The following is a 72089-nucleotide window of genomic DNA, read 5'->3' as shown; positions in this document are numbered from 1 at the left end:
TTCTGCAAAACAAAACAAATGTTCAATGGTCATCAAGCCCTGAAGTGGGATTTGAACCAGAACTTCTGATCCACAGCTACTACCGCACAGGACCTTACAGTGTCAACTGAAATGTTGTGAATAATAATGCTTCTATTTGATTTGTTTTTATTTAAGTTACTACCACTTTTTCCATCAGCTCTCACTTGAAAACAAAGTTCTTAGTATTGGTGTTAAATGGGCAATATCTGACGATGACCCATTATATGTCCAGTCTTACTTTTCAATCCACAATTGCAATTCGGTGAGGTACTAATAGATAGCCAATTATGTATCATTCATTTCGTATCTCTGCCAAATGAAACTTCTGGTAACTATCTCAAAGCATCTTTTGCTCCTTTTTCTTCTGATGCTTTAAATTTTCAGCTAAAATATAGATTTCTTAATTAACATTAATTCTGCATTTTTCTCAAAGGATAGGATTCTAGGCAATCCAAGATGGAGAATGTGGCTGTAAGAACTATTCCTTATTCAAGATATTTTCAGTTTTGGAGCTGATTTCCTCAAATTCTGAGAGCAGTAATTTCCATTTTATAAGCTATTGCATTGTTTTGGAACTTTGGGAAAAAGAATATCAAAACAATGGCACTTTAAAAAGGAGGAAGAGAGACAAAGGTAGTGACCAAGTGGGAAGGAAATAAAATGGAAAAATAAATTTGCATTGCTGTCTGACCCAACAGTAACCTCCACAGCTTACTGCCTCAGCTCTGTTTTGGTTTGAACTATCTGTGGACATTGGAGATTGTCTAGGAAAAATAAGCAAACAGTGAAATTCACAGCTGACGATGGAGAAACTTATGTGGAGCAGCTCACAAGAGGGGAGCTACTAAGTGGCTAGATTTAAATGTAATCTTAATGTTCCTTTTGTATATCTACAATAGTGAATTCTTTTTTGATTATATGTTTTTATTGAGATCTGTCTCTTCATTAAACTTTAAAAATATAAAAATATAGATACTAAGTTAGTCTGGATTAGTGATTTTAGAGCAGTAAAACTATACTATTTTCTGGTTCTGTTGATAGATAAGATGCAAAGGTGGCCCTCAGTAGAGTCATATGCTCTTCGTGTCAGATGTGGGAAATAAGCGAGAATTTCCATGTTACTGATGGTTATATCTGCAGAAAATGTACTTGGTTGTGAATCCGATCTGATCGCATGGATCGGTTAGTTGGAACAATGAGGAATTTACAGGAGTTAGTGGGTATGATGGATAGCAGCTGCAGGAAGGGAGATAAACTGAAGAAACAGTCAGCTAGATGGGTTACCTCCAGAAAAGATAGGCCAGAGAGGCAGGTAGTGGCTATCCCCATCCCAAACAAGTATTGCTAGGAAATACTTGGCTTGGAAAATGTAAGGGGTGATGGACTCTCAGGGGAATGTCGTGCAAGCAGCCACATTTCTGGCTCTAATGCAATGAGGGGTATGTCAGGTTCCAAGCGATTTATTGTGATAGGGGACCCTCTAGTCAGTGGCACAGACAGACATTTCTGCGGCTAACAGAAAGATATCAGAATGGTGGTGCTGCCTTTCTGGTGCCAGGATCAAGGATATCTCAGAGAGGGTGCAGAATATTCTCAAAGGGAAAAGGGACCAGCAGGAAGTCATTGTATACACTGAGATTAACAACACAGGATGAGATTCTGAGGAGAAAATATTAGAAGTCAGGCAAGAATTTAAAAAGGAGATCTCAAAGATAGTAATATCTGGATTACTCCTGGTGCCATGAGCTAGTGAGGGTAGGAATAGGAGGATAGAGCAAATGAGTGTGTGGCTGAAGAGCTGTTGCAGAGGGAAAGGATTCACAGGTTTGGATCATTGGAATCTTTTCTGGGGTAGAAGTTACCTATATAAGAAGAACAGATTGCACATGAATTGGAAGCGGACTAATATAATGGAGGGGAGAATTGTTAGAGCTGCTTGGTAGAATTTAAACAATAAAGGGGTGGGGGGGTGGGGTTTGGAGGGGGCAGGAGTGGGACCGAGGGAGGTAGTGAGGAAGGAGATCAGTCTGAGACTGTTGCAGTTGGAAAAGAGGGGCAAGTTAAACAGTCAGGGCAGGCAGGAGCAAAGCAGAGAAGGAGATAGTACAGATAAATTAAATTGCATTTATTTCCATGCAAAAGGCCTAACAATTAAGGCAGATGAACTCAGGGCATGGCTGGGAATGTGGGATTGGGATATCATAACAGTCACAGAAATGTGGTGCAGGGGTGGACAGGACTGGCAGCTTAATGTTCCAGGCTTTAGATGCAATAGGAAGGATAGAAAGGGGGCAAGAGAGGAGGGGGAGTTATATTTTTTGTATAGAGATAACATAATGGCTGTACTTAGGGAGAATGTTCCTGGGAATATATCCAGGGAAGATATTTGGCTGAAACTGAGAAATAGGAAAGGGATGATCACTATATTGGGATTGTACTATAGACCTCCTAATAGTCAGAGGGAAATTGAGAAACAGATCTATAAAATATCTCATTTATCTGTAAGGGTGGTTATGGTAGGGAATTTTAACTTTCCAAACATAGACTGGGACTACCAAGGGCTTGGATGAAGAGGAATTTGTTAAGTGTGTATAAGAACATTTCTGATTGTATGTGGATGTATCTACGACAGAAGGTGCAAAACTTGACATACTCTTGGGAAATAAGGTAGGCCAGGTGACTGAGGTGTCAGTGGGGGAGCACTTTGTGGCCAATGGCCAGTTGGTTTTAAAATAGCAATGGGAAAGGATGGACAGGATCTAAAAAGTTAAAGTTCTAAATTGGAGGAAGGCCAATTTTGACAGTATTAGTCAAGAATTTTTAAAGTTTGAGTGGGGTCAGATGTTCACAGGTAAATGGACAGCTGGAAAATGGGAAGCCTTCAAAAATGAAATAGTGAGAGCCCAGAGACAGTACGGTCCTGTTATGATGAAGGGAAAGGTTGATAGGTGTAGGGAATGCAGGGTGACTAAAGAAATTGGTCAAGAATAAGAAAGGAAGCATATATCAGGTATAGACAGCAGAGATTGAGTGAATCCCTATAAGAGTTAAAAGGCAGTAGGAGTATACTTAAGAGGAAAATCAGGAGGGCAGAAAATGACATGAGATAGCTTTGGCAAATAGGACTAAGGAGAACCCAAAGGGATTCTATAAATACATTAGGAAAAAAGAGTAACTAGAGAGAGAATAGGGTCCCTTATAGATCAAGGTAAAAACAATGACTGCAGATGCTGAAAACCAAATACTGGATTAGTGGTGCTGGAAGAGCACAGCAGTTCAGGCAGCATCCAACAAGCAGCGAAATCGACGTTTCAGGCTTTGCCCGAAACGTCGATTTCGCTGCTCGTTGGATGCTGCCTGAACTGCTGTGCTCTTCCAGCACCACTAATCCCTTATAGATCAGCAAGACCACAAGTGTGTGGAGCCGCAGGAGATAGGGGAAGTACTAAATGAGTGTTTTGCATCAGTGTTTACTGTGGAGAAAGCTATGGAAGATAGAGGACATGGGGAAATAAACAGTGACATCTTCAAAAATGTCCAAATTATAGAGAAGGAGGTGCTGGACATCTTAACATGCATACAGATGGATAATTCCCCGGGACCTGATCAGGTGTACCTAGAACGCTGTGAGAAGCAAGGGAAGTGATTGCTGGTCCCTTTTCTGAGATATTTGTATCATCAATAGCCACAGGTGAGGTGCTGGAAGACTGGAGGTTGGCTAATGTGGTGCCACTATTTAAGAAAAGTGGTAAGGAAAAGCCAGGGAACTATAAAACAGTAAGCCTGATATTAGTGTTGGGCAAATATTTGGAGAGAATCTTGAGGGACAGGATTTCCATGCAGTCAGAAAGGTGAGGACTAATTAGGGATAGCCAATGTGTCTTTGTGCATGGGAAATCGCATCTCAAGTTTTTGGAAGAAGTAACAAAGAGGATTGATGAGGACACAGAGATGGATGTGATCTAGATGGACTTCAGTAAGGCATTTGGCAAGTTTCCTCATGAGAGACTGGGTAGCAAGGTTAGGTCATGTGGAAATCAGGAGGAGAACTTGCCACTTGGATACAGAGCTGGCTTGAAGGTAGAAAGCAAAGGGTGGTGATGGAGGGTTGTTTTTCAGACTGAAGACTTGAGACCAGCAGTGTGTCACAAAGATTAGTGTTGGGTCCAGTGCTTTTTGTCATTTATATAAATGATCTAGATGTGAACATAGGAGATATGATTAGTAAGTTTGCAGATTACACCGAAATTGGAGGTGTTATGGACAGCAAAGAATGTTGCCTTTGGGGGTGAGGAATGGTAAATGGAGATTATTTAGATACATGTGAGGTGCTGCATTTTGGAAAGGGAAATCAGGGTAGGACTTACACACCTAATGGTAAGGTCCTGGGGAGTGTTGCTGAACAAGGAGACCTTGGAGTGCAAGTTCATAGTTCCTTGAAAATACACATGCACATGCTTACACACACAGACTCGTACACACTCTTGCACGGACTTTACACACTTACTCACACACCTATACATGCCCTCTCCCAAACACATACACACACACTTAGACAGACCTGTCTTCCTCCCTTGCACACACACTCACACCCGCTTACATAGACCCTCTCACACTCACATACAGACACACTTTCACAAACCCCCTTCACTAGAAATGACGGTGATGAAGACATTTAGAATGCTTGTCTGTATTATCAGTGTGATAAAGTGTGGCACTGGAAAAGCACAGCAGGTCAGGCAGCATCAGAGGAGCAGGAGAGTCAATGATATCTTCCCAGCAGCCCCATCCCCCTCCCATCTCTCAGCAGCCCCCTTGCCACCTCCCCCCCCCCCCACCCCCCCCCACACACACACACACACATACGCACACGCACAGATGTTCCCGATGAAGAGCTTATGCTCAAAACATCAACTCTCTTGGTCCTTGGATGCTGCCTGACCTGCTGTGCTTTTCCAGCACCACACATTTTGACTCTGATCTCCAGCATCTGCAGTCCTCACTTTCTCCTTTATTAACAGTGCATTTAGTATAGGAGCTAGGAAGTCATGTTGCAGCTGTGTAGGACATTGGATCGGCCACTTTTGGAATACGTGTGTGCAATATCCTGGTCTCCCTGCTACAGTAAGAATGTTGTGAAACTTGAAAAGGTTCAGAAAAGATTTTCAAGGCTGTTGCCAAGTTTGGAGGATTTGAGCTGTAGGGAGAGACTGAATAGACTGGAGTTACTTTTGCTGGAGTGTTGGAGGCTGAGGAGTGACTTTATATAGGTTCATAAAATCATGAGGGGCTTGAATAGGGTGAATAGCCAAGGTCTTTTCCCTGGGGTGGGTGAGTCCAAACCTGGAAGCTATTGTTTTAAGGTGAGAGAAGAAAGATTTAAAAGGGACCTAACGAGCAACTTTTTCACACAGAGGGTGGTGCTTAAATGGAACGAGCAGCCAGACGAAGTGGTGGAGGCTATTATACTAGCAGCATTTAAAAGGCCTCTGGATGGATGTAAGAATATGAAGGGTTTAGAGGGATATAAGCCAAATGATGGTAAGTGGAACTAAATTATCTTAGGATATCTGGTCAGCATGGATGAATTGGTCCGAAGGGCCTGTTTTCATGCTGTACAGTTCTATGATTCTATAACTGCCTCATTTACCATCTCTAAAAGGCCACTTGCTATTTTGGCTCTGGTTAAAGAAATCCTTTCGTAGAGCATTCACAGATCCAGAACTTAGCCCAATATTGTGATTTTACTTTCCCTGTATCAATGCTGTTTTCACACAATTACCTTCCTAATCTTCTCCTCCTTAACCAGTCTAGCCATCCTATGATAACGACCATTCAATAGTTTTTATTCAAAGCAGCACCTGATTCTTAAATGCTTAATGAAATATTTCATTACTGAGTGTACTAATTGCTTCAAAATGCACTACGGCTTACGAATACTCTCTCCTTTTCCATTTTTTTCATCTTTGCTATGTTGGCCTTCATCCTACTGCCAAACAATACATTGCTCTGTGTTCCCAGTTGCAATTGTGCAAAACAGCTATAAAACTCACTTTAATTTTCCTGTTCTCGAACTTGATTTTGCACTACGGAGTCAATGTCTGTTTCACTCTTCTCCAACACTGGGACAAATTCCTGGCACTGCCTTTGTAATGGTATTGTGGATCTGCCACAACTCAGGACTGCAGCAATTCAAAAATGCTCATTACCACCTTCTCAAGCACAATTAGGGATGGGCAATAAATGTTGGTGTGATCAGTTATGCCTAAATCCCATGTTTTGTTAAAAAAAACATATTTTAAAATGAGATTAAAATTAGAATTGGAATATCCTTTATTGTCATGAATATGGAAGAACAGGAGTACAGTGAAAGGTTTACAATGTCACCCCATATTTTGCCATCTTAAGTACAACATAGAGTCATAGAGATGTACAGCACAGAAACAGACCCTTCGGTCCAACTCGTCCATGCCGACCAGATACCCCAACCCAATCTAGTTCCACCTGCCAGCACCCGGCCCATATCCCTCCAAACCCTTCCTATTCATATACCCATCCAAATGTCTCTTAAATGTTGCAATTGTACCAGCCTCCACCACATCCTCTGGCAGCTCATTCCATACACGTACCACCCTCTGCGTGAAAACGTTGCCTCTTAGGTCTCTTTTATATCTTTCCCCTCTCACCCTAAACCTATGCCCACTAATTCTGGACTCCCCCACCCCATAGAAAAGACTTTGTCTATTTATCCTATCCATGCCCCTCATGATTTTGTAAACCTCTATAAGGTCACTCCTCAGCCTCCGACGCTCCAGGGAAAACAGCCCCAGCCTGTTCAGACTCTCCCTGTAGCTCAGATCCTCCAACCCTGGCAACATCCTTGTAAATCTTTTCTGAACCCTTTCAAGTTTCACAACATCTTTCCGATAGGAAGGAAACCAGAATTGCACGCAATAGTGGCCTAACCAATGTCCTGTATAGCCGCAACATGACCTCCCAACTCCTGTACTCAATACCTAGGAACAGAAAATATAGAAATAAAGGGAAAAAGAAAGGAAGAAAAGTTACATTACTTACAGATATTCATAGCATAAGTTTGAAAATCAGAATAAAGTTGAAAAGATAAGCACTACAGTCTTTCAGTAGATCAGCGCATGGGGATTCCACACATGGTCTGCCTGGGCTCGCCTGCACTGGTTCCCAGTCCAACAACCATTCTGCTCCCCCTGGGACTCCAGCCAACTGTCCATGCCCGATTCATTCAAGATCCAGTCCGCTGGCTGTCCCCACTCTGCTCAGGCTTCCAGTTGCTGGCCTTCACTGCACTGCTCAGGCCCCTAGCCTGCTCTACCCATGAAGGGAAAAATGGGGAGAAAAGAGAAAAAAAAAGGGAAATAAACAGAAGGAACGTAGGAGCTCCGGTTGGAGCATCCTACTCTGCTGCCACCTTGACTGGAATTTTGAAGATTGTGGTAAACATACATTTTATTACAAATCTTGAAATTTTAATTAAAATTTGAATTAGTGGCAAATAGGTTTTCTGTGTGACTGCGGTTTTTTGACAATTAAATTTGTAAATATTTCTAAAGCCATGGTGATTTATTTTAAAACAACATGAGAGAAAGATTTCCTGGAGAGTAGTGGATTTTTGGTTTGCATTGGGAAAATTTACAAATGGAGAAAATAAATGTGTAGTGCATTAACCTTTCCGATAGAATATCTTTTGGGGGCTTAAGAGCTTTCATGAATATCTTGGAAAGTTGATTTTCAGTTTCAGTTTCTACTGGATTCTTAGCTAAAGCTGGATGGGTCTAGTGGTTCCTCCTGAAAAAGGGATAAGATAATTTAGAAATCTTAAAAATTGTGTCCCTTTGTGTAAGGAGTTTAGTTTAAAAATTCCAGATCAAAAGTAACAACAAAAAGTGCTGCAAATCTCAGCAGGTCTGGCAGCATCTGTGAAGAGAAATTAGAGTTAAGGTTTTGGGTCCAATGACCCTTTTCCATAACAGATGTTTGGTTAAAACCCTGAAAGAATTATTTGAAGCGGGGCAGTATTAAAGTCTATCAACGAAAAGGCTATCAGATTGCCATGGCCAGGAATTGAAGCCACAGCTAAGTCAAATTCTGTGTGGGATATAGAAGAACTTTTTCTCTGGCCTTTCAGAGCTGAAATGGGATGTTGTTAGGACTAATGAAATTGTATTTTTTACTGTGTTTTCAAGCTTTTAAACTATAGTTGCTTGACAATTATGTTATGTCGAAATAGATTGGCACATCCTAATTTATCTTCATTTCTTTTGCATAATAAACATTTCACAGAATCCACACTGACCAATGCCCCTACCCAATCCCTGCACTTCCCATGGTTAAACCACCTAGCTTGCACACCCCTGGACACTATGGGTAATTTAGCATGGCCAATCCACCTAACATGCACATCTTTGGACTGGGGGGGAAACCCACACAGACATGAGGAGAATGTGCAAGCTCCACACAGCCAGTTGCCCGAGTCCAGAATCAAACCCAGATCCCTGGCGCTGAGGTACAGCAGTACATCCCCAAGTTCAGTGGGTAATAGGGAAAACAAATGTCTTTCAATGGCAATAGACCATAAAAATAAGTTGGTTATACTAAACTATATAAGGCACTAGTCAGACGTTATGAACAATTTTAGGCCCTTATCAAAGATATTGGCATGGCATGGCAGGCAGTCCAGAGAAGGCTGATTCCAGAGACTGTCTTATGAGGAGGGGTTGAGTGGATTGGGCATACATTAGTTGGAATATAGGAGAGGAATATAACATTGAAGCACAATATTCTGCCAGAACCTGATACGGGAGATGCAGAAAGGTTGTATCCTCTTGTGGTAGAGTCTAGAATCAGAGGGCATAACATCACAATAAAGGAGTCATATATTTAATACAGAATTGAGGCTATTTCTTTAAGGATATGGACAGATTTTTAATCTGCAAGGGAATTGAGGGTTGTAATAAAAAGATAGGACAGTGGAGTTGAGAATTATCATATCCGCCATAATCTTACTAAATGGCAGACCAGAGTGAGATCTGAATTGGCTGAACTGGCCCTCACCCTCAGAGAAAGTATGATTTTCAGCATCTGCAGCCCTGAGTCAAGAGTGTGGTGTTGGAAAAGCACAGCTGGTTAGGCAGCAATATGGAGAATCGACGTTTCAGGCATAAGCCCTTCCTGATGAAGGGCATATGCCTGCAAGTTGATTTTCCTGCTCCTTGGATGTTATCGGGTGCTTTTCCAGCACCACACTTTTCGACTGTGGTCATCGCTCTCAACAATTTCTCCTTTGAATCCTACTTCCTTCAGACCAAAGGGGTAGCCATGGGCACCCACATGGGCCCCAGCTATGCCTACCTCTTTGTCAAATACGTGGAAGAGTCAGTCTTCCATTGTTACACTGGCAACATTCCCCACCTTTTCCTCCACTACACTGATGACTGTATTGGCACCACTGCATGTTCCCATGAGGAAGTTAAGCAATTCGTCAACTTCACGAACACCTTTGGACTGTGGGGGGAAACCCACACAGACACGAGGAGACTTCAAGTTCACCTAGGCCATCTTGGACACTTCCCTTCCCTCATGGACCACTCGGTCTCCAATTCCAGCAACCGACTCAACACGTACTTCAACTTCAAACCCACCGACTACTACAGCTGCCTGGACTACACCTTGTCCTACCCCCTTTCCTGTCCTACTCCCAGGAGCAAACCCACTACAGAATATTCCAGATGGCCTCCCATTTCAAGGACCACAAGTTCCCCTCTCATGTAGTCAACAATGCCCTCCAGCGCATTGCCTCCACTCCCAGCATTTCCACTCTTGAACCCCAACCCTCCAACTGCAACAAGGATAGAACTCCCCTGGTCCTCGCCTTCCACCCAATCTTCAGATACAGCATATCTGCCACCACCATTTCCACCACCTACAGTCAGATATATTTCCCTCCCCATTACTATCAGCATTCCGAAGAGACCATTCCATTTGTGACTTTCTTGCCCCCACTAAACCACTCTCAGCACCTTCTCTTGCCACCACAAAGGGTGTAAGACCTGCGCCCACACCTCCATCCAAGGCCCCAAAGAATCCTTCCACATTTTCCTGCACATCCAAACACCTCATCTATCGCGTCCATTGTTCTCAATGTAGTCTAGTCTACATTGGGAAGGTGGGAAACCAACTCAGAACGTTTCAGAGAATCTCTCTTGGGTACATGCACCAAACCACCCTGTGGCTGACCCATTCAACTGCCCTGCCCACTCTGCCACGGACATGCCTCCACCACCAAATCCTAACCACACAAAGCCGGGAAGAAGAATGCCACATCTTTCACTTTGGGACCCTCCAACCACACGGCATCAATGTCGATTTCAACAGTTTTCTCATTGCCCCTCCACCCACCTCATCCCAGATCCCAACCCTCCAACTGGGCACCGCCCTCTTGAACTGTCCCACCTATCCACTCCAACCTATCACCATCACCCCCATCTGCATCTACCTATTACCTTGCCAGCTCCCTTCCCCAGCCCAACCCACTCCTTTGTCTCTCAGCCCCCATTTCCCCCACACTCCTGATGAATCGGCAATTGTTCTGCTCCTTGGATGCTGCCTGACCTGCAGTGCTTTTCCACCCTTTTTGACTGAGGACTGAATGGCCTACTATTGCTCCTCTATCCTATGGTCTTAATACAAGTTTGATTTGTGAAAGGTATTTTGCTTCTATTAGTCAAAGGCATGAAGGCAAAATTTCAGTTTATTTCTTTCAAATGTACACAGCTATGAGTAAAACTATAACAAAAGAAATCAGGAAATGAGTTTTAAATTATTCTGTACAAACAAAAGAAAAATTGCGTTTCCATAGTTTACAACACAATTTATTTATTCAAGAAGGAAATTATTATTGTGGCTGCAGCCAATGGCCAATTACCAAATAATGGGCTTTAAATTTGCATTTCGAGATAGTAACACAAACAGAAGTTAAAAATTAAAGCAACAAATCACTTCTTATTCCATTCTTCTTTTTCCTTTCGTTCAGCAATAACTTCTTTGAGATATGGTTCTAGATAGCGTACATCCTGTAACAAACAAAGATCTGCACTCAGCTGTAGTCATAAATGTAAAATCTGTCACACCTAACAGCATAGTTATTTACACAAATAACTGATTTTTATTCTTTGAAGAAATGTTTATAGAACCTGATGTTTTAACTGAAGGAAAATCCAAAACAAGGTGCTATAAATATAATACAAAAACAGAAATTGCTGAAAAATCTCAGTAGTCTAAGGATATGCAGGCTAGGTGGATTGGCCATGCTAAATTGCTCAGTGTCCAGGCTAAGTGGATTAGCCATGGGAAATTAGAGTGGTGCTGGAAAAGCACACCAGGTCAGGCAGCATCCAAGTAGCAGGAAAATCGATATTTTGGGCAAAAACCCTTCATCAGCCCTTCCTGATGAAGGGCTTTTGGATAAAACGTCATTTTTCCTGCTCCTCGGATGCTGCCTGATCTGCTGTGCTTTTCCAGCACCACTCTAATCTGGACTCTAATCTCCAGCACCTGCAGTACCCACTTCCGCCTAGCCATGGGAAATGCAAGGCTACAGGGATAGGGAGATGGATCTCAGTGGGATGCTGATTGGAGGGTTGGTATGGACCTGATGGGCCGAATAGCCTGCTTCCATACTATAGGGATTCTACAATTCTAGGTCTGACAGCATCTACGCAGAGAAATCGGTATTAACATTTCAGATCAACTCACCCTTCTTCAGAACTCACGACAGCTAGGAAAAAGATGGTTTTTATGGGGTGGAGGGGTGGGGGCGAGGGGGGCAGACTAAATGACGGATAGAGATAGAGTCCAAAGAGAAAAATATACAGTTGGATGGACAAAGGAGCAGTTAAAGGTCAGTCTGGGGTAATGAATGGCTGCAAAAGGAGACTATTAATTGCAGAAATTGGGTAGTGTGTGGGAGCAGCCCATGTGACGACAAGGTCTGGTGGTCGGGGTGAGGGAAATCATGAAGAATAGTGCTCAGGCCTTAAAATTGTTGAACTTGATATTAAGTTCAGAAGGCTGCAGGGCTCCCGAGCAGAAAAGGAGATGTTCTTCTGATTTGCACTCAGCTTCACTGCAGCACTGCAGGAAGCCTGAGACAGAGATACTGAACATGAAATATGGTGGTGTGCAGAAGTGACAGGCAACTGCAAGCTCAGGGTCTGTTTTGTGGATAGAAGATTCTATGAAGCAGTCGCCAGTCTGCACTTGATTTCCTCAAAGTAGAGGAGACCACAGTGAATACAGTAGACTAGATTAAGTGAAATGCAGGTAAAGTGCTGCTTCAGCTGAAAGGTTAGCTTAGGCCTCTGGATACTGAGGAGGGTGGAAATAAATGGGTAGGTGCTATGATTTCTGCAATTGCAGGGGAAGTTGCTAGGAATGAAGGTTTGGAGGACCAGGGTCTCTCTGAGGGAATGGCCCTCACAGAGGGCTGACAAGGGAGCAGAGGGGAATGTATATCTGGTGGTGACACCCCAATGGAGATGGTGGTAATGATGGCTAATGATCCTCTGAATGGGAATGCTATGCGGGGACAAGACGGACCCGAATGCTGTTGTTGGAGGGTAGAGAGAGGGTGAGCGTTGAGGTGCAGGGTGATTCAGACCCAGCTGAGCGCCTTGTCAATTATGGTGCCGGGGAATCCTTAGTTGAGGAAGGTGGTGTACATTTCGGAGACCCCCTTATCCAAGTTGGCATCATCAGAACAGATGCAGAGGAACAGAGAGAATGGAATAGTTTTTACATGAAGCATGGTATGAGGATGAACAGACAAGATAACTGTGGGATTTGGTGGTGTCGTAGTGAATACTGGTAACCAATCTGACCCCATAAATGGAATGAGAGATGTAGAGGAAGGGAAGGGAGAAGACAAGAGATAGACCAGATGAAGGTGAGGGTGCATTGGAAATTGGAAGCAAAATAAATAAACTTTTCCGGATGAGAGAGGGAAGCAGCACCAATGATATCATCAATATACAGGAGTAAGAATCATGGGTGGGGGCCGGAGTAAGACTGAAACAAGGAATGTTTTTCGCACCTCACAGAGAGGCAGGCATAACTGGGGCCCATGTGGGTGCCCATACCTACCCCTTTGACCTGAAGAAAGTGAGAGGAGTAAAAAAGAGAAGTTGTTGAGGCTGATGAGGTGTTTGGCCAGTCAGAGGAGGGTAGCAGTTAGTGAGGATCGTTCAGTCCATTTTTATAGGAAGCAGACACCATGGGGATGGACATGTGAAGAAACTGTAGGTTTGTAATAAAGAGGTGGTGGTTGGACACTGCGAACTGGAAATTCTGAAACTGATATAAAGCATCAGAGGAATCATGGAAGCAAGTGGGAAGGGACTCGACAAGAGGAGGAAGAAAAACCATGACTGAGCTTATGCTCACCCTGAACAACTTCTCTTTTAACTCCTCTCACTTCCTCCAAGTCAAAGGGGGTGACCATGGAAACCTGCACGCACCCCAGTTAAGCCTTTCTTTTGTGGAGTACGTGGAACTTTCCATGTTCCAGTCCAATTCTGGCTCCCACCCACAACTCTTTCTCCAGTACATCAATGCTACCTCCTTCTCACATCTGGAATTGGATAAGTTATTGATTTTGCTTCCGATTTCCACTCCATTCTAACGTTCACATGGTCAACCTCTGACTTCTCTCTTCCCTTCCTCGACATTTGTTTCCATTTTGGGGATAGGCTGGCCACCAATGTCCATTATAAACCAATTGACTCCCACAGTTGCCTTGATTATACACCCTCATACCCTGCTTCCTATAAACACTATCCCATTCTCCCAGTTTCTCTATGGCATACCTGCTCTGATGATGCCAACCTCAATAAGGAGTCCTCGGAAAATGTCCACCTTCTTCCTCAACCAAGGATTCCCCAGCACCGTAACTGACAGGGCACTCAGCTGAGTCTAACCCATTTCCCACACCTGAGACCCTCTCTTCCCTTCCACAACAGTGATAGGGTCCTCCTTGTCCTCAACGACCATCTCATCAACAACCACATCCAAGAGAATCAACCACTACTTCCGCCACTGGACACATTCTCCTCCCTTCTAGTCAGCCTTCAGCAAGGACCATTCCCTCTAGACCACCTGGAGGTCCTCTGGCAATCCCAATATGTCCTCACAGTCTCAAGTCCTTTCCAATGCAATTGCAGAAAGTGGTACCATCTGCCCATTTACTTTCTCCTTCCTCAGTATCCAAGGCCTCAAACACACCTTCCAGGTAAAGCAGCACTTTATCTGCACTTCACTGAATCCAGTCTACTGTATTTGCTGCTCACAGCACGGTCTCCTCTACATTAGGGAAAAAAGTACAGACTGGGTGACTGCTTCACAGAACACTTAACATTCTGTCAACAAAAAAAAAAGACCTTGAGCTTCCAGCTACTTGCCACTTCAACATACCACCTTGTTCTCTGGCCAACATTGTCTCAGGCTTGCTGCAGCACTCCAGTGAAATTTGATGCAAGCTGGAAGAACAATACTTCAGTTTCCGAGAGTGGTCAGAATTGGAAACTTACTACAAGTAGCAATCGAGGGGAATAGCCTTTCAGGGAAAACTAGATAGGAATAGAACAATATGCTGATTGGGTTAAATGAAAAGTGGTGGAACCGCTGTTTGTGAAATGTGTCCAATGGGCTGACTGGCCCTTTTCTCTGCTATTGATCCTAAATCGGACCCAGTGAGGAGTTCCTGTTGGTTCAAATCCAGACCTTCCTCCATCAAAGGGCTGGAGAAAGAGAAAAGGTAAGATAAACGAACCAGCTGTGACTGTTTTCTAAGCCAAAGAGTTCATGCATGCTGTAGGTGCTTGGGTTAAAGACAACTGTCAAGGAAATTACAGCGTGGCTGGTGGGACTGAAGTACACAGGTGCAGCAAAAGGACAAACAGAGAACAAATGCTATTGCAGTAACCATTTCCCCTTTTACAGAAATCAGTACTAATGCCGAGATTACCTGCTCATATTTTGTCCACATCTCCTTTGGAAGGATTTGATGCTTCAGGCTCAAATCCAAAGCTCGCTTTATGCGGAACATTCGCTCATTGTAAAGGTTTTCAGGTAATCGTTTTATAGCTTCTTGCACATCATCATCTTCATACAGTGTGTCATCCCGCACGAGTCCTAGAAACAAACACAATTTTCTTATTTGTGGTAATTTGGAGAATGCATCTTACTGAATGGTAATTCTTTAAAACAAGAAAACATAGTACTGAAGGAGAATTGACTTACGAGACAAGAATGATGCATAATGGTAGTAAACCATAAATAAAAATGGGAAAAGCTATGTTTTAAGGTTGCATTTTATGGTTCACATGGAAGGTCTTTAAAAGACTATTTCAAGAAATGGATTTTTCTTAATAATTTGGGGTGGCGGGGAGTGATATTTAGGGTTGGAAATCACATAACCACAAAGGTGTTAGCAAAAGAAAGAAGAGATAACAAATGATTTCTCAAAAGGCTACTGACAGATGCTGAGGAAGAGACCAATGGTTGTGAGCATCTCTTGGATTGATAGGGTACTGCTATATTACGGAATACTAACCCAAGTAAATGCAAATACAAATCTCACTATCACAATTTAAGAATTTGAATTCACTTTAAAATTTAAAGTGTGTGCCATTTAGAGAATCCATCCAGGAAACTGCAGAGCCTTCATTAGCTTCTCCTGAATTTGTGACTTCCTTTAAGGAAGGGGAAACAAATAATCGGAAACACTATCATTGCACACTTTCGTCCAAGTCACATCATCCTCGTTTGGCATTATATCATCTTCCTTCTTCATTGATGGCCTGATATCTTTGAACTTACTAATTAATAGTTTTATGGAAACACACTCATCATGTTGACTTAAGAACTTCTCATCACCGCCACTTCTGGAGGACAATTAGGGTGAACAGTAAATATTGCCTAAATACTGAGAATTGAAAAAGATTTTGGAAAGAAATTGAAGAAAATATCTAAATTCTAAAACGCACCATATTTGTTGAATCCTGCAGCATTATAGTACCACTTTTGTAGGCTTTGTAGCAAACTGCTTGTTGCCTTGGCTAGAGGAAAGAAAAGATACAAACAGATTACATTATAAACACACAGAAGAGAAAATTCAAATTAGGTGACCACACTAGAGTTAAGCTCAGTGTACGCAGAAACACTGACCAGAAGAAAATAGTCTAGCCAAACTGTGTTACTAAATACAAGCAAAATGGTTGTCAGAGATTGGAAATAAAAATAGCAGATTCGGCATCTGTGAAGAAAAAGGTTAATTTGAATCCAATCGTATATTAGACTTTAAATGTTGACTCTGTTTCTCTTTCACAGATGCTGCCGAATCTGCTGGGTTTCTCCAGGACTTTGTCGTTTAATATTTGTTCTTGGGATTTGAGAAATAGCAACAAAATAGCATTTACTGTTAGAAGTTTGGATTTTGCTTCATACAAACACTTTAGGAGTGAATTACACACAGATTTTAATCTGGAGTGAATTTAGGTTAGCCATGGTTCAGCCCAAGATAAACAAAAACATAGGGCTTACAAGCAGGAGTCAATTTGAAACCTTGAACCTATTCTACCATTCAATAAGATCATGGTTGATCTGGACACTTTCCTGCCTGCTCTCCATGACCCTACAATAATCTTGAGTAGGCCTCACCCCAATAGTTGGGAGAATAAGCTCCAATCTAAGGACTGATGCACAAAATCCAAGCTAATACTAAGGTCCTGCACTGCTGGAAATGCTTCTCTTTGATTGTAATATGAAACCAGGCTCCTGATTGGATATCTAAAATGGGTATTAACAAAACCATAGCACTATTTTGAAGACACATAGGAGTTCTTCTGTGTTTATGGCCAATAATTATCTTTGAATATAAAGAAAGATTACCTGGTACAAAAATAAAAATTGCTGGAGAAACTCCGGTCTGGCAGAGGGATTGCTGGACCCTAAACATTAACTCTACTTTCTCTCTGCAGATGCTGTCAAGCCTGCTGAGGTTTTACCAGCAATCGCTGTTTTTGTACCAGATATCCTTTCTTTAAAAGGTTATTCAAAGATAATTATTGACAATAAACATGGAAGAACTCCCATCTCTCTTCAGAATTGTGCTATGATTTTGTTAATACCCATTTATTGCTGGAGGCAACTCAGCAAGTTTGACAGCATTTGTGGAGAGAAAGCAAAGTTAATGTTTAGGGTCCAGCAAGCCCTCTGCCAAACCTGAGTTTTTCCAGCAATTTCTGTTTACTTGTAATTTTCAGCATCCACAGTTCTTTGGGCTTTTTTTGTTTAAGAGATTAAGAATGATTCCTGATGAAGGGTTTATGCTCGATATGTTGATTCTCCTGCTCCTCGGATGCTGCTTGACCGGTTGTGCTTTTCCAGCACCACACTGACTCTGATCTTCAGCATCTGCAGTCCCCACTTTCTCCCTTTACATATTTTTCTCTGGATTAAAAAGTCACAGACTACAGCTTATAAAACAGAGAGAGGGTATAAGGCAAAGTTACCTAAGTCTAGGTAATGGCTCTGCCTTCAAATACTCTGGCTCAGTTTATGAACTGGAGGATGAGTTATAAACACACAAAATAGAGGGGGAGGAATTTCTGAATAGCTTTATGTGGCAATAATTTCATAAAAACAATAGATGGAGCTCTCTTCAACATTTTAATATATTGTTATAGTCCCAGAAGACTATTTTTGGATTGTGGTGCATTTAACTCGAGGTTCACCATGCCTCAGGAAAGGGACAAGGTTGAGAAGGTCAGACCTTCATGGTGACCTCAGCTGGTGTGGGAATTGAACTTTGCTGCTGACACTAGCTCAAGTCAGCCATCCAGTTAACTGAGCTAATCGACTCCAGACTTCTCTACAGCTAAAACCATAAGGCATATTGCCTAGCAATGCTAAGAGCGGGATATTTGTTAATAAAACAAAGACCTTTGTTTGATAGCAATCTGAAACAAAACCAGATATTGCTGGAAAAAAACTTAGGTTTGACAGCATCTGTGGAGAGAATCCAGAGTTAACGTTTTAGGTCCAGTGACCCTTCATCAGACGCTGCCAGATCTACTGAGTTTCTCCAGCAATTTCTAATTTTGTTATAGATTAAGTGGCATAGTTTTAAAAGTGAGAACTGAGACACAGGATGGGGATCAGGGTGCATGTACCCCACATCTTTGAAGATGGCAGCTCAATAGAAAAGCTTGCAAAAAGTCACTAAAGGATCTTTATCTGACTAAGCAAGAACATTAAACATAATCCAAAGATGTGCAGGTTAGGTGAATTGGCTATGCTAAATTACCCATAGTGTTCAGGGATGTATAGATTAGGTGCATTAGTTAGGGGTAAATATAGGATTAATGGGGTTGGGGAAAGGATCTGGGTGGGTTACTCTTCGGAGGGTCGGTGTGGACTTGTTGGGCTGAAGGGGCCTGTTTCCACACTGTAGGGATTCTATGATTTTACAAATGTTGCTTGGGGTAATTGGAGCACTGAGCATAATTCTTGGAATCTAAATTTGGAAGAAATGCCAAAGCATTTGAAAAGGTGCAGAAGATTCTAATGAGACATAACTGAGGATGAGGGATTGGGGCTGTCCTCACAACACAGTTGGTAAAGGCATGGGTTACACAAGGGCCACTTGGTAGCTGACCTCAGTACAGCATTAGTTCAAAAATGGACAAAAGAGCAGAAATCCACAAGTAAGGTGAAAGTGACTGCCCTCGACGTTGAGGCCATGATTGTGGCCTCTCATATATTAGAGGTGATCTTTTTCTACACCTTCTCTGTAGCTGAACACTCTACTCTGCATTCTGTTCTATTATCCTGATGTAGTTATGTAAGGTATGATTTGTCTGGTTAGCACGCAAAATACTTTCCACTATATCTATAAATAGGGACCCCTAGCAAAACCAAAGGCAATGGGAAAAAGGGGAAATTCTCTCCTCGTGGGAGTCATTGCTAGCATAAAGGAAATGGTTATGTTTGTTGGAGGGCAGTCATCTCAGCAGGAATTCATCAGAGTAGTGTTCAAGGCCCAACCACTTTCAGTTGCTATGTTAATGACATTGCCTACATCAGACCGTCAGAAGTGAGGATGTTTTGATTACATGATGTTCAGCATCATTCATAACTCCTCAGATACTGAAGCGGTCCATGTCCAAATACAGCAAGATATGGACAACATTCAGGTTTGAACTGACAAGTGCCAGACAACGATCATATTCAAAAAGAAAGAATTTAATAATTGCCCACTGGTATTTAAAGGCATGACCACTACTGAATCACCTACTATGGATTCAGCTACTATTCTGGATGTTACCACTGAATAGAAGGTGAACTGGACTAGCCACAAACATTCTATTGCTACAAAAGCGGCCAGAAGATGGGAATCGTGCAGCACAACACAGGCTCTCCAGAGCACAAGTCAGGAATGTGATGGAACATTTCTCAGTTGACTGGATTAGTGCAGCATCATAAACAAGAAACTTGATCCCATCCAAGACAAAGCAGCTTGCTTGATTGTTTTGGCTATGGTGCCAGTCACTCTCTCCAACACCAACAGTAGCAGCAGTTTGTATCATCTGCAAACTGTACTGCAGAAATTGACTAAGGCTTAAGACAGCACCTTCAAAACCCACAATCCTACTGACTAAAAGGACAAAGACAGCAGATACATGGAAACAGCACCACTTGAAAAGTTCACTTCCAAGGCACTCATTATCCTAACTTAGAAAAATATCATATTTTCTGTGTTACTAGTTCAAAATCCTGGAACTGCTCCCTGCCAGCATTATGGGTCTACATCAAACAAATAGGCTCAGTTTTTTTTAAAAAGGCAGGTTACCACCACCACCACCAACCCCCACATTGCATGAACAAATTTTTAAAAAGCAGTAAGGAGGAACTGTCAGCAACAACTTGACCCCAGGCCTCTTGGGTCAGAGGTAGGGATACTGCCACTGCAGTACAAGAGCCCCAAGGAGAACCAAACTTCTTTTTAAAAATATCAGAAGGTGCTATTACAGACAACTCAGCATACTTTCCCCACCACCAAATTATCTTGAACATTCTACTAGAATGGCAAAAATAGATTTAATAGTAATTTTCATGGAAGAGTCAAATAAATACTCAAAGGAGGAAAACCTCCAGCAGTATGAGAAAAATCCAGGAAGCGTAACCAAAAGGGGCAGCATGGAAATGTTGGGCCAAATGGCTTCCTTCTGAATGGTAGCATTAGGTGTACCCTAGAACTCTGTGGGGAGCTAGGGAAGTGATTGCTGGGCTTGCTGAGATATTTTTATCATCGATAGCCACAGGTGAAGTGCCGGAAGACTGGAGGTTGGCTAACAATAGACAATAGGTGCAGGAGTTGGCCATTCGAACCAGCACCACCATTCATTATGATCATGGCTGATAGTCCACAATCAGTATCCTGTTCCTGCCTTATCCCCATAACCCTTGAATCCACTATCTTTGGGAGCTCTATCCATCTCTTTCTTGAAAGTATCCAGAGACTTGGCCTCCAGTGCCTTCTGGGGAAGAGCATTCCATATATCCACCACTCTCTGGGTGAAGAAGTTTCTCCTCAACTCTGTTCTAAATGGCCTACCCCTTATTTTTAAACCGTGTCCTCTGAATCTGGACTCACCCATCAGCGAAAACATGCTTCCTGCCTCCAGAGTGTCCAATCCTTTAATAATCTAATATGTCTCAAACACTTTCCCTCTCGTCCTTCTAAACCCAAGCGTGTACAAGCCCAGTCGCTCCAATCTTTCAACATATGATAGTCTTGCCATTCCGGGAATTGACCTCGCGAACCTCCGCTATATTTCCCTCAACAGCCAGAATGTCCTTCCTCAAATTTGGAGACCAAAACTGCACACAATTCTCCAGGTGAAGTCTCACCAGTGCCCTGCACAGCTGCAGAAGCACTTCTTTGCTCTTATACTCAATTTCTCTTGTTATGAAGACTAGCATACCATTGGCTTTCTCTACTGCCTGCTGTACCTGCATGCTTGCTTTCATTGACTGATGTACATGAACACCCAGATCTTGTTGTACTTCCCCTTTACCTAACTTGACTCCATTTAGATAGTAATCTGCCTTCCTTTTCTTGCCACCAAAGTGGACAACCATACATTTATCTATTAAAGAAAGCTGGTAAGGAAAAGCCAGGGAACTATAGACTGGTGAGCCTGATGTCAATGGTGGGCAAGTTGTTGGAGGGAATCCTGAGGGATAGGATTTGCATGTATTTATAAAGACAAGGACTGATTAAAGATAGTCAACATAACTTTGTGCATGGGAAATTGTGCTTCACTCACTTGATTGAGTTTTTTGATGAGGTAACAAAGAGGATTGATGAAGGCAAAGCAGTGGACATGATCTATATGGACTTCCTCAAGGCATTCAACAAGGTTCCTCATCGTAGACTGGTTAGCAAGGTTATATCACATGGAATATAGGGAGAACTCTCCATTTGGATGCAGAACTGGCTCGAAGGTAGGAGGATTAATTTTCAGATTGGATGCCTGTGACCAGCCATGTGTCACAAGGATTGGTGCTGGGTCCACTTCATTTTTGTCATTTATATAAATAGATATGACCTAGTAAGTTCGCAGATGACAGTAAAATTGGTGGAGGTGGGCAGCAGTAACCTCAGCGCTCAATGGGACCTTGAACGGACCGGGGAGTGGCAAATAGAGTTTAGTTTATATAATTGAGGGTGTTGCATTCTGGAAAGGCAAATCAAAGCAGGACTTACACACTTAAATGGTAAAGTCCTGGGGAGTGCTGCTGAACAAAGAGGCCTTGGAGTGCAGGTTTATGTTTTGAAAGTGGAGTCACAGGTAGACAGGCATTCGGTATGCTGGCCTTTATTGGTCAGTGCATTGAGTATAGGAGGCCAGTTGCAGCTGTACAGGACATTGGTTAGGCCACTTTTGGAATAGTGTATTCAATTCTGGTCTCCCTGCTGTAGGATGGATGTAGGGAAACCTGAAAGGGTTCAGAAAGATTTACAAAGATGTTGCCAGGGTTGGCAAGCTTGAGCTATAGGGAGAGGCTGAATAGGTTGGGGCTGTTTTCCCTGGAGAGTCAGAAACTGAGGGGCAGAGGTTTATAAAATCACGAAGGACGTGGATAGAGTGAATAGCCAACATTTTTTTTTCCTGGGTTAGGGGTGTCCAAAGCTCGAGGCTGTAAGTCTAAGTTGGGAGGGGAAAGATTGGAAAGGGAGTTAAAGGGCAACTTTATCACACAAGGGGTGGTGCGTGTGGGGAATGAGCTGTCAGAGGAAGTGGTGGAGGCTGATACAATTACAACATTTAAAAGACATTTGGATGGGTATATGAATAGGAAGGATTTAGATGGCCAAATGCTGGCAAATGGGATTAGACTAATTTAGGATAGCCGTTCGGGTCTGCTTCTGTGCTGTACATCTCAATGACTATCTCCTGATCCCTATCGCACTTTCTGCAGGGGTCACCTTGAGCGCTGTAAAAACAAGTTGGTCCTCTCCTCCGCTAGGTCTCAAAGTCAAAGAGAGATACTACAGGCCTCAGAGCCGGAGCCTCTCCGGGGGTCGGTGGAAGCCGCTGGAGTTGGTCACTGGCGCCGGGAACGGAGCCGGTACCTCTCCTTCACCCACGACCGCCGTGACCCCGCAATCACCTTCCCTTCCCCGGAGGACCTCCACATCCCTCTCAGAAACAAGCTGAGGTTTGCTCACCGGCTCCGCGTGGGAAACGCTAGGGATTTTACCCACAGCCGGACTGTCTCCCTCGTTTCCACGCCCCCCTCTCGCACCCGCACCGCTCTCCCTCACCTGGGGCTCTGGCCGCCATCTTCCTCGTCAGGAACTCAGCGCGACTGCGCCGCCGCCGCCGCCTAACGTCCCCGGCGATGAGACGTAATCGCGTTGCGTGCGCGTCACCGCAGACGAACCTGGAGAACGCACGCCCGGAACGGAACCGCGAACCCGACACGCAAGCGCGTGCCCGATAAAAGTCACATTGACTACGTGCGGGCCCCCGAGGTAGAACGCCAGCACCGTGAGACGAGCCGCAGTTGTCAAGGTGGTATGGGTTCCAGTGCTGGTGCTCTATAGTGAGTATGGGGGCTGGGCGTGAGATCGCCATGTTGGGCAATCAGACAATGGGCAATAATTCATTGATTTCTCCACATGGCCATGGCCAAAAGACTAGTTCTCACTATAGTAATACTGATGATATCGTGGGGGAAAAGGGCCACATAGGCAGCTGTGGTTCTCAAGTCACAAACTGCACCAGAAGGAGTAGAAAATAAGCACAAAAGGAAATTAGTTCCCCAACCCCAAACAACGTATTGACTTTGTGTTTGTGGATGTGTAGATCTAGAGTTACTATCACTTGTGACATTAATTTTTCTGATTTTGAACATGGTCCTCGGGGCTTCTATACAGCATCAATACAGTTCAACAACATCTCATATTTCTACCACATATTTTTGCATCTGTCCAGTGTTTGCAGTCATGCCATTTATTGTTAACAGGATGTGGGCATTGATGACTCTGCCAAAATTAATTCCACATCTCTAGTGGGCCTGAAGAACGTGGTAATGAGTGGCCTTGAATGTTTCAGTGCTTGGCATGTTGGTGTGTTTGGAAAGGAAGTTCCAGGATTTTGATTCACACGGAATGGCGATATATATTTCTAAGGCAGGATTATATGAGAGTCTTGGAACTTGCAAGTGGTGATATATCCATGAACCTCCTGCTCTTATCCTTCAACTTGTTAGAGATCATGGGCTTGGAAGGTTCTGGCAAAGAAGCTAGGGTGAGTTATTGCAATGCATCTTGCAGATGGTACACACTGCTGCTACAATGTAACAGTGGTGGAGGGAGGGAATGTTCAAGGTAGTGATTGGTGCACCAATCAAAGGGGTTGCTATATTTCTGAATGGTATTGAGCTTTCTAAATGTTGCTGGAGCTGCAAGTGAAGAACATTCCATCTCAATCCTGATTTGTAGATGGTGTTCAGACTTTGGGGAGACAGAAGGTGAATCACTTACCACAAAATTCCTGGCCTCTAATCTGCTCCTGTAGTCACAGTATTTATATGGGTGTTCCACTTCACTTTCTTGCCGATGATAACCCTTCAGATGGTGATAATAGGGGATTCAATGATGCCATTGAATGTCATGGGGGCTATGATTAGATTCTGTTTTGTTTAAGATGCTCATTGCTCAGCAGTGCAAACACTACTTGCTACTTATCTGCCCAAGTCTGGATGTTGTCTAGGTCTTGCTGCATATTGACACTGACTGCTTCACTATGCAGAAAAGTGAATCGCACTAATCATTGTGACATCATCAATAAACCTCCCCATTTCTGACCTTATGATGGAAGTAGTTCAAAAATTTGTACAGTTCAATTTTCTCACTTGACCGTATTAAGTGTTGCTAATAGAGATGCGAGTTTCAACACTGCAGTAAATTGTGTTGCTGCACTTGATATAATGTTGCATATATCAATGTTCAAAGCAACTTGTAATAGACCTGTTAGTAAGTTTAAAGTCCATACGAAAGTAAATGTGTGGATACAAAATATCTTGGGATATAGAAAGCAGAGTATAACTGAAAGGTTCTTTTTCAAACTAAAAGGAAATATGTTGTGACAATTTTTAAAATACAGATTAATAAGACCATAAGACATAGGAGTGGAAATAAGTGGCGGGTCCACTCCGCCATTCAATCATGGCTGATGGGCATTTCAACACCACTTACCCGCACTCTCCCTGTATCTCTTAATTCCTTGCAAGATTAAGGATTTATCAATCTCTACCTTGAAGACATTTAACGTCCCAGCCTCCACTGCATTCTGTGGCAATGAATTCCACAGGCCCACCATTCTCTGGCTGAAGAAATGTCTCTTCATTTCCATTCTAAATTGACCTCTTCTAATTCTGAGGTGTACCCATGTGTCCTAGTATCTCTGCCTAACGGAAACAAATAGTGTCTACCATTTCTAAGCCATGCATTAATTTGTAAGTTTCTATTAGATAAACCCCTCAACCTTCTAAACGCTAATGAATACAATCCCAGGATCCTCAGCTGTTCATCATATGTTAGGCCTACCATTCCAGGGATCATCTGTATGAATCTTGGCTGGATACACTCCAGTGCCAGTATGTCCTTCCTGAGGCCCAAAACTGGGCAGAGTATTCTAAATGGGGCATACCCAGAGCTTTACAAAGTCTCAGTAGCACATCGCTGCTTTTACATTCCATCCCTCTAGAAATAAATGACAACATTACATTTGCTTTCTTAATTATGGACTTAACCTGCATGTCAACCTTTAAAGAGTCCTGGACTGACACTCCCAGATCCCTTTGTACTTTGGCTTTAATAATTTTCTCACCGTTTAGAAAATAGTCCGTCCCTGAATTCTTTTTTCCGAATTGCAAGACCTCACATTGAATTACATTAGCCTTTTCTTGGACCTTTTATCCCAACTCTCTGGCTTCTGTCAGACTGGCCAATCCTAAATCCATGCCAGCTCACCTTGAACACCATGGGCTCTCACCTTACTCAGCAACCTCTCGTGAGGCACCTTATCAAAGGCCTTTTGGAAGTCTAGGTAGATAACATCTACTGTGTTTCCCTGGTCTAACCTACTTGTTACCTTGTCAAAGAATTCTGATTAAAATACATGATCTGGATTAAAATATATAGTGCATAATCCCAAAATTTTCACATTAGACAAACTTTGGAATTGTTGTTGTGGTTCTGTTCACCGAGCTGGGAATTTGTGTTGCAGACGTTTCGTCCCCTGTCTAGGTGACATCCTCAGTGCTTGGGAGCCTCCTGTGAAGCGCTTCTGTGATGTTTCCTCTGGCATTTACCGAACACCGAATGGAGAATTCACCACAAAGGTATACAGGAAAGCCACACACACAGACCAAGTCCTAAACTATGAAAGCAACCACCCCAACACACACACAAGATGTTGCATCAAGAGACTGTTCAAAAGGGCCACAACACACTGCAGTACACCAGAACTGCAAAAAGAGGAAGTACACCTATACAACGTATTCGCCAAAAACAGATACCCCCGCAATTTCATCAACAGATGCCTAAGGGAAAGACAATGGAATGAAGATGTGCCACAACCCAAAGGACTAGCCACACTACCATACATCAAAAACATTTCTGAACTGACAGCCAGACTACTGCGACCACTAGGACTCATAACAGCACACAAACCAACAGCCACTCTCAGAGAACAACTCACCAGGACGAAGGACCGATACCCAGCATGAGCAAAACCAATGTAGTGTACAAAATCCCATGCAAGGACTGCACAAAACACTACATAGGACAAACAGGAAGACAGCTAACGATCCGCATCCATGAACACCAACTAGCCACGAAACGACATGACCAGCTATCCTTAGTAGCCACACACTCAGATAACAAGCAACATGAGTTCGACTGGGACAACACTACTATTATAGGACAAGCCAAACAGAGAACAGCCAGGGAATTCCTAGAGGCATGGCACTCATCCACAGATTCAATCAATAAGCACGTCGACCTGGACGCAATATACCGTCCACTGCAACGGACAGCTGGAACTGACAACTGGAAGCGGCAGATACAAATCACTATAAATGCTGGAGGAAAGATCACAGAAGCACTCCACAGGAGGCTCCCAAGCACTGAGGATGTCATCTAGACAGGGGATGAAACGTCTGCAACACAAATTCCCAGCTCGGCGAACAGAACCACAACAATGAGCACCCGAGCTACAAATCTTCTCCCAAACTTTGGAATTGTTGTAAGGAGATTAGCATCAAAATTTAGAGGAATACAACAGGATCATGGTAGAAATATCAGACATATCAGATTAAAGCAGTGACCTATGGTTGGCTTTAGGGAAGAATAACGAGGAAAGATAATATAAACTTAAGTGGTACAATTTAAAGTCAGTTCTGAAGTGGACCCAGGCTGTAAGTACAAAATTTGTGGAAAAGCAAAGTCAAGTTGAAGAAGCCACTGAAAGGGAATTTATGAACTTTAGTTTCATACATAGAGACAGCGCACAAAACCAAGTTTTGCTAAACTTTTATACAACACTTGTTCTGTCCCCAGTGGGGACTATTGCAGCCAATTCCAAACACCACAGTTAAATAAAAATGTCAAAGATTGAACTAGGATACATAGGAGCATTAGTAAAACTGAAGCAGATAGTTAATAAAAAAAAACATACTGCAGATACTGGGAGTCTGAAATAAAACAGGAAAATGCTGGAGGAACTCAGCAGATCGGCAGCATTTTTGGAGGGAAAACAGTTAATATTCTGAATCCAAAGGTATTTCTTCAGAAGAGTCTGAAGACATTCTGAAGAGTTGTTGGGTTCAAAATGCTGACTCACTTTCCCACTTCACAGATTCAGCCAGATCTGAGTTTCTCCAGCATTTTCTGTTTTTAATTCAGGTATTAAAGACTTCGGTTACATGGAAAAATCTGAAAAACTGGGATTGTTCTTCTTTGTGCAGATGTTTAAGGATAGACCTAGGACAATAAGTCCATAAGAAATAGGAACAGGAATACGCCACGCAGTTCCTTAAGCTTGCTGTACTATTCAGTAGGATTATGGCTGATCTGATACTCCTCACATCCACTTTCCTGTTCTTTCCCATAACCTTTGATTCCATTACTGATCAAGAATCTATATCAGCCCCAAAGAGACTTCAGGACTCTAACCCCACAGCTCTCTGTGGCAAACAATGCCAAAGACTCAACCTTTAAAAGAAATTCTTCCTTATCTCAATATTAAATTAGCATTCAGAGACTATGCTTTCTGGCCCTAGATTTCCCCATGAGGGGAAACGATTGTCAAGCCCCTGAAAAATCCTATCTATTTCAATGAGATGGTGTTGGGGATATTAGCACAGACAAGTGATTGGCTAATGAGTAGAAAAATAAGATTGGGATAAAAGGGGCAGATTCAGGATGGCAACTTGTAACTAGTGGAGTGCCACAGTGATCAGTGCTAGGGCCACAGTTATTAACAATATATATTCATGACTTGGGTGGTAGTTAAAGTACTATTGCCAAGATTGCAGATGACACTGAAATAGATGAGAAGACACGTATTGAAGATGACAGAGTCAACAAAGGGATACAGAAAGCTTAGGGAAGTGGACAGATGGAAGATAATGTGGAAAATGTGAGGTCATGCACTTTTGTAGGCAGAAGAACTAAGTCTAATTTAAATGGAAAAATACTGCAGAAAGCTGCAGTACAAAAAAAGGTCTTCCTAAAACATACAAGGCGCTAATCAGTCACATCTGGAATACTGGGAACAGGTTTGAAACGTTTATCTAAAGAAAGATGTACTGGCATTAGAAACATTAGAGACATAGTTGATTTCGGTAGGGAGGGATTTTCTGAAGAGTAAATATTGAATAGGTTGGGCTTATACTTACTGATGTTTATAAGATTGAGAAGAGACTGTCTTTAAACATATATGATTTTTGAGACATTTAGCAGGATAGATGAGAAGAGCTTGTTTCCCTTTGGGAGAGTCTGGCACCACAAGGCATAAACTCAGGAGTAATGTGTTGCCCATTTAAGACAGATACAAGAAGGAATTTCTTCTCATAATAGTGAATCTGTGAAATTCTGTACAACAGAGAAAGCTGTCAAGGTTGGGTCATTAAGTGTGGTGAAGGCTGAGGTAGACAAATCTTTACCCAGCATGTGACAGATTATGTATAAAGCAGCCTTCGCTCCCTCCACCATTGATATACAGCAACATCTACAACTTGCACAGAAGTAACTCATCAGGTTATTTTTAAAGCACCTTCCAAACCTGTAACTGCTATTAGCTCAAAGGACAATGACGGCACATGGGAACACTGACACTTGCATGTTTCTTCCAATCCACTTGCATTCCTGACTTGTAACTATATCTTCAGTGCCACTGGCTTAAAATTTTGGAACTTGCTCCCTAACAGCACTCAGGTTGACCTACAACACATGGACCACTCAACAAGGTGCTTGTCACCACTTTCTCAAGGACAATTAGGGATGAGCAATAAATGCTGGCCTAGGCAGCAAAGCACATATCCCTAGAATGAAAGATAAACTGTAAGTGCCATCTGAAATAGGATACGTCAAACCCTACACTTGGTCATTCATCACCTCAGTGCTCAGCAGCAAAGTTCCTTCTAATTGTATTTAAGCCTGACTGCTGTCAAGAAAATCAAGCAGATTAAATACATTTATCAATATGAATCTGTAATAGCACTTTTATTAAAATAAAATATTCTAAGGAGCTTTACAAGAATGTTTTCAAACAAAACTTGAAATTGAGCTCCTCAAAAATATTAAGGCAGGTGGTGAACAGGAACATGTTAAAGGAAGAGATGGAGACAGTCCGTTGGAAATGGTGGACGGAGAGTTTAGGTCCTTGCCAGCTGACACCACAGCTGCAAAGTGGATTAATGAAAATTGGAGATTTGCAAGAAGCCTCTGTTGAAGAAACCAGATGCCTAAGAGTTATTGGGCTGGAGGTTGCAGGGAGAGGGAGAGTCAAGACCATGGAGATATGTCAAAATAAGATGAGAATTTCAAAGTGACAAGCATAGGGTCTTGCGTGAACAGGAGTTTTTAAGAGTTAGGATAGAAGCAACATAATTTTGGAGTAGCTGAAGTTTAAGGGATGGTAGCTAGGAGAGCACTGAACCAATTAAACCTAAAGGTAACAGCTACATGTGACAGTGACAGCTATGGCTCAGTCAGTACCTTCAAGTCAGAAGTTATGGATTCAAGTCCCACCTCAGGACCTGAGTTACAAAACTGGCATCCAGTGCAGTACTGAAGGAAATGTTATATTTCAGCTGAAACATTAAACTATGGCCTAATCTATCCTTTCTGTCGGACATTAAAGATCCAATGGCACTATTTCAAACAGCAGAAGAATTATTCCCAATGTCTTGGCTAATAATCATCCTTCAATATCACATTATCTTTTCAATATAATTTTGTTGCCGTGGGAGCCTTCAGCACACAATTTGGCTGCCATTTTTCCGATATTTATCTCAGGAAAAATGAATTTAATCAGCTGTAAAGAGCTTTGGGATTTTGTGTAAGGCACATATCTTCATGGATGATGATTTCAGCAATATGCGGAGACAGATCATTTGACAGTGGTGCAAGCACTCTTGGTCATATATAGAATACAGAGTTGGACTCTCAGCTCAGGGTTGCAAGTTAATAGTCTAATTTAGCTTCAGAGCGACCAAAGAGAAGAATGGTGATGGCATCAGTGGTGATGGAATTTGTAGCTGTGTCTCAAAGACAACAAAAGATGAACAAAATATTGTGGACGCTGAACATCTGATAAACAAACAAAAATTGCTGGACATATTTATCAGATCTGGCAGCATCTGTGGAGAGAACAGAATTACATGTGTGTTCTGATGAAAGGTCACAGATGCTACCAAACCCAGTAGAGAACTGGAGAATTTTCTGTGCGCTCTATATTGGATAAAAAAAGGTGGCAAATCAGAAGCAGTGGAGAGGTCAACAGAGGTGATAATATAAGTTGCTGAATAAAAACATGTCTATCATAATCATTAATTGATGAGTAAAAGCCTTCAAATTTTCACTGAAATAAAACAGCAGCTCAAAAAACATTGTCTTGACCTATGTACAATCCAGATAGAGGCACTGTCTACCTTCAGCAATTGCTTTTTAGGTTAGCTGCAAGTCAAAATACACAGAACTAAGGGTTTAGAACATTATTTGCAAAGTTAAGTTTATCTACATTCAAGGTTATTCAGAGCCGAATAACACTGCATCATTTCACAAATATAAATACCTATTTGCATCAATAAATTATTGAATTTTAACCTGGTGGCTTTCAAAGGAATTCACATAATTTTCAACTTTTTTGGGAGAAATTTTTAGTCCAAGTGCCATTACAATATTCTTACCAAATGTGTCGAGTATTCACCTCTTGGCCCTGGAATAAATCCTGCTTATAATAAAAGGATAAAGGTAGCAGTTTTCTGGCAAGCAGTGACCGCAGAAATTAGTTCAAGGAAATTTAAATCCATTTCCCAGTGAGGACTGATTCAGAGTATTGAAACTAGAGGCAAAATTGACAATTGCACTCAGAAGAATTACAGCTTTTTTTTTTGGATTCACTGTCAGATAGCTCTCTTATTGCTACTAAGCAAACTACTGGTCTGGAAGTAGTTGATTTAGTTATCGGATATACAGGAAAAATAGTCATGACTCTACATTTACTTATTCTCTTTGTAAATGTGCACATATTGAAACCATTTAAGAGAATTTAAAGTGTTTTTTGGAATGCCTCAAAGTCCAGCAATGTGCCTTTTGCTATCTCCACGCAGAATACTTCATCAGGTGTTGCAACCAACTTATCCAGTGAGACGTAGTTAGGCTGAGTTGGATCATATTGCGCTCGTCCCAAGTGTTCAAGAAACAGATGTCTGTCTTTTATTCTCAGAAATTTTGCATTAAAAACCTAAGGCAAGAATAAAGTTTTTTTTAAAAGATAGGTGCAGAAAGTTAATTCTCAACACATGCTGTAACAAAAATAATAAGTAATAACATTTTTCCATCACCTTAACACACATTCTTTTGTAACACCAAAGCCAATAAGTTAATATTCAAAATGAATAATTTTGAAGTCTTTAATTACAGTCACTAATATGACAAGAAAAACTATTTTTCCATATTAAACTACGTAGATAAGATGTTTTGTGAAAAATTAGTAAATCTCTATACCACTGATAGTGTTAAGATGTTGAAGGTAAGGAGATGTGTTCCCTAATGGTGTTGGATGGAGAGGTTTTGGGTTTTGGCAAAGATTGGAAGGAAACTGGGGTGTAAAGAGGTGGGGGAAGAGGGAGAAGAAAATAATAACCATTCCTACATCAATAATGCACACAAGTCTACGCAACGAGAGGATGCTGGTCACCCATCCAACGTCGTATGCGAACACAGACCCTGATAATGATGGAGCGAAGAAATAAAAAAAATCCTGAAAGGTTTGACCAGGTGACTGACTCATAACCCTTTTACATTTTTTAGGAATAGTAGGCTGTTCTTAGGGTGGTTGCTATTATGCACTCCCTCACTACAGCTAAAAATATTTGCAAATTTACATCAGCACAGTATCGTTAAATGAGACACTGCATAGGGAAATTCATTTCTCAGATTGCATTGGTCCAATTCAATTGAAACATGCTGTGGTTATGCCATTTTAATTTTAAAATAATTTCTCATTATCTAAAAAGGAATCAATATTAATAAAGCAATAAAGAATTACTTCAATCAAGATCCTGGATTCATTGGAATATTGTTAGACTAGGACATAGTACAGTTAACATAAAAAGGTGAACAGAATGTCATACTTGCCTGAGGAAATTTTGTAATCAGGTGGTGGGGGATTCCCATGGTATTGTGTAAGTAATCAAACAGTCTAGTCAATTTTTTCTTACTAGCCAGGAGGAGTTTGGGGACGCTGATTGCCATATGCTGGATTTCATTATCACGAAATCCCAATTCAATCCGACAAACCTGGAAAACAACAAAATTGCCTGAGGGAGAGCTTTACAATGATAAAATTGGCACAACTGGATGGAAAACTAGCTACTGCAGCCGTTAGATAATAGTCAAAGTTAAATCGGTTCCATTTTGGTTCAAAAACAGGAAGTCGGAAATCTGTACGACCTATTGACTATTTCCAGCATTTTCTGCTTATAGTCAAGATGAGCTTGTCATGTAACTGTTTGTAATGGCTTTCCTTTTAAATAAGAAACGTTGTATACCAAATATTTTTGAAATACGAATTGTAAAATGCATTATTTGAAGTATTAATCTTTTTAACAGAAATTGCCGTTGTAAACTTAATGTTGAAATCTTAGGATTTCTATTGCATTTGTTTAAGATTAGGACACTTCTTGCCTTGACTTTTGTAATGTTTATGTTTTTGTGTACGAGTTTAGAGTTAATCGTTTTCCGATACAAATTAAGTATATTTGCATAGTGAAAGGGTTAGGGATTTTGGGATGACTGTCTTGAGTCTTAGATGCTTTCCAGCAAAGGCAATTTGACTTGGGTTGTGTGATCCTGCTTGCTGAGACTTGCAGGAGAAAGAGGATCAATATCTCACAGGCAACAGAGGGACTAGCATCTTGTAAATACCTTTTACTCTTGGGGAAAAAAAAGGAGTCATTCCACCTACTTTCAGATTTTCTTTGACTGGTTCCAAGCTGCCAGTTAACAATTTGGGGAGACGGGTGACCAGATTACGTGTCTAGCAAAAAATAAAAGACACTCAACTTAAAATTTAAGGTAAAAAGAGAAGAACATTTCAAACGCAAATGAAAAACAGAATTTCTAGACTCTGGAAAAAAAATAATGTTAACATTTAGATAAAGATCCATTATCAGAATCAAATCTGGTGAGAGAGAAAAGTTGAGTGAAGACCCATCATTACTTTTTCTTGATAAAACAGTATTTTTCATTTAGAAAGAATGGGGAATAAATTCATAGAATCCCTTACACAGTGTGGAAGCAAGCTATTCAGCTCATCAACATATTCAGCATCCCACCCTGACCCACCCCCGAACCTATCCCGTAACCCTACATTCACTATGGCCAATCTACCTAACCTGCACATCTCTGGATGTGAGGAAACCGGAGCCCACGAGGAAACCAACGCAGACATGGGGAGAATGTGCAAACTCTACACAGTCAGTTGGCCAAAGCTGGAATCACACCTGGGTCACTGGCGCTGTGAGGCAGCAGTACTGAACACTGAGCCACTGTGCTGCCCCTTGTAATCTTGCTCTAGATTATCACCAAGTGTCCAATCAATTCACTACTAATTAAATTGAATATAACACCTGCTGAATGTTTCCAGCATCTTTTGCTTTCATCCTTAGATTCATTATTCCTCTGCTCATGCCACTGTCCATCACCTTTTGCTGTGAACTATCAACCCTTTCATTACAATTAATCTCGCTCACCTTCCGTCAGAGCACATACCTTCCCTTTTTCCCATTCCCAACATTCATCATTTCTACATTTCTGTTGTTGCTTAAAATTGGTTCCATCTGCAACCTTATCCGGTTTTGAAGAAAGATTATCGATCTGAAACCTTAAATGTTTCTTTTCTTTCCATGGATCCTCATCTATGGAAAATTGCCAGTAATTTCTCCTTTTATTTCTTCTGAGTTGAGCCTTGACTTCTCAACACCCTCGACTGCGTCACCATTCGCTGCTAAGCCTTAAAGTGATACAATTTTCTCCATAAACCCCTCTGTTCTCTTCCTTTCGGAAGATTCTTCCATTTGTTTAACCAAGCTTTTGATTTCTGTTGTATTCTCTCTATGTGGCACAACAATCAATTTGTTTGGAAACAATTCGTAAAAGTCCCATGGGATGTCTTCTCTTCCTAAAATGCATTATATAGCTTTTACCTAGAAGAATGCTGTAGGCCATCATCTAGCATAGCAAAAGCAAACAGCTATACTGATGAAGAATAATGTTAATCTAATTTCAACTGAAAAGGCATTTCAACATTTGAAAAATTCACATAAGAGGGAGTTTGTAATAAAGTTCAAATCTACTTTGATTTTACCACAAACAGCAGAAAATAATCACTCTGTTAGCTGTATATTTACAATAAATCCATTGTATGTTCTGCTAGAGGAACATAAAGATCCACTTGCAGTTCCAACTTGATGGGCTATAACATTGGAGTGTAATTCCTTAATAAGGATTCTCTACATGATAAACATTTTCTCAGCTGTGCACTTGAAATGTTTTGAATTCCAAGGTGTGTGTGTGAGTGTGTGATAGAGAGAGAGAGAGAGAGAGAGAGAGAGAGTGGGTGGTGATAGTATTCACTTGTTAGGATGTTCGCACGCATCAAGAAGGTAATGGACAACTGCCTGGTAACCTTTTCAGCTAGATTCATTTCACTAGATGGTACTGAGCATGTGTGTAAAAGAGAGAGGTCTCAGCATTTTTTTCATCAATGTTGGTAATTTCAGGTTAATAGCTGAATAGCAAAACCTCAGATTAATAAATATTTCACCAAAGACTCTGAACAAATTTCAGCAGGAATCTGTAACAACGAGAATGAAGATCCCATGAAAAAGGAATTCTGCCTGTCGCCAGTGCAAAACAAAGTATAACTTTGCCCTTTTACATTGTCAACTATTCATATCATACTGTAAAATGCTGTCTCAACAAAAATATTCACTTGTCTCATATAACTCTTACTTCTTACAAATGTAGTAAGGCTCAGTTTATAGCACTCTTACAATGGAGTCTGAATGTTGACAACTCAAGGTCTATTGCAGAAAAGGAACACACCATGTAAACTGGCAGACCAATACAATACTAAGAAAGCCTCGTATTATCGAAGGTGTCACTCTTTGGTGAGATGTTAAACTGAGGCTGGTTCTCTTGTCTCTGATTTAGTTGGATATTAAAAATTTCATGTCAAACTTGTGAATAGTAAGGCATTTTTGTCAGTACACTGGTCAATCTCTCCAGATCACAAAAATTAAATTAATTAATCATCCGTCACATTGTTCTTTATGGTATCTTTGTTGTGCAACCCCTATAATGCATTTCAAAGCAACTCATTTCAAATGAAGTACTTTGAAAGGTGCCAAGTAAAAATAAGGTTCCTTTTTTCTTTTAAATGCCAAAGTAATTAAGCATCACTTTAAAATCTAGACTGCCCATTAACAGGCCATCCAATTAACAGTCTCATGCTATGTGGAACATTGATGATTGATGGTAATGATTAAAGACAGGATAGATGGCATTAAGGGGTTACGTTAGAGCCCGGGTGTCCTTGGAGAAGGAGCACGCGGTGTCCACCAACACCCTGGAGTTGTTCAGGGAGAGGTGGGCACCGCAGGGAGTGGAGTGCATCATTTCTCCCTCCAACTGTATTTTGATTTAGTCCCTACCCTCCCCTTCACTGTTTTGATCACACAGCATTGCCTTTTGATGTGAAGGGCAGTACTTGTCACTGGCCACTCGGGTGTTTTTCATATCTTCCTGGTGGTGGAAATTGAATAAAGATTGGTGCACTTTGTGTCTTTCACTGTGTTTCACACCTGCACACACACACCATGGGTGCTGGGGAAAAATTAGCACTACCGCAGTTAGGCGGTAGTGTGGGGGTTAAATAAAAAAAATTAAAAAAAAAGAACACGAGTGTCGCCCTTTGATGTGAAGGGCAGTGCTTGTCACTGGCCACTCGGGTGTTTTCCCTTTTGAGAATTAGATCAGTGTGACTGTGTGCACACACGTACAAGGACTCTCCCTGTTGCTGCTTGGGGCCTGCCTCACTGCTGTTGCCTGGGACTTGCCTTGGGGCCCCTCCCCAGGACCTCCACAAGAAAAAGAAAAAAAAAAATAGCATTAAGGCTTGGTTATTGTGTGTCCATGACTGGATTATAGAAACAGCAATTGTAGAAGGTCTCCTCAGCCCATAGCATCAAGTCTCAAAACATACTGCTTCACTTCCCTCATGAGAGCCACACATACGCAGTGTTAAAATTCATCACACAGCAGTACCTTTTGCACATTTAATCTCAGTTCTCTCTGGTAGAATGCCAGCCTATTGTCTAGTCTTTCCACACTGAAGTTTAGCAAATAAGGGGCTCCTGACACCATCCTTGAAATGGCTTCTTTGCTGAATTTCTTTGATTGCAAGTACTGTATTCTAAAAGAAAATGAAAAACCATTGATGCTGAATTGAGAAAAAAAGATACTTAAACCAAAGATATCACCAAACATCTTGCATCTATATTTGGATTTTACAAAGTTTTATTTTAGCATATAGGGGAACATGTTATTTATCTGATTATTTGGTACAATGACTGATGACAGCTAAGAAAACATGGAGTCAAGAGGCAGAGGGCAGAGTTGATTACTGCTGGCTTCAAGGCTAAAAGCAGAGAGTGAGAGTAACTGGTAGTTAATCTCAGTTACAGTGATGGGAAGTAGTGTTCCACGAGGATCAGTATTGGGTCTACTGCTATTCAAAAGTTACATGAACAACTCAGACTTCAGAATCAAAAGCATAACTTCCAATTTCAGTGCAACAAATTGGGGGAAGGGCTATTCATAAACCACATTGAAGAGGACTGGACAGATTAAGGAGGACATTAAAACGCTTGTAAATGGACAAATAATTAGCAAATGAATAATAAATGTGAGGTAGTTTTTTTGATAAAACATAGTGTGGTCATTTATTACTTTGAATGGACATGTCTTAGTGGGAAGGAGGAACAAAGGGATATTTCAGAATACAAATACACCTGAACACTAAAAACTATGCCATACGTTAGCAAGGTCATAAAAATACAAACCAAGCACTTGATTTTATTTCTTGAGGGATAGAATAGAAAAGGATGGGATTGATGCTAAATCTGAACTGATGTGTGCATTCTTATTGGAAAGATTGACAGGCTAGACCTCTTTTCTGTATGAAACAAAGAGTGACAATATACAGTTTCTAAAATTGAGAAATGTTTTGATAGCACAAAGAGCATTTTTCCTCTGGTGAGGAAGAACATAACTTCCATCATCGGGATAAGCACCAAGAATTCTAACAGGGAATTCAGAAGGATATTCTTTATCCAGAGTAGTGAGAATATAGAAATTGCCACCACTGTGACTGTCTGAATTGAATAATTTAAGGAAAATTACAGAAGAATATGATGGAGAAGGGTTATAATGGCAGTTTTAGATGAGGATAGGTGGGAAGGGGAGAGAGTGGAACATAAGCCCTGATGTTATCTAGGTTAGTTGGTTTGGTTGTGACTGTGCCATACACCCTATGTAATCCCACAAAAACAATGTCCTGACATACTATATAGTTAATAGGTTTTTCTTAATGAACTTTGTCTCAACAACCTTTGTAGCTTTAACAAAATTATCTTTTAATTGTAGTTTATCTAGACTTCTTTAATAGCCTGTAAATAAAGCAGAATTATTATATCAATTTAGTAGTAATACTACTCCTGCTACTGCCACCGTCAACTTGGATTCACATTGGTCCTTTACAATACTCAATTGTTGAAAAAAACATTTTAAACATTTATAAGGGGAAAAAAATCAAACCCAAGAGAAATTAAGATAAGAAAACTTTACTCAAACTCATTTGATTCAAGGGGTTCTTAATAAGAGAAAATGGAGATGGAAAGTTTAAGCAGTGAACTCTGGAGTGTTCAAAGACATAACAATGATTAGATTGGGACAGGGGGATCCCCCAGAACACTGGATCCTGAGGAAAGGAGAGTCACTGAGTTGTTTTATATTGCTGGAGGGATTGGAGAGGTAAAAGGGGAATAAATCATAATTTTAAAGTTGAGACAGAGGGGCTGGGATCCAAGATGTTCATAAAGAAAAGAAGTGACAAGAGATCAGGACTTGGTATAGGAAGGAGTACAACATTTTGCCTAAGCTAAAAGTTTAGAGGGTGAAGGATAGATTCATTGGAATAGATTAGTTTGGCAATAACAAAGATATGTATGAAGTTCACAACCACAAACACATTCCTAGTACTGGACTCAATAGTCTGAATCATATCCTCCCATGCTGGAATGACCAAGACTCTATGTCTAATAATCTTTAAACTGCAGACCAAGTCTTGCAGTCTCCCACTATTTTATTTCACAAGCATTAAGAACCACAATTAAATACAGTACTTCAGCTTTTGTTCCCTGTCTTGAGGTAGCATTTCTCCATTGACATTTATTGGGCGAATACCTCTTTTTACCTATTATGTATTCTTGTCATTCTTGGACATTCTGTTTTGTGCTTTTAGCTAGATTTCCTTTCTGATTTTTCTTTGCCACCAGTTTCTTTGTATTTCTTATGCTAGATAGATCTCAATATCCCTTACATTACCTCATCTGTAGATTCTCCATATCCTCAGTCAGAATGAAGGGGTTTCTGGTGAGGAATGCTCCAAGCAAATGATCATCTACTCCTATATCTTTTAGGAACAGAAGTCTCTCTTTTACATCTCTGTTAAAATCCAGTCTTAATAGCATATTGGCCACATTTGGTCGCCTTTCTAGTTTAGACAAATCTACACCTGTAAGATAGGATTTGTAATAAAATTGATCAATACAGCACAATGTTAATCACAGTTATTTATTTTCTGGCTGCGACAATTAGTTTAAAAGGAAGGCATTATACTTTTATACATGTTAACAGCATACGTTTGTACACAGCAATACTACTTGTCCAGAATTCAAACAAAAATTTGTTCATATGTGGAGTTTGAATGAATATGGTATGCACTAGCACAGACAGGGAATCTAGAAGATGTGATCTAGGAGATGAGGAAACAAGTAACATCAAAGTGAATGGTGAGTGTTCCCTATTTCAAATTTCCCCACAAGACTCGAAAAACTTATGATGAGAGCCATCAGGCTTTAATAAAAACTAATAGAATCCATGAATATATTGCATGCATATTCTAATGCTGAACAAAATCACTGTAACATCCTTCCACAAGAATGCAGTTAGGCTTCATTCAGAACACGACGTATGGTTCTATCCCTGTTTTGTGATGGAGAATTATAGGAACTTAAAAAAGATCAGAGGAAGGCCATGAGAATAATACCAACTTTGAAATCTCCTAGCTATCAGCATAGAATTAGACAACAGAGAATGTTTTCATCTAAATAACTGGACTTTGGAGAGATTTGAAAAAAAAAATTAAAAGTAATGAAAGAGTTCGTCAAATAAGTACAGAACTATCTGAGATTGCAAGAGTTTTTTTTCTATCAAGGATCATCAACTCATTTTCTTTTCTCCAGTACTGTCCAGCTGTTTTCCTGTTTTTGCACCTTTTACGAGTAACTTACCATTTGGAATCATAATTCTTAATAACACCATGTCTGTATTGGAAATACTCAGTGGACTGACTGTCCTTCTCTTTTCTGTCGTTTCAGATGTCTACGATCCACAATAATTTAATTCTTGAATGGAAGTTAAATAAAAGAAAATTAACCATGAAGCTTGGGCAAATAAAGATAGCGAGCACTTGTGAGTAAGAGTCAGCTAGGAGAGTCTGCTGCATCAATGCCCCCAAAGCACTTTAATTATTTAGATTTATTTTCATAGAATCATTACATACCTAGAAGGACCAGCTTGGTTAGCGTCTCCGACTGGTCAACATAGTCACGCAAGGTAAATGAGGTAGGAGGGAGTGAAGGACTTGCTTCAATTTGCAAAGCCTCTTCTTCAGATAATTCATCAAATGGAGAATAAGGTGGAACATCTAATTCTGAGATTTAAATAAAAATATTAAATTAACTGAAGAGTACAATTGCAGAGCAGAACAATGCAAGGTCCTCTTCATACTTAACACTTTTTCTTTTAACCACACATGTATTAGATTTCATAGAATTATATGGCACAGAAACAGGCCATTTGGGTCAACCAGTCAATGCCAGTGGTTCTGAAGAATCATACTGGACTCAACATTAATTCTGTTTCTCTTTTCACACATGTTACCAGACCTGCTGAGTTTCTCCAGCATTAACTAAGTGTTTGTTTCATGCCAGTGGTTTTGCTCAACTTGAACCTTCTCACCTTACCTATTCAAACCTTTACTCCCTTCCCCCACATCTGCTTGTTTACCTGTGCCTTAAATTCTTAACTGTAGGATTTAACCAAATCCTGTGGCAGAAAGCTTCACAATTCTTCAGGGAGATTGTTACTTTTGATTGTCCTTTTGAATGTGGTGACATCCTATATTGATTTATAAATCACACAACACCAGGTTATAGTCCAACAGGTTTAACTGGAAACACACTAGCTTTTGGAGCGACACTCCTTCATCAGGTGATTCATTAATCACATGATGAAGGAGCAGCGCTCCGAAAGCTAGTGCTTCCAATTAAACCTGTTGGACTATAACCTGGTGTTGTGTGATTTTTAACTTTGTACACCCCAGTCCAACACCGGCATCTCCAAATCATGACCGTCCTATATTGATGGCCTGTAGTTATGCTCTCCCCCACAAGAAGCAACTTTCCGTGAGCACTCTACCAAAATCTTTAGTAATTTTAAAGGTCTCCTTTCAGCCTTTTTGCCTAAGATTAACAGACTCATCTGTTAACCTTTTCCTGCTATGTTTATCCACACCTTTATGGTATCAACCTTATAATTCTTATCTGCATTCTTTACAGTCCTACTCTATTTTTCTCTGATAAGACACTTCTGAGTACTGAACTCTTTTGGTAACCTGACCCAATATCTCACCTGTCTCTGTGACATACGTTGTTTATAATGCTCCTGTGAAGTGCCTGTTCATTACATTACAGATGTTATAGAAGTTATTGCTGTGTAGCAATTTACATAATATAATGACCAGAACAATATGCAGTACACTCAGTGTAGTCTAAGCAAGGTTTGATATAGGTTGAGCATAGCTTCCCTACTTTTCAATTCTGTCCCTCTTGATTTAAAGACTAGTATTTGGTGTACTTCATTTTTAATGACTTAGCTAACTTTTGGCACAACTTTTAGCAATTGTTGTATTTATTCTCCCTGGACCCCTTTACAGTGTACCTCTACCTCATTGTAGACTGCACCTTTCAAGTAATTAATGACCTCCTTATTTTTCCTAGAAAATATAATCTGTGTTGAAATTGATTTGCCAATTATTTTTCCACTCTGCAAGTTTATTAATGCCCTTCTGTAATTTGTTAGCAGACTTCCTCAGAATTGAGTATCAGTTCTCCCCCACTCCTGTCCGAATTTCCTTTTGATTCTAGACCTGTTTATTTCCAGCAGTTTCTGTTTTCATTTCAGATTTCCAGCATCTGCAGTACCTTGCTGTTGTGGTCTGCTAACCTTCCTACTTTCCTAACAATCATTAAGCACTTTATTTGTGGTCAATGTTGTAGAACTTCTCAGATCTAATGTGATACTTAACACCATTCAAAAGTAAGACCTGTAAATATGTAATCAGGAAACTCCATTATGAGACATATATAGCTCCATTGAATGTTACTGGAACTAATCAATGTAATTTCTTTCAGCTCAATAAAAGTACAATGTAGTGCATCAATCATTCATACAATTTAGAGACATTACAAGTATCACGCAGGATTTATGTATCTGTAATGTTGCTACCTCATGGTGTGCACTGTATAGGTTTGGTCTGTAGTTTGAACACAGTCACATCACAAGTACATGGAAGGGATAGCAATATATATCTAAATCCCAGGTGAAAGCAGGCTTAAGACTATGTGATAGGTGAAATTGGGTACTGCAGATGCTGGAGATGAGAGTCAAGATTAGAGTCGTGCTCGAAAAGCACAGCAGGTCAGGCAGTATCTGAGGAGCAGGAAAATCAACGTTTTGAGATTCCTGATGAAGGTCTTTTGCCCAAAACGTCGATTTTACTGCTCTTCAGATGCTGCCTGACCTGCTATGCTTTTCCAACACTACTCTAATCTTAGACTATGTGGTCTGACCTCAGTTGGTCAAGAAGTCTACGGGTGTTTAAGACTTCAGCTTATTAGAAAAATAAATTGATATTTGACTGAGGTACCACAAGATAAAAATCTAAAAGCACATTTCAATTATGGATAACTGTTACAAAGACATTTAAAAGGCACCTTTAACAGAATAGAATATTCCAAGGAGCTTCAGGCTATTAAATAAGATTTCACACTGAGCCACTCAAGGTGCCAGTAAGATAGACTTGATCAAAGGAAGACAAAGGTAGAGAGGTTTAAGAGGGGTTCCAGAGTTTAGGACCCAGCCAGCTGAATGTCAATTGAAGATGAACCCAGGTCAAAAGCACCAACACCGTTGTCCTGTATGTGTTCACATGAAGGCGCTGAAAAATTCTTGCAATGGCATTTCATTGATCTAATGGATCAGCCCTGGTTCATTGGCTGAATTAAAGATGTGCAACTAGTGTAGTGATCTATGAAGAAGAAACTGTCAGCATCAAGTTGTTCTATAGTGTATTAAATGTATGTCAATATACATATTCAATGCATTCAGAAAAAAACATAGCTTACCCACAGATTGTACATCTTTCACCACACAAGGCAGTTCTGTTTTGCCATGGATATGATCTGTGTTTAGCAAAATACCACTTTCTGTGAACCGGTATCCATTGCCATCTTCTTTACTTGGTGGCAAACTTGATGCTGAAGAACTCAAGTCAGACCTTTTCAACATCCAGAGTTTTTGAGTCAAAAGGCATTGACATGCATTTAAACCAAAGCGACTTTGAAGACTATAGGATGCTACAGGCACCACTTTTATTTCTTGCTTTGAAGACCAAACTAGACCAATAATTCTCAATGAAGACCATCGGTAACAAATGCGGTGGCACAGTGAAGACATTTTTGTTCAATTTAACATGAACCTGTAAACAATAAACGTAATGAGAAAATAGTAGTTGTATTCATGAGAACTGTGGTAAATGTTATGCTAAAGTTAAAATTACATGTTTCAAAGCATTAACCCTTTGGATACTTACAGATTTGAAATAGTTGATAAAAATATGAAATGTAGACCATGGGCTGAATTTTCATTCTGGAATTGCAATTTTGGCACGGGTACATTTCCGGGTCCTGACCCCATCAAATACGCCTGATGTGCAACACGAGTTTTAACCAGAAGTACAGTGTGTCCATCACCAACCAATTAAAGATGGTGACTAGAGGGCCAACAGGAGGCTATTGAGCACTGAATGATAAGATTGTTCACCCGTTAGAGTGGAGCTATGTCAATGTAGTGGAGGGGGCTGTCGATGTCAGTAGGACAGTGATAGGAGGTGCCCTTTGAAGACCAATTCATACATTTTTAACATAAAAACGGACATAGCTGCCAGGCCAGAAATGAGGATGGGCAATGTTTAGAATAGCTATGGCGGTTAGGGCTCGATGACAAATGTCATACTAAAAGGGAGCATAGCCTCAAAGTTTCTGATAGACGTAATGGTGAAAATCACCCAGGCTCCGGCCACAATCATCAAATCCTTACCATATACCGGGGTGCTGCTAGAAAATTGGAGACATAAAAATGTTTAATACCAATGTTTAGAGAACCCAATAACTGCAGACCTAACAAAAAACCATTGACAACAGGGAATCCTTTTGAGACAAACTGCAAAATTTTTGGTACTTGGAAAAATTTAGGTTAATAAACATTAGCTTTGTTAAAAGTAAATCATGTTTGACTAAGGTTCCTTGATGCAGACTGTGTAAGTGGACTTTTGAAAGGTCTGATGTACTTGTTAACAAAATTGAATAGGACAGAGGTTACATGGGTATAAAGATGGTTAAGGGTCAGAAAGAAACTCCAAACTGCATGTGCTCTAGTGTTACCCCAGGGCTCAATGGCTGAAACCACAGCACTCTGATAAATACAGTGCGGGAAAGTGAAAAGAACTGTGGTCAATGGTGATACCACTAACAAGGACATATGCAAGCAAACAACTGGAACACCGAACTTAATATGCAGAAGTGAGAGGTGATTCATCTTTGCACATGGATAACAGGCAATAAGGACCTAATGGCTTAAACTAAATAAGTGCAGGAACAATGAGAAAATCATGTACATGCATTTTTCATTGAAGGTTTCAGACATATTGAGAGATTGGTTAGCAAAGCATATCAGATCTTTTATCTTCATAAACAGGAGTATACAAAAATGAATTTATGCTGAACCCTTATAAAGCTCTGATTAAGCCATATGCAACCTTTCGAGTCTACAATGTTTGGGACCAAGCCATTTCTGGATAATGAATATTAGAATTCTGAATCAAAAGTAATAGAATTGGAAAACCTCATGGATATAAAATATTTTATGAAACATAAAATACTGATCAATTCTGTTATTACTTTATAAATGTTATTTTACTTATTCAACTATGCTTATTCATGTGTCCAGTTCCAAAGTACTTTATCAAAATGTTGTTGGTGACGTAAAGGGAACAAGTTATTCCATACATTGCTTTATGTCACCAATATCTAGAAGAGGTGTAGGAGAGAGTGGATGATAATTGACGGCAAGAGCAGTCAACTCTGGGTCCTTTGTGTCATTGGGTCCACTGGTTGATGGGATCGAGCTCGGTGATGCTAATGGTGTGTGTGCAAAGGATTTTCCAACTTCATCAAACATTTGCTGTAACCTCATTTGTTTCATGTGTTTCGGCTGCTCATTTATCAACTTCTCTTGGATCCTGTGTATGTGCATTACATCTTGCTGGCTTACAAAACTTTGTTGCTCAAGAAAGCGAATGAAGCGGGAAGCTAGACTGATTCCCTCTTCCAAGGTAATCTTATCCCCAGTAACATTATCTTCTTCATCGCTGTTGTCACTATCCTCAGACTTGTAGTGTAAAACACCCTCAATTATCTCTGAATCTGTTACTTGTTGTACAACTGAAGTATTATCTTCACCATTTAACCACGCCAAAATGTCTTCCTCATCCAAGTCACTTCCCATTTGCTTGGTACAACACAAGAGGTCAGTCACCATTGCCTTGGTTTCACTTAAACTAAAGGCGTCAGAGCTTTCCCCCATGTCCTCATCATTCAATATAATTTCAGGACACAACTTACGCCATGCGTTTTGTAAGGTTCTCCTCGTTACACTGTCCCATGCATTTGTCAAACACCATATAGCATCTTTGAGACTGAGGGCAGTCTTAAAGGCATCAATACCACCAGTATTGTAGCTGGTCACAAGACGACGTAAAAAACTCTTCCTGTAGTGACTTTTCATTGACCTAATAACTCCTTGGTCCATTGGCTGAATTAAAGATGTACAAGTAGTGGGTAGATAGGTAGGGAAGACATTGTCAGCATCTAATTGCTCTCTAGGAGGGTGAGGTGTACAGTTGTCTAAAAGAAGAACAATTTTGCAATCTGCAGCCAACCCAACCTTTTGACAGTGTGCACGAGCCTCTGGAACAAAATGATTATGGAACCAGTCACTCAATATTTCTTCAGTAACACACGAACATTTATTAGCTTCATAAAGCACCGGCATAATTTTCATCCCTTTGAAAACACGAGGCTTAGGACTTTTACCAACAACCAAAAGTTTACATTTATGTGTTCCGGCAGCATTTGTGCATGCAAGCACAGTTAGTCTTTCTGTTGATTCCTTGTAATCATGTACCATCATTTCCTCTGTACCAACAGGCCTGTGTTGTGGCAAACATCTCCAGAAAATATCTGTCTCATCCACATTATATATTTGTTCAGGGCTAAGATCCTCATCTTTCATCAACTTTGCAAAGTCAGTTATGTAACATTTGACAGCCTCTGTATTTGCAGAGCTCTTTTCACCAGTTCCCTTCAGGTGAATTCCATGCCTATGTTTAAACCTCTGCAACCAGCCTTGAGAGTACTCACACACAGAATTAATCTTCAAATCATTATGAAATTGTTTGGCCTTTTCCATAAGCATTGTCCCCGAAATAGGGAGCCCCTCACTACGACGTTGTCTGAACCATTTATACAGGGCATTGTCATGGTCAGCAGACTTAGCACGATGCAGCGTTTTACGCTCACTAATTCCTTGAACTGTGTCACTTTCAGCACAGAATTTAAATAGCTTTTCACGTTGCTTCTTGATGTCATAAATTGTTGTGATTCCCACACCATATGCCTCACACAACATTTTTACTGAAGAACCTTGATCTAGTTTATTTATGATTTCAACCTTTTCTGATATTGTAAGTGTAACATGCTTACGTTTTGCGGGACTTTTCTTACATGCCATAATGAGATTAAAAAACAAACTATATCCTGAGAATGATTGGGTCTGCTCAAAAACACTTGAGCAAAGAGAGTTTGCGTGAAAAATGGCAGTTGGTAGAGAGGATGAGGTGATCCTGTAGGGTGTGAGAGTACAACACAAGGTTACAAAGTCACTCAGCCCTCGAAATCCTGTGCTCTCCTCAACCAGATGAACTCATGCTTCCCAATCTGCTGCAGCTGGCTCTGGTCTGCTCAAAGAAAAATTCCAGAGAACTTATTTTTTAAGTTTCTCAACAATACGTTTCCAGACCGAGAGATTATAGAGTATGCAACTAGTTCTTGTGATCACAGTAGAGGGTGCAGGGGGAACTTACCAAAATGGCTGCATGGATGAGTGATATTAACTGCAAGGTTAATTTGGAAAAGTTGGATGTTGTTCTCCTGAAACAAAGGAGATTTAGTAAGAGCTGTAAAAGACTGTGAGAAGATTGAATAAAGTAGACAAGGAAAAACTGTCCCCAACGAGGCGATGGTGCAAGGGCTGAGGAACACAGAATTTAAAGCTTTGGGTAAGACAAACAGGGAGAAAGTGAGGAACAACCTTTTTTAAAGGAACAAGTAAAAATGACCTTGAAGATGCTGCCCATCAGGGTGTTGGAAATAGAGACCATCAATGACCATCAATAAAGGAGATTGAACAGGCACTGTGTGACCTTACAGTGATTGGGAATGTGAATGGGATCGAATGGGTTGTTCTGAAGGGAGCTGGCATATCCTCGAGTGACCAAATGTCCCCAAGACTACATACTGTTCATGTTCTAAATTGTACACATTTAAAAGAAGCGGCGGGAGAACAGAAACGAGTTGGGAAAGCTGTTAAAAACGCGTTGAGGCCTTTGTCAGGCGCCGAGTATTCAGCAGCTGGAGGATTCCGTCCATGTGTGGGCATCAGCTCACTTTCGGAAGGAGATGTAAGTCTGGGGGAGTTTATCGGAGCGGTAACAGGGAGTAAATACTTGGGTTGGTGTACCTGGAGAGAGTAGGGTCAAAGCACCGGATAGTGCACACAACAGTCCTCACCTTAATCATTCCGACCGGGAAACACAGAGTCAATACCGAGTCAGCACTGCTCCAGGGAGGAAGAGAAACAGGACAGCACAAGCTGCAGCTCCGCCGTACGGCACATGGTCCCCCCGCTGCAGCTCCGCCGTACGGCACATGGTCCCCCCGCTGCAGCTCCGCCGTACGGCACAGGGTCCCCCTGCTGCAGCTCCGCCGTACGGCACATGGTCCCCCCGCTGCAGCTCCGCCGTACGGCACATGGTCCCCCCGCTGCAGCTCCGCCGTACGGCACAGGATCCCCCTGCTGCAGCTCCGCCGTACGGCACATAGTTCGCCGCCGATTCACGACTTCATCATGGTTGATTTGGCAATCCTCAGTTCCACTTTGCTGCCTTCCCCCTCAACCCCTGATTCCCTTACACTTATTAAGTATTTTAAGTATGTTATATTAAGCATACAAGAATTTTACTCAAGTTATTAAACTCTAATAACTTGTATATACTTTAAACCTCTGCCTCAAAAGCCTTGTTGGATAAAAAAATCCAAAGAATAATTGCCCCTTCAGAGAAAGCAAATCCTCCACGTCCCTGTTTTAAGCCCCTTGTTACGATTATGCCCTCTGGTCCCAGGCTCTCCCAAGGGGGAAACAATCTTTCCACATGTACCCTCTTGAATCCTTTTAAGAATCTTGTAATATTTCAGTAAGGTTGCCTTTCATTCTTGTAAATTCCAATGAGTACAGGCATAACCTACTCAATCACTCTCCAATCTGTGTCCTGCTGAGCTGGGTAAGAAGGTCTCTCTCATCTGCTACAGTTTAGATTCAGGATGCTTTTTTCAATCTAGGAGTCTCAAGATGGATTAGGAGCTGTCTCTTTCTCTCTCCTGATACAGATGGCTGGGAGGTGCCTCTCTGTGTGTCCAGCTAGACTGGGTTAGGAATTTTCTCTGTCTCTTCGTGCTTGATCTGGGTTAGCTGGTGCCTCGATCTTAGTTAAGAGTGTTTCTGTGTGATCTGTTGATCTGAGTGAAGTGATGGTTTTCCGTCTCTGTCTAGATTAGTAAATGTATGTGCTGAATATCCTGGGCCAGGATGCAGCTCCTGCTATCTTGGTTAGGAAGTGTGTGTGTTTCTCTTTCTCACCCTGTCTGTGTGGCTGGGGTAGGAGGTATCACTCTGTCTGGCAGACTGAATATCTGGGTTACAATGTTTGTGTATCTCTCTTTCTCTCTGTTTGGGTAAGAAGGTGTCTTTCTGTCTGTCTGGCTTAGGAGGTCTCTCTCTCTCTCGGTTAGATGTCTCACTCGAGAGTGCGGCGCTGGAAAAGCACACCAAGTCAGGCAGCATCCAAGGAGCAGGAAAATAGACGTTTCAGGCAAAAGCCCTTCATCAGGAATGAAGTCTCACCGTCTGTCTTTCTGGATGAGGAGATGTCTCTGTCTGTCTGGGTTCAGAGGTCTTTGTTTCTCTGCATTAGGAGGTATGTTTCTGTTTCTGTCTGACATAGGAAGTATCTCTGGGTCTGGGGGTTTGGAGGGGTCTGTCTGTCTGTCTCTCTCTCTCTCTCTGTCTGGGTAAGAAGCATCTCTCTCTCTCTCTGTCTGTTTGGGTTAAGAGGTGTGTCTCTGTCTTTCTCTCTATCCGTCTGGGTTAGGAAGTATCTCTCTCTGTCTGGCTGTCTGTTTGGGTTAGGAGTTGTGTCTCTGTCTTTCTCTCTAGCAGTCTCTAGCATTCCCACACTCACACATGCACCTCCTCACAGACTTAGACATACACTCACATACGCATATATATATATATACATTCTCTCTCACACTCACAACCCCCAATCCAGACAGACTCCTATACATACAAACACACAAAAACCCACATGCACACATATACATATACGTTTGTGGAGTGAATTTGTACTTGCAAAGTTACATTGTACTCTGCTCAAAAACTGCATAAATTCATGTAAGACTCTGTTAACTATTTTTTTAGATTAGAATCAGTCCAAACATTATGGCACAGACAGAGAACACAGGGGGCTAACACCTTCAACATAGTATCTGGCGAACACCAACTGTTACAATTAACCTGAGAATGTAACTTTTAAAAAAACGTTTTGTCATTTACATATGAAAGGAATGAAACTATCATGGTATTCAAACAGATGAAAGACTCAACAAACAATCAAGGTATTTTTCAATGTATGATTTCAGTTATGTCACACTATAAACTTTTGCTATAAATTCTGTGTCTTACAATTGTGTATTCCACAACCACCTGATAAAGGAGTAGCGCTCCGAAGGCTAGTACTTCCAATTAAACCTGTTGGACTATAACCTGGTGTTGTGTGAGTTTTAACCAATGGTAAGTTGTTTGTTACAAGTGAGAATTGTGATTGATCACACTTCTTACATATTATTTTCCACATTCTAAAATAATTTGTTTATTCATGCAATGTTGTTTGCATGTTATTTATGTTTCAGGTCCTTTCACCAGACCACATCCAGCAATATAGAAGATGGTTTTTAGTAAGCTCTGAAGCTACAATAAAAGCTGCAAGTCTTTTCTGATATTTGGGACTTGAATTTCTTTCTTTTCCCAGTTAGTTTAGTATGTTATCGTTTTGAAAATTATTTGCGAATTGCTTATGAAAACTTAGCAAGTGAGTCCAAAAAGTGAATCATTGATTCCTGGTTTGATTCCATATGAATAAATGGTTGTGAATGCTTATAACTTATGCCTAGACCTAGCTGATATAGAGGAAAGAGTGAGGACTGCAGATGCTGGAGATCAGAGCTGAAAAATGTGTTGCTGGAAAAGCGCAGCAGGTCAGGCAGCATCCAAGGAGCAGGAGAATCGATGCTTCGGGCATAAGCCATTCTTCGGGAATGAGGAAGCTGTGCCAAACAGGATAAGATAAAAGGTAAGAAGGAGGGGCTTGGGGGAGGGGCATTGGGAATGCGATAGGTGGAAGGAGATTAAAGTGAGGGTGATAGGCCAGAGAGGGGGTGGGGGCGGAGAGGTCAGGAAGAAGATTGCAGGTCAAGAAGGCGGTGCTGAGTCTGAGGGTTGGGACTGAGATAAGGTGGGAGGGGAAACGAGGAAGCTGGAGAAATCTGCATTCATCCCTTGTGGTTGGAGGGTTCCTAGGCGGAAGATGAGGCACTCTTCCTCCAGGTGTCATGTTGCCATGGTCTAGCGATGGAGGAGGCCAAAGACCTGCATGTCCTTGGCGGAGTGGGAGGGGGAGTTAAAGTGTTCCACCACGGGGTGGTTGGTGTGGGTGTCCCAGAGGTGTTCTCTGAAACGTTCCGCAAGTAGGTGGTCTGTCTCCCCAATGTAGAGGCGGCCACATCGGGTGCAGCGGATGCAGTAAATGATGTGTGTGGAGGTGCAGGTGAATTTGTGACGGATATGGAGGATCCCTTGGGGTCTTGGAGGGAACTGAGGGGGAAGGTGTGGGCGTAAGTTTTGCATTTCTTGCGGTTGCAAGGGAAGGTGCCGGGAGTGGAGGTTGGGTTGGTGGGGGTGTGGACCTGACGAGAGAGGTCCCCCTCCCCTCCCCCCCACACGTACCACCCTCTGTGTGAAAAAGTTGCCCCTTAGGTCTCTTTTTTATCTTTCCCCTCTCACCCTAAACCTCTAGAACTAGTCCCCTCTAGTTCTGGACTCCCTGACCCCAGGGAAAAGACTTTGTCTATTTACCCTATCCATGCCCCTCATAATTTTGTAAACCTCTATAAGGTCACTCCTCAGCCACCGACGCTCCAGGGAAAACAGCCCCAGCGTGTTCAGCCTCTCCCTTTAGCTCAAATCCTCCAACCCTGGCAACATCCTTGTAAATCTTTTCTGAACCCTTTCAAGTTTCACAACATCTTTCCGATACGAAGAAGACCAGAATTGCATGCAATATTCCAAAAGTGGCCCAACCAATGTCCTGTACAGCTGCAACATGACCTCCCAATTCCTGTACTCAATATTCTGACCAACAAAGGAAAGCATACCAAACGCCTTCTTCACTATCCTATCTACCTGCGACTCCACTTTCAAGGAGCTATGAACCTGCACTCCGAGGTCTCTTTTTCAGCAACACTCCCTCGGATCTTACCATTAAGTGTACAAGTCCTGCTAAGATTTGCTTTCCCAAAATGCAGCAGCATCTCGCATTTGTCTGAATTAAACTCTGCCACTTCTCAGCCCATTGGCCCATCTGGTCAAGATCCCGTTGTAATCTGAGGTAACCCTCTTCGTTGTCCACTACACCTCCAATTTTTGTGCAGATAGTTTGGGACAGGAGTACATCATCGCAGAATAAGAGATCACACACTTAAAATGCAGGTGAAAAGGGATTTCTTCTCTGAGGGGAGTGAGTCTATGGAATTCTTTACTGCAGAAAACTATTGAGGCTGGATCATTAAGTATATTCAGGACTTGGATGGATAGATTTTTAATCAGTGAATAAAGTGTTACATGGAAAAGGCAAGAATATAGAATTGAGGATTTTTTGGATTTGTCAAGATTTCACTGAATGGCAGATCAGATTTAAGGGATTTATTTCCTGAATTGGTGAGATGCAAAATTCAGATGCAACTTGACATAATGGATTACTGCTGACATCTTGTGTTGGAGTTTCAACTGCAAACTGGGTGATTCCAAATATGAAATTTAATTCAGCTTCTGCTTTGACTTAGACAATGTAATATCTGTACAGTACAGATAGAGGCAATGTTGCCCATCAAGACCATACTGACCCTGGAAGAGCATCCTACCCTTCCCCATATTTATCACAGTTAACTTCCCTTGTCTGGGCACTATAGCATGGCCAATCCACATAATCTGCATATCTTTGGACTGTGGGAGTAAACCAGAGCAGCCGGAGGAAACCCATACAAGCACAACGTACAAACTCCACACAGTCACCCCAGATTGGAATCGAACCAAGGTCCCTGGCACTGCATTTACTAAAAGCTTGTAGATCTGACCAAGTGCACCTCATGATTTGAGCTCACCATTAGCTAACATGTTGTTTACTATGGGTTTTGCTTTATCTTGTGCATCACTTCAGGCCTCAGTGTGCTGTATTTCCTTTTCCTGGTATTTTTGCTGTTCCTGAATTTTGAACAAGTGAAATCTGTAATGGATCCTAATCTACGCTGTGCCACATGTAAAGCAGATGTAATGGTATGTAGGACAAGAATGCATTCAGATTATCAAGTTGCTGCCTGTTGTAACACTACTTTCATGAAGATTAAAAGCCTGTGGCTCTTATCATTTGTCATTCCTTAGCATTATTCTATAATGAGAAAAATCCAAGATGCATTAAAGTTATTCCTTCATTTAAATTCATTCATTTTGCATTCATTTATAGTATTCAGCTGAATCTAGCACTTTTGTATTCTTATTTTTCTTCACTTTCACCTATGGGTATATGAATAGGAAGGGTTTGGCAGGATGTGAGCAGGTGGGACTGGATTGGGTTTAGATATCTGGTTGGCATGGATGGGTTGGACCGAAGGGTCTGTTTCCATGCTGTACATCTCTATGAGTCTCTGACTCTAAGTGACTGACTTGTATGATTTCTGTAAACATCACATGTTTTATTGTTTCAGTTGATGTGATGCTCCTGGAGTCTGTCAAACCTAACTGATGAGCATTGATGCAGTTAGACCGTTGGACGTACGAATGGCAGTGAATAGTCAAAGCTTGTAATCAAAATTAATTTAGAAATATTCTTTTGTTATCACTAGTTGAAAATTTTTAATTTTTTTCTTCTCATGTTGTTCTTGGCAGCATATAACCAAACATATCTGTAAAAATACTTGTTGTATATATCCTGACATTTATTAAGAAGGTGAGAAGGATATTACACAATTTGGAATCCAATGCCTACCTATTCTGTTATAAATAAGTAAACTTTGAAGGGTAATTCTATGGAAATTCTTGGCTGAGATTGCTGGTTTGTTCTAATATAGGTTAGTACCTAGCAAGGAGACCCAAATTCAACTATCGTCACAGTTCGTCTTTTGCAGTTGAGTTTTCTTCCTATTTTTAATCAGTTTCTGTGATCACTATTATCAACATTTTTAAGAAGAAAAGTTGAAACTGCAGTGCTACTGAGAGGCAGTTGAGGTTTCTTTCCCCCTGGCTCAATGAAGGAACAACATTCATAATTTTACAGAAATATGAATTTAATGTTTCTTTGCTGATTTGCAGTTGAATTTTAAAAGATTTTGAAGCAGTGTTGTGTTATTTTGGACTGCATCTGCATCTTGACATCTCAATCTCAATTTAATCCATTTTAAATAAGGGGACAGAATATAAACAAGACATTATTTTTTTAACTACCAAACCAAGTAACAGAGTGACAATAAATTTTCTTGTGCTGTTACACAAAACCATATGAGTGGCAGATGGTTGGTGTTTGTTATATTATTTTGAATTTTACAAGCATTCAATCTGAAAATTGACACAATCTAGGTTCATGTCCCAATCTGTGCTGAAAAAGCAATTTATTTTCCATTGCTAAGGAAAACTGTGACACACTTTCATCGACTAGTGGGGGGAAAAAGAAATCAAAGTCCCTGATCCTGTTTGCAATCTAGTTTCCCGCTGCTTGGAGTAAATCTGTAATGATTTTAAAACATTGAAAATTTGTATAAATGTATAAATCTCAATAGCATTTAGGAATTAGGAACAAATGCTAATAATGTCCATGACAGAATAAAAAAACATCTGATTTTGTAAAAAATAACTTTGATAAGAGAAAGCGCTGTGGTTGTGGGAACTTGTTATTGGAAAAAGTGTGCTGCTTTTATGAAACCTTCCTCAATTACAGTTTGCAATCTCTTTTGTATACATTAAGACACTTAATCCCACGGAGACTATAGCAACCGTTGAATTTACAGGTCGATTCCAGGAGCATTTGCTCATTAGATATTGTTCAGCCAACATTATAATTGATCACCAGACATTTTGTAACTGACCCAAGAATTGTTCCCTGGAGAGTATTATGTGGGTTTGTGTTTTCGGCTGCAACTATTCTTTGTCGGTCTGCAGAAAGTGTTAATTTGCAACCCTGTTATTCGTGGTAGCAGTTCCAGTTTTCATCACAGAATTGAGTAGTGGAATAGCATTTATTCGGTGATCTAATTTTTAAATTAGCTCTTAAGATGTACACAATGTTGGCAAGATCCCATTTATTCACATAAATGTTTTAATTTTTCTGCTGAGTTGTGGGGATAGTTTCCTTCTCAGTAATGGGTGGAAAGGGTAGAGTAATCGCCTGGTAACAACTTTGTGTTGTTCTAATTCCAACAGATGATCATCCTGGAAATGTCATGTCATATTCCAGAATGAAACCTGGCTTGTTAAGATTTTTTTTTCAACATTTTGTGGTTGGTTAATGTTGTGATTAGTTACTGAAACTCATGTATTTTCATAACATGAGGTTATTGTACAAAAGATGAACAAAAGCAACCAAAGGTAGACATATATAAAAGACAGTTGGAAACATCTTAACAAGCAGAATAAAACAGTTTCAACCTGTTTCCCAACACTATCTGTTACAGACACTCCATTCCAGAGAAAGAGGAACTTTTACTTCTATATCAACTCATTAAGTTTTTACAGAATTAACTTTCCCCAATTTCCTTTCATTAATTACATGCCTCCCTATCAAGAAAAAGTTTTCATCTCAAATTGTGACATTTTACTTGCAGTTCTGAATGACAAATTCTGTGTACCTGGTGAATGGTGGTGGTCCCATTGCTGATTCTTGTGAAATACTGCTAGCTACCTTTCTCTATTCTATCTAATCCTTATTATCTTTTTCAATTGTAACCAATATGCTGTCCGTTTTGTTATTTGTTTCCCTAAATCCGTATGTTATATAATAATGATTCTACTGTGCAGTTTCAGAAACGTTTCTGAATCCAAATGTATTACCTTTAGCTATCCTGTTATTTCAAATCATTTAATAAGGTTGGTCAGGCATGACCTTTCTTTTTGGAATTCATGCTGACTACTCTCATTTTTAGTTTCTCAATGTTTTATGCATATAGATTTGAGTAAGGATATCATTATCTCTTTTGCCATTAGCATTTAGCCAATTTATGTATAGTTCTCAAGATGTTTTCTATCTCCGTTTTTATATAGGAAGCATGTAAGCACACTGCCAGTTCTCTCACACTATTCCCTTTTCTAATGAATTTTTATGTATGTAGTAATGCCTAATGTACTTTAATGTGCATCTTGAGGATAAAGGGTCTATTATTACTTTATCTTCTCTAATACAAGCCTTCAATGAAATTTCAACATAAGCTCAAAAAACAGCTTGTCACCTTTAGATTAAGTATATTATAGCCTTCCACATTCAAACTGGAGTTTGTTGATTTCAGACTGCAATCTCTGCCTTTTTGTGTATTCCTGCGCAGTTTTCGGTTTTCCCACCTTCTCCTTTGCTCCAGGCTGGCAGCTGTCCATCAGGCCTTCTCTAGCCATTTCTTTTGTTTCTTTCCTTGTTCTATTATTACTGTCACAAAAACAAAAATTGCTGGAAAAGCTCAGCAGGTCGGACAGCATCTGTGGAGAGTTAACATTTTGGGTCAGTTTTCCAGCAATTTCTGATTTGCTGCATCTGCTGTTCTTTCGATTTTTTAATCTATTATTACTGTTCTGGCCTTGCACCACAACACTTGAATTTCATTTAATTTCACCTCTCTTCCACATTAGGAGAGCTTCCCTTTTGTTCTTTTCCAACCCTCCTCATTTCACATGTTTAAAAACAAGCATGTTGCCTGACTTGAGTAGTTCCAACATTTTCTGTTACCTTCTTTTCCATTCTCCATAATGATTACTTTATCAATTCTTCTTCCCCTTTCTCCCTCACAATCTTTCTGTCCTGTATGTCTTTACACCTTTTCTCAGTATCTTTTTGTAATATTATGTCCACCATGTTAGTTTCCTGGGTAATTACTTGAAGAAAGCAAATTTGCAGAAATATTATCAACTGTATTCTTTAGTGAACCCATCCCAAACCTAAACTGTAATTTTTAAAATGGTGTTCTAATTTTGTTTTCCTTTTCTATTCCTTCATGGTTTTTCTTAATTCTTTCTTTTCCTGCAACTTTTCTCATTCCCCTTTGTTGTCGTCTCCTTTCTTGCCTTTATAGATCAACCTGATTCAGGCATGGTATGACATTGCTCTGTAACAGGTAAGAATTGAACCCAGAGCTCCTGGCCCAGAGGTAGGTGCACTACCACTGTGCCACAAGGGCGCTATTATGCACCTTTTATTGGGAATTCTTATGAGAAGTGCACACTCAGGAAGCGAGTGGAACCTATGAGATTACAGGTGTAACGCTGTTTAATAATAAGGGCAATGTCACAGCAGTTGGGGTGGTCAGATGGTTCATGAGTTATTTTCACCAACCTACCCGGACATACTCTGGCAGGGACACTGCCGCTATGCCACAGGACCCCTTTCTTTATTTCTCTTTCTTTAGTTTCAGTTTTACTTTTATTTGCTTCTCTATCTGTTTCTCTGTGTGTTGGTCATGGCTGATTTGGTAGAACACTCACCTCTGATTCACAAGGTCACAGGTTCAATACCTGCTGCAGATCTTGATTGTGAAAATAAAGATGGACATTGAGTGTAGTTGTGAAGAGGTCCCAGTTGTCTCTTTGGACGGGATGAAAAATTCACAGCACTATTCTGAAGAAGAACAGAGGAGTTATTTTCGATGCATCCTCGATCAACATCACAAAAACTACAAATGATCAGGTCATTATTTTTAAACACCGAAAGAACTATGGATGCTGTAAATCAGAAGCAAAAGAGTTTGCTGGTAAAGCTCAGCAGATTTGGCAGCATATGTGGAGAGAAATCAAAGTTAATATATTGTTCTGAGGAAGGGTCGCCGGACCTGAAACATTACATAAGGTTGAGGAAACAGGGTTCAGACAGAGCAGTGGAGGGATACAGGATAGCCAGAAGGGACCTGAAGAAAGGGATTAGGAGAGCTAAGAGAGAGCTAAGAGAAAAATCCTTGGCGGATAGGATCAAGGATAACCCCAAGGCATTTTATGCGTATGTGAGAAACCTGAGAATGACGAGAACGAGGGTAGGTCCGATCAAGGACAGTAGTGAGAGACTGTGTATTGAGTCGGAAGAGATAGGAGAGGTCTTGAACAAGTACTTCTCTTCAGTATTTACGAATGAGAGGGACCGTATTGTTGAAGAGGAGAGTGTGAAACGGACTGTTAAGCTAGAAGAGACACCTGTTAGGAAGGAAGATGTGTTGGACATTTTGAACAACTTGAGGATAGGCAAGTCCCCCAGGCCTGACGGGATATATCCTAGGATTATGTGGGAAGCAAGAGAGGAAATTGCAGTACCGTTGGCAATGATCTTCTCGTCTTCACTGGCAACGGGGGTGGTACCAGGGGACTGGAGAGTAGCGAATGTTGTGCCCCTGTTCAAAAAAGGGAATAGGGATAACCCCGGGAATTACAGGCCAGTTAGTCTTACTTCTGTGGTAGGCAAAGTAATGGAAAGGGTACTGAGGGATAGGATTTACGAGTATCTGGAAAGACACTGCTTGATTAGGGACAGCCAGCACGGATTTGTGAAGGGTAGGTCTTGCCTCACAAGTCTTATTGAATTCTTCGAGGAGGTGATCAAGCATGTGGATGAGGGTAGAGCAGTGGATGTAGTGTATTTGGATTTTAGTAAGGCATTTGAGAAGGTTCCCCATGGTAGGCTTATGCGGAAAGTCAGGAGGCATGGGATAGAGGGAAATTTGGCCAATTGGATAGAAAACTGGCTAACCGGTCGAAGGCAGAGAGTGGTGGTAGATGGTAAATATTCAACCTGGAGCCCAGTTACAAGTGGAGTTCCGCAGGGATCAGTTCTGGGTCCTCTGCTGTTTGTAATTTTTATTAATGACTTAGATGAGGGAGTCGAAGGGTGGGTCAGTAAATTTGCAGATGATACGAAGATAGGTGGAGTTGTGGACAGTGAGGAGGGCTGTTGTCGGCTGCAGAGGGACTTAGATATGATGCAGAGCTGGGCTGAGGAGTGGCAGATGGAGTTCAACCCTGCCAAATGTGAGGTTGTCCATTTTGGAAGAACAAATAAGAATGCGGAATACAGGGTTAATGTTAGGGTTCTTAGTCAGGTGGAGGAACAGAGGGATCTTGGGGTCTATGTACATAGATCTTTGAAGGTTGCCACTCAGGTGGATAGAGTTTGTAAGAAGGCCTATGGAGTATTATCGTTCATTAGCAGAGGGATTGAATTCAAGAGTCGTGAAGTGATGTTGCAGCTGTACAGGACTTTGGTTAGGCCACATTTGGAATACTGTGTGCAGTTCTGGTCGCCTCACTTTAGGAAAGATGTGGAAGCTTTGGAGAGGGTGCAGAGAAGATTTACCAGGATGTTGCCTGGAATGGAGAGTAGGTCGTATGAGGATAAGCTGAGAGTTCTCGGCCTTTTCTCGTTGGAACGGCGAAGGATGAGGGGTGACTTGATAGAGGTTTATAAGATGATCAGAGGAATAGATAGAGTAGACAGTCAGAAACTTTTTCCCCGGGTACAACAGAGTGTTACAAGGGGACATAAATTTAAGGTGAAGGGTGGAAGGTATAGGGGAGATGTCAGGGGTGGGTTCTTTACCCAGAGAGTGGTGGGGGCATGGAATGCGCTGCCCGTGGGAGTGGTAGAGTCAGAATCATTGGCGACCTTTAAGCGGCATTTGGATAGGTACATGGATGGGTGCTTAATCTAGGTTAGAAGTTCGGCACAACATCGTGGGCCGAAGGGCCTGTTCTGTGCTGTATTGTTCTATGTTCTATGAACTTTGAATTCTCTTCACAGATGTTGCCAGACCTGCTGAGCTTTTCCAGCAAACTCTGTTTTGTGTAAAACATTGTTTTTGTTATGCGTGGGAGTTTGCTGAGACCAAATAATTAGAACAGTTTGTACACTCTGAAAAGTATTTAATCATCTGTAAGGTACAGGTACTTGAAGGCATCCTATGCTTGTGAAGAGCACTATATAAATGCAATTTGTCATTCCTTATTTATACTGTGCTGTTATTAGCTTTCTCTTGTTTTATGTGCAATATATTATTTTCCTATTTATCACCATTGTACATGCTTCCTATTACTCTTCTATCTCTTTGTTATCTTTTTTAATGATTATTTTCCCTAATTTCATTCTTATCACCTCAAAATCTTTTTTTCCCCAATTTATTAGTTTGGTCTTGGACTTATTTGCATCCTTCTTGACCTTGATTTTAATACACTGTAATTGCTGTTGCCTAAAGGTACCCCAACACTTGCTTCTTATTATGACCTCTCCTGCCAGTTTTGTAACTTCACAGCCATTACAATGGCTAACAAAAGCAGTGATTTACAAAACGTATACTTTTTGTGTTCGATGACAGAAGGGTTTTTCATTTTCTGTTATGCCCGTACTAATATTACATGTCTTCATCAGGGCAATACACACAACCAGTGGAAAGCTGAAAAGGGCAGTGTTGCAGTTTACTCCGGCCAGCTGGACGTACGTTCGGTGGTTTGACCCAAAATCCTCCTTTCAGAGAGTGGCTGGAATCTACCTCTTCCTAATTATCTGGCAGGTAACAAACCTAAATCTGCAGAACAAATGTGACCTCTCATTCTGAGAAAGATGTTTCTTTGTGACTTATTGAATGGAACTTTCAATTTCAGTGGGGCTAGAAATTGGGTGAAAGCAGATCAGTCCCCCACTGTGCATCCTGTTGTGCTGATGATGGATCTGCCTCAGCACTCAACCTTCTAGCTCATACCCACTCCTCCTGAAATTGTATCTCTCACTCTTTTGTCACTTTGTTTAACCCCATGTTGTAGTGTCAATGGTGTGGGAAGTGTGGGATAAAAATGAAGGAAAGAGAGGAAACACCAAATGAGAAAGAAAGAACACAATGGGAGAGAGTAAAACAAGTAAAGAGGAGAGAGGGAGGTCTGGCCATGTCAGTAAGATAACTGTGAAATCTCGGACCCATTTTCTCACTTCCATAAGCCAGTGGTTTGTGAGTTAATAAAACCTCTTTATTGGTTTGGCCTGAACTGGACTATTTTGAAAGCACAGTACTGCATCACCTTTGGTTGAACATTCTGCTGGTGTTTGCTCGTTTGCTCAGCTGCTCAATGCTTGAGACTGAGAGGTACGTGAAACTGTGTTGTTCCTTACGGGAAATCTAACTGACATTTAACAGTTCAGCTCTTTGCTGTATGTGGAGAAAGTGAGGACTGCAGATGCTGGAGATCAGAGTCAAGAGTGTGGTGCTGGAAAAACACAGCAGCATCCAAGGAGTAGGAGAAATCAATATTTCAGGTGTTCCTGCTGAAGGGCTTATGCTCAAAACATCGATTCTCCTGCTCCTTGGATGCTGCCTGACCTGCTGTGCTTTTCCAGCACACACTCTCAACTCTGTTGAACGTGGAGCTTTGAACTGATGGGATGAAAACCTGATGAGAATTGAAGCATATTTTGGTAGTTATTAATTAATTTTAATTTAAGTCTGGGTGGAGTGGAGGGAGAATGAAAGCTAGTGCTTTAAGTTGTATGGAACCTTCAAGATAGATACTATACTTGGTTGGAAATCTTGTAGTTATAAGGATAGCAACAGTCTCTGCAGCCTAATTCATTTCCTGTTTGTGGTACAAGGAATTAATGTTCATGTAATTGTGAAGGATGTAGTCTTATCAAATTTCACTGGTTATTTTTAACATACAATGAAATAAATACAAATCAGATGTCTAGTTTGCATTCCTACAACATGTTACTTGATTGATTTCGTTCTCCTCTGAAATGATCTTGAAATCCCTTCTTCTTGCCTTTGTTATCTGCAGACTCCATTATTCCAGTACACTCCTGTCTAATCTCCCACATAAAGTTGAGCTTATTTAAAACTCTAAGGCCCGTATCTTAACTTGCAGCAAGTTCCATTTCTCTGTCACTGTTGTGTTTGCTGATTTTCATTGCCTTCTGATCAAGCATCATTATGATTTTAAAATTTTCATCCTTGTTTTCAAATTCCTCCATGATTTCATTCCCTTCTGACTTCTTAGTTTGCTCCAGCTCCATAACTCTCTGAGATTGGCACTCTGCTAATTCTGCCAACGTCAGCCCTTACATTTTAACTTTTGCAGCATTTGTGGATGTGTTGTGGTTCTGTTCGCCGAGCTGGGAATGTGTGTTGCAGACGTTTTGTCCCCTGTCTAGGTGACATCCTCAGTGCTTGGGAGCCTCCTGTGAAGCGCTTCTGTGATGTTTCCTCCGGCATTTATAGTGGTTTGTCTCTGCCGCTTCCGGTTGTCAGTTCCAGTTGTTCTCTATCAACATGTATGTCATTACATACAGGTTTCATGTCGGTAAAATGTTTCTTGTATATCCAGTAAGCTTTAACTTAGTAGATAACATTAATATCAACCAATTTTCATGAAAAAACCTTGAACACATCTTTTGAATATTTTATCAAGGTGTGTAATTCAGCTGGTAGACATCCAAGTTTTAGCTTGTGAAAGTTAGCAAGTATATTGTGAAATAGTAAACTGTTCTAATACCTCCATGAGGGACATTGAAATTATTTACAATTTCATGGCATATTAAGAAAGTTTAAAAAGTTATTTGAGTTCATTAAACGTTTTTTTTCTGTTTTTTAGTTGACTGAACTGAACACCTTTTTCTTGAAGCACATCTTTGTGTTTCAAGCAGGCCATGTGCTGAGTTATGTGCAGGTTAGGTGAATTGGCCATCCTAAATTGTCCGTAGTGTAGGTAAGGGGTAGATGTAGGGGTATGGGTGGGTTGCGCTTCGGCGGGGCGGTGTGGACTTGTTGGGCCGAAGGGCCTGTTTCCACACTGTAAGTAATCTAATCTAATCTAATTCTCTTCATTGGTGTGATCACAGCTCCAACTGTACGGTAAAGCTCCCTTATCACTTGTTTTCATATGTACTGTTGATCTTCTGTAGCATTGTTTACATGTAAAAAATAAATAATTGTTTTCTAATTTTCATCTGCTGCTGATAATATGTGTTCTCTTCTGATTATTTGTCTCCAGCCTTTTTCTCCTAAATTTTCCTCACTCTTGTTCATCATTTTTCCCTCCCAAGTATCACCCTTCCGTACTATCCCTTTTGGAACAGCTACTTGTAAGAAGTTTTACATCAGAGCAGTCGAAGACTTTCAAAAAAGAAATAGTGAAAGCACAGGACCAACATATTCCTGTATAAGTGAAGGGTGGGACCAAGTCCAGAAAATCCTGGATATCGAGGAAGTACTGAAGAAGAATTGACTTACGAAACAAGAATAATGCATAATGAAAGCAAACCATAAATATAAACAGGAAAAGTTCAGTTTAAAGGTTATATTTTATGGTTCATATGGAAGGTCTCTATTTCAAGAAATTGATTTTTCATAATTATTAAAAAAAGGTCAGAGGAAGGCCATGAGAATAATAACTACTTTGAAATCTCCCAGCTATCAGCATAGAATTAGACAGCAGAGAATTTTTTCATCTAAATAACTGGACTTTGGAAAGATTTGAAAGGAGTATTAAAAGTAATGAAAGAGTTAGTCAAATAAGCACAGAACTAACTTAAGTTACAAGAGATTTTTTTTCTGTCAAGGATCATCAACTTCATTTTCTTTTCTCCAGTACTGTCCAGCTGTTTTCCTGTCTTTGCACCTTTTACGAGTAACTTACCATTTGGAATCATAATTCTTAATAACACCATGTCTGTATTGGAAATACTCAGTGGACTGACTGTCCTTCTCTTTTCTGTCATTTCAGATGTCTACGATCCACAATAATTTAATTCTTGAGTGGAAGTTAAATAAAAGAAAATTAACCATGAAGCTTGGGCAAATAAAGATAGCGAGCACTTGTGAATAAGAGTCAGCTAGGAGAGTCTGCTGCATCAATGCCCCCAAAGTACTTTAATTATTTAGATTTATTTTCATAGAATCATTACATACCTAGAAGGACCAGCTTGGTTCGTGTCTCCGACTGGTCAACATGGTCACGCAAGGTAAATGAGGTAGGAGGGAGTGAAGGACTTGCTTCAATTTGCAAAGCCTCTTCTTCAGATAATTCATCAAGTGGAGAATGAGATGGAACATCTAATTCTGAGAATTAAATAAAAATATCAAATTAACTGAAGAGTACAATTGCAGAGCAGAACAATGCAAGGTCCTCTTCATACTTAACACTTTTTCTTTTAACCACACATGTATTAGATTTCATGGAATTATATGGCACAGAAACGGGCCATTTGGGTCAACCAGTCAATGCCAGTGGTTCTGAAGAATCATACTGGACTCAACATTAATTCTGTTTCTTTTTTCACACATGCTACCAGACCTGCTGAGTTTCTCCAGCATTAACTGTGTTTGTTTCATATCAGTGGTTTTGCTCAACTTGAACCTTCTCACCTTACCTATTCAAATCTTTACTCCCTTCTCCCAAATCTGCTTGTTTACCTGTGCCTTACATTCTTAACTATAGGATTTAACCAAATCCTGTGGCAAGAAGTTTCACAATTCTTCAGGTAGATTGTTACTTTTTGATTGTCCTTTTGAATGTGGTGACATCCTATATTGATGGCCTGTAGTTATGCTCTCACCCACAAGAAGCAACTTACTGTGAGCACTCTATCAAAATCTTTAGTAATTTTAAAGGTCTCCTTTCAGCCTTTTTGGCCAAGAATAACAGACCTCATCTGTTAATCCTTTCCTGCTATGTCTATCCACGCCTTTATGGTATCATCCTTATAATTCTTATCTGCATTATTTACAGTCATGATTTGGAGATGCTGGTGTTGGACTGGGGTGTACAAAGTTAAAAATCACACAACACCAGGTTATAGTCCAACAGGTTTAACTGGAAGCACACAAGCTTTTGGAGCGCTGCTCCCTCATCAGGTGGTTGCTTCCAATTAAACCTGGTGTTGTGTGATTTTTAACTTCTTTACAGTCCTTCTCTATTTTTCTCTGATAAGACACTTCTGAGTACTGAACCTGACCCAATATCTCACCTGTCTCTGTGACATACGTTGTTTATAATGCTCCTGTGAAGTGCCTGATCATTACATTACAGATGTTATACAAGTTATTGCTGTGTAGCAATTTACATAATGTAATGACCAGAACAATATGCAGTACACTCAGTGTAGTCTAAGCAAGGTTTGATATAGGTTGAGCATAGCTTCCTTACTTTTCAATTCGATCCCTCTTGAAATAAAGACGAGTGTTTGCTGTACTTTATTTTTAATGACTTAGCTAACTTTTGGCACAACTTTTAACAATTGGTGCATTTATTCTCCCTGGACCCCTTTACAGTGTACCTCTACCTCATGTAGCCTGCACCTTCCAAGTAATTAATGACCTCCTTATTCTTCCTAGAAAATATAATCCCTCATAGTTATCTGTGTTGAAATTGATTTGCCAATTATTTGTGGTCAATGTTGTAGAACTTCTCAGATCTAATGTGATACTTAACACCATTCAAAAGTAAGACCTGTAAGTATGTAATCAGGAAACTCCATTATGAGACATATATAACTCCATTGAATGTTACTGGAACTAATCAATGTAATTTCTTTCAGCTCGATAAAAGTACAATGTAGTGCATCACTCATTCATACAATTTAGGGACATTACAAGTATCACACAAGATTTATGTATCTGTAAAGTTGCTATCTCGTGTGTGCACTGCATAGGTTTGGTCTGTAGTTTGAACACAGTCACATTACAAGTACATGGAAGGGGTAGCAATACATATCTAAATCCCAGGTGAAAACAGACTTAGACTATGTGGTGCTGACCTCACTTGGTCAACTGGTCTATGGATGCTTAACACTTAGCCTTATTAGAAAAATAAATTGATATTTGACTGAGGTACCACAAGATAAAAATCTAAAAGCACATTTCAATTATGGATAACTGATACAAAGGCATTTAAAAGGCACCTTGAATAGAATAGAATATTCCAAGGAGCTTCAGGCTATTAAATAAGATTTCACACTGAGCCACTCAAGTTGCCAGTAAGATAGACTTAATCAAAGGAAGACAAAGGTAAAGAGGTTTAGGGAAGGCTTCCAGAGTTTAGGACCCAGCCAGCTGAATGTCAATTGAAGATGAACTCAGGTCAATTTGATATTGAAGCCTTCTTAACAGCACGAACACCATCGTTCTGTATGTGTTCACATCAAGATGCAGAAAAATTCTTGCAATGGCATTTCATTGATCTAATGGATCAGCCCCGGTTCACTGGCTGAATTAGAGATGTACAACTAGTGTAGTGATCTATAAAGAAGATCTATGAAGAAGATCAGCATCTAGTTATTCAATAATGCATTGAATATATGGCAATTTACATATTGAATGCATTTAACAAAACAAAACATAGCTTACCGACATATTGTACATCTTTCACCACACAAGGCAGTTCTGTTTTGCCATAGGTATGACCTGTGTTTAGAAAAATACAGCTTTCTGTGAACTGGTATCCATTGCCATCTTCTTTACTTGGTGGCAAGCCTGGTGCTGAAAAACTCAACATCCAGAGTTTTGAGTCAAAAGGTATTGACGTGCATCGAAACCAAAGCGACTTTGAAGACTGTAGGCTCTGATAGGCACCACTTTTATTTCTTGCTTTGAAGACCAAACTAGACCAATAATTCTCAATGAAGACCATCAGTAACAAATGCAGTGGCACAGTCAGGACATTTTTGTTCAATTTAACATGATCCTGTAAACAATAAATGTAATGAGTAAACAGTAATTGTATTCATTAGAATTGTGGTAAAAGTTAGGTTAAAGTTAAAATTAAGTGTTTCAAAGCATTAAAACACGTTGGATACTTACAGATTTGAAATAGTAGATCAAAATATGAAATGTAGACCATGGGCTGAATTTTCATTCTGGGATAGCGACTCTGGCATGGGTACATTTCCGGGTCCTAACCCCATCAAATACGCCTGATGTGCAACAAGAGTTTTAAGCAGAAGGCCAGTGTCTCCATCACCAACCAATTGAAGATGGTGACTAAACGGCCAACAGGAGGCTCTAGAGCACTTAATAAGATTGTTCAACCGTTAGAGTGGAGCTCTGTCAATGTAGTGGAGGGGGCTGTCGATGTCAGTAGGACAGTGATGGAAGTTGCTCTATGAAGACCGATTCATACATTTTTAACATAAAAAGGGACACAGCTGCCCGGCCAGCAATGAGGATGGGCAATCTTTAGAATAGCTATATTGATTGTGGCATTCAGGGCTCTATGACAAATCTCATACTAAAAGGGAGCATAGCCTCGAGGTTTATGATAGAAGTAATGGTGAAAATCACCCAGGCTCTGGCCACAATCATCAAATCCTTACCATATACCGGGGTGCTGCTAGAAAATTGGAGGCTTAGAAATGTTTAATACCAATGTTTAATAATAGGGAGAGAACCCAATAACTACAGGCTCAACAAAAAAAAACTATTGACAGCAGGGAATCTTTTTGAGACAAAAATGCAAAATCATTGGTACTTGGAAAAATTTGGGTTAATAAACATTAGCTTTGTTAAAAGTAAATCATGTTTGGCTAAGGTTCCTTGATGCAGATTGTGTAAATAGACTTTTGAAAGGTCTGATAAAGTACCATGTAAGACTTGTTAACAAAATTGAAAAGGACAGTGGTTACATTGGTACAAGGATGGTTAAGGATCAGAAAGAAACTCCAAATTGCATGTGCTGTAGTGTTACCCCAGGGTTCAATGCCTGAAACCACAGCACTCTGATAAATACAGTGCAGAAAGTAATAGGTGGTGTGGCCAACAGTGATACCACTAACAAGGATATAATCTAGCAAACATCTGGGAGATAGAATTTTAATACAAAAAAATGAGAGGTGATGCATTTTTGCATAGGTCTAAGAGGCAATATGGACTTAATGGCATAAGCTAAATCAGTGCATGAACAATGAGAACATCATGTACATATGCATATATCATTGAAGGTTTCAGACATATTGAGAGATTGGTTAGCAAAGTATATCAGATCTTCATCTTCATAAACAGAAGTATACAAAAATACAAAAAGAATTTATGCTGAACCTTTATAAAGCTCTGATTAAGCCATACTGCAACCTTTCAAGTCTACAATGTTTGGGACCAAGCCATTTCTGGATAATGAATATTAGAATTCTGAATCACAAAGTAATAGAATTGGAAAACATCATGGATATAAAAATTTTCATGAAACGTAAAATACTGATCAATTCTGTTATTACTTTATAAATGTTATTTTACTTATTCAACTATGCTTATTCATGTGTCCAGTTCCAAAGTACTTTATCAAAATGTTGTTGGTGACGTAAAGGGAACAAGTTATTCCATACATTGCTTTATGTCACCAATATTTAGAAGAGGTGTAGGAGAGAGTGGACGATAATTGACGGCAAAAGCAGTCAACTCTGGGTCCTTTGTGTCATCGAGTCCACTGGTTGATGGGATCGAGCTCGGTGATGCTAATGGTGTGTGCGCAAAGGATTTTCCAACTTCATCAAACATTTGCTGTAACCTCATTTGTTTCATGTGTTTCGGCTGCTCATTTATCAACTTCTCTTGGATCCTGTGTATGTGCATTACATCTTGCTGGCTTACAAAACTTTGTTGCTCAAGAAAGCGAATGAAGCGGGAAGCTAGACTGATTCCCTCTTCCAAGGTAATCTTATCCCCAGTAACATTGTCTTCTTCATCGCTGTTGTCACTATCCTCAGACTTGTAGTGTAAAACGCCCTCAATTATCTCTGAATCTGTTACTTGTTGTACAACGGAAGTATTATCTTCACCATTTAACCACGCCAAAATGTCTTCCTCATCCAAGTCACTTCCCATTTGCTTGGTACAACACAAGAGGTCAGTCACCATTGCCTTGGTTTCACTTAAACTAAAGGCGTCAGAGCTTTCCCCCATGTCCTCATCATTCAATATAATTTCAGGACACAACTTACGCCATGCGTTTTGTAAGGTTCTCCTCGTTACACTGTCCCATGCATTTGTCAAACACCATATAGCATCTTTGAGACTGAGGGCAGTCTTAAAGGCATCAATACCACCAGTATTGTAGCTGGTCACAAGACGACGTAAAAAACTCTTCCTGTAGTGACTTTTCATTGACCTAATAACTCCTTGGTCCATTGGCTGAATTAAAGATGTACAAGTAGTGGGTAGATAGGTAGGGAAGACATTGTCAGCATCTAATTGCTCTCTAGGAGGGTGAGGTGTACAGTTGTCTAAAAGAAGAACAATTTTGCAATCTGCAGCCAACCCAACCTTTTGACAGTGTGCACGAGCCTCTGGAACAAAATGATTATGGAACCAGTCACTCAATATTTCTTCAGTAACACACGAACATTTATTAGCTTCATAAAGCACCGGCATAATTTTCATCCCTTTGAAAACACGAGGCTTAGGACTTTTACCAACAACCAAAAGTTTACATTTATGTGTTCCAGCAGCATTTGTGCATGCAAGCACAGTTAGTCTTTCTGTTGATTCCTTGTAATCATGTACCATCATTTCCTCTGTACCAACAGGCCTGTGTTGTGGCAAACATCTCCAGAAAATATCTGTCTCATCCACATTATATATTTGTTCAGGGCTAAGATCCTCATCTTTCATCAACTTTGCAAAGTCAGTTATGTAACATTTGACAGCCTCTGTATTTGCAGAGCTCTTTTCACCAGTCCCCTTCAGGTGAATTCCATGCCTATGTTTAAACCTCTGCAACCAGCCTTGAGAGTACTCACACACAGAATTAATCTTCATATCATTATGAAATTGTTTGGCCTTTTCCATAAGCATTGTCCCCGAAATAGGGAGCCCCTCACTACGACGGTGTCTGAACCACTTATACAGGGCATCATCATGGTCAGCAGACTTAGCACGACGCAGCATTTTACGCTCACTAATTCCTTGAACTGTGTCACTTTCAGCACAGAATTTAAATAGCTTTTCACGTTGCTTCTTGATGTCATAAATTGTTGTGATTCCCACACCGTATGCCTCACACAACGTTTTTACTGAAGAACCTTGATCTAGTTTATTTATGATTTCAACCTTTTCTAATATTGTAAGTGCAACACGCTTACGTTTTGCTGTACTTTTCTTCGATGCCATAGTGAGATTAAAAAACAAACTATACCCTGAGAATAATTGGGTCTGCTCAAAAACACTTGAGCAAAGAGAGTTTGCGTGAAAATTGGCAGTTGGTAGAGAGGATGAGGTGATCCTGTAGGGTGTGAGAGTACAACACAAGGTTACAAAGTCACTCAGCCCTCGAAATCCTGTGCTCTCCTCAACCAGATGAACTCATGCTTCCCGATCTGCTGCAGCTGGTTCTGGTCTGCTCAAAGAAAAATTCCAGAGAACTTATTTTTTAAATTTCTAAACAATATGTTTCCAGAACGAGAGATTATAGAGTATGCAACTAGTTCTTGTGATCACAGTAGAGGGTGCAGGGGGAACTTACCAAATGGCTGCATGGATGAGTGATACTAACTGCAAGGTTAGTTTGGAAAAGTTGGATGTTGTTCTCCTGAAACAAAGGAGATTTAGTAAGAGCTGTAAAAGACTGTGAGAAGATTGAATAAAGTAGACAAGGAAAAACTGTCCCCAACTGGACGATGGTGCAAGGGCTGAGGAACACAGAATTTAAAGCTTTGGGTAAGACAAACAGGGAGAAAGTGAGGAACAACCTTTTTTTAAAGGAACAAGTAAAAATGACCTTGAAGATGCTGTCCATCAGGGTGTTGGAAATAGAGACCATCAATAAGGGAGATTGAACAGGCACTGTGTGACCTTACAGTGATTGGGAAGGTGAATGGGATCGAATGGGTTGTTCTGAAGGGAGCTGGCATATCCTCGAGTGACCAAATGTCCCCAAGACTACATACTGTTCATGTTCTAAATTGTACACATTTAAAAGAAGCGGCAGGAGAACAGAAACGAGTTGGGAAAGCTGTTAAAAACGCGTTGAGGCCTTTGTCAGGCGCCGAGTATTCAGCAGCTGGAGGATTCCGTCCATGTGTGGGCATCAGCTCACTTTCGGAAGGAGATGTAAGTCTGGGGGAGTTTATCGGAGCGGTAACAGGGAGTAAATACTTGGGTTGGTGTACCTGGAGAGAGTAGGGTCAAAGCACCGGATAGTGCACACAACAGTCCTCCCAGTCCTCACCTTAATCATTCCGACCGGGAAACACAGAGTCAATACCGAGTCAGCACTGCTCCAGGGAGGAAGAGAAACAGGACAGCACAAGCTGCAGCTCCGCCGTACGGCACATGCTCCCCCTGCTGCAGCTCCGCCGTACGGCACATGCTCCCCCTGCTGCAGCTCCGCCGTACGGCACATGGTCCCCCCCGCTGTAGCTCCGCCTTACGGCACATGGTCCCCCCCGCTGTAGCTCCGCCGTACGGCACATGGTTCCCCTGCTGCAGCTCCGCCGTACGGCACATGGTCCCTCCGTTGCAGCTCCGCCGTACGGCACATGGTACCCCCGCTGATTCACTACTTACTTAATCATCGTTCATCTAGTAACCCTCAGTTCCACTTTGCTGCCTTCCCCCTCAACTCATGATTCACTTAAATTTAGTACAATATATTTGGTATCTCTAATCATGTGAATATACTTAATATCTCTGCCTCAAAAGCCTTTTGCTCTAAAGAATTCCACAGCATAATTGCCCCTTTAGAGAAAGAAAATCCTCCACATCCCTATTTTAAGTCCCTTGTTGAGATCATGCCCTCTCGTCCCAGCCTCTCCCAACGAGGTTAAACAATCTTTCCACATTTACCCTCTTAAGTCCTTTAAGAAACTTGTAACATTTCAGTAAGGTTGCCTTTCATTCTTCTAAATTCCACTGAGTACAGGCATAACCTACTCAGCCTTTCCTTAAAGACAGTCTTTCATACCCTCGTATCAGCCGAGTGAACCTTTGCTGGATTGCCTCCAAAACCAGGATATCATTCTTCAGATGAGAGTCCCAGAACTTCCCAGTAGCCCAGC

At 40.8% G+C, this 72089-nt stretch overlaps 2 protein-coding genes and 1 long non-coding RNA gene across 30 annotated transcripts; 1 reads left to right on the top strand and 2 right to left on the bottom strand.

Moving 5' to 3' along the window:
• Positions 1 to 10789: 10789 nt before the first annotated feature.
• uqcrb (ubiquinol-cytochrome c reductase binding protein) lies at positions 10790 to 23043 on the bottom strand. Its single transcript, XM_072570180.1, has 4 exons — positions 22946 to 23043; positions 16098 to 16169; positions 15077 to 15243; positions 10790 to 11129 (listed from the first exon to the last, which is right to left on the bottom strand). Exons 1-4 carry the CDS (start codon positions 22962 to 22964, stop codon positions 11052 to 11054), a joined length of 336 nt encoding a protein of 111 aa, XP_072426281.1. The 5' UTR covers positions 22965 to 23043; the 3' UTR covers positions 10790 to 11051.
• A 6356-nt stretch (positions 23044 to 29399) lies between these two features.
• mterf3 (mitochondrial transcription termination factor 3) lies at positions 29400 to 71365 on the bottom strand. 27 transcript variants are annotated; one of them, XM_072570168.1, is made up of 10 exons: positions 66451 to 66583; positions 64015 to 64164; positions 57569 to 57701; positions 43234 to 43586; positions 40329 to 40478; positions 39089 to 39278; positions 36749 to 36896; positions 33387 to 33458; positions 32558 to 32719; positions 29400 to 31661 (listed from the first exon to the last, which is right to left on the bottom strand). In XM_072570168.1, the coding sequence occupies exons 4-10, from the start codon at positions 43562 to 43564 to the stop codon at positions 31467 to 31469; spliced, it is 1248 nt and encodes a 415-aa protein (XP_072426269.1). In that variant the 5' UTR covers positions 43565 to 43586; positions 57569 to 57701; positions 64015 to 64164; positions 66451 to 66583; the 3' UTR covers positions 29400 to 31466. The 27 variants fall into 27 exon arrangements, with proteins under 27 accessions (XP_072426269.1, XP_072426272.1, XP_072426268.1 ...); XM_072570171.1 differs by lacking the exons at positions 57569 to 57701; positions 64015 to 64164; positions 66451 to 66583 and adding exons at positions 43701 to 44223; positions 47310 to 47376; positions 47966 to 48001; XM_072570167.1 differs by lacking the exons at positions 43234 to 43586; positions 57569 to 57701; positions 64015 to 64164 and adding exons at positions 70556 to 70621; positions 71261 to 71365 and having other exon boundaries at positions 66451 to 66787.
• LOC140477030 (uncharacterized) lies at positions 48205 to 50941 on the top strand. Of its 2 annotated transcripts, XR_011960642.1 has the most exons (4): positions 48205 to 48785; positions 49294 to 49478; positions 50276 to 50353; positions 50473 to 50941. It is a non-coding gene; the product is annotated as an uncharacterized lncRNA (long non-coding RNA). The 2 variants fall into 2 exon arrangements; XR_011960641.1 differs by lacking the exon at positions 50276 to 50353 and having other exon boundaries at positions 48232 to 48785; positions 50473 to 50939.
• Positions 71366 to 72089: the final 724 nt, after the last annotated feature.

Source organism: Chiloscyllium punctatum, chromosome 5 (assembly GCF_047496795.1).
Source record: "Chiloscyllium punctatum isolate Juve2018m chromosome 5, sChiPun1.3, whole genome shotgun sequence".
Lineage (NCBI taxonomy): Eukaryota > Metazoa > Chordata > Chondrichthyes > Orectolobiformes > Hemiscylliidae > Chiloscyllium > Chiloscyllium punctatum.
Note: the sequence above shows the minus strand (reverse complement) of the source record. Positions and strands in the feature narration are given on the sequence as shown.

Bases quoted from the DNA above. Each gene is read 5' to 3' on its own strand.
- uqcrb (XM_072570180.1), bottom strand. The intron at 15,244-16,097 runs GTGCGTTTTAGA...GTTTGTTTCTAG, and splicing joins TGCAGGATTCAACAAATATG to GACTCGTGCGGGATGACACA. The intron at 11,130-15,076 runs GTAATCTCGGCA...TGTTTGTTACAG, and splicing joins TGTGGACAAAATATGAGCAG to GATGTACGCTATCTAGAACC.
- mterf3 (XM_072570156.1), bottom strand. From the start codon at position 70,203: ATGGCATCGAAGAAAAGTACAGCAAAACGTAAGCGTGTTGCACTTACA.